This window comes from Azolla caroliniana, unplaced genomic scaffold, assembly GCF_043228905.1.
Source record: "Azolla caroliniana isolate FFs.n. ecotype wild unplaced genomic scaffold, voAzoCaro1.0.p SCAF_2, whole genome shotgun sequence".
Taxonomy (NCBI): domain Eukaryota; kingdom Viridiplantae; phylum Streptophyta; class Polypodiopsida; order Salviniales; family Salviniaceae; genus Azolla; species Azolla caroliniana.
The window spans coordinates 20,146,206-20,218,294 of NW_028230437.1; the positions used below are offsets into that span (position 1 = coordinate 20,146,206).

Genomic DNA, 72,089 nt, shown 5'->3' on the forward strand with positions numbered 1-72,089 from the left:
ACCTCATTGACAGGCAAAGTTACTGAGTCATCTCTGAACTTTGATGAGCTTTATGTCAAAACCATTCACATCAAAATATAAGAGGGACAACATATAGACATCTTAACATGTTATGAGTTGTGAAATGTTTGCCTTGCATATGGAACTTAAAATACTAAGGTACTTGACACTACATAGTTACCATAACCTTTGATTCCTTCTATTTGTTATGTACTTTTTCCTACTTTACTCTTTATGCACAAGCTTTCGATAAGCCCTTCCTTTCTTCCACCGTCTCATGTATCATTTATTCCCTTTGCCCAAGCCTTATTTGCTAATTCTGAAGGCTCCAATTAATGCTCTCTCTCTCTCTCATACACACACACACACACTCACTCACTCACTCATATTTCTAGATTGAAAATCTATTGGTTATAATGCAATAGATATTTCTACCTCCAGACTCTTCTGTCTTTAAAGAAGTGTGGGGCTTGGGTAGACGATATTCCATGTGCTTTCTACTTTTCAAGCTTTATCATAAGGCTTGGAATAAGAGTTTTTTGTCTCGCGTGTTTTTGGATGCTGTTCAAGGGAATAAAACCTCAAGTATCTTGTACTCTCCCCAACATATTACATATGTATACATTGTGGCAAACCTCGACACACATTATAAAATCTATGAAAATGTAAGCATTGCGATATCCAAATAAATTCTTTCTAGCGCGGCCATGTTAAAAGTTATCATGTATTTATGTGTAATTCTTAATGTATTCAAAGTAAATAGATACTCAAGAAGCTCGAGTCTCTACCTAACATAAACATGGGCACAACTTTGCACATATTATAGGAACGCCAATTTAAAATAGAGGCACATTTGGTTACAAACATTTTGAGGCTCTACCTAACATAAACATTGGCACAACGTTGGACATATTATAGGAACACAATTTAAAAAAGAGGCACATTTGGTTACAAACATTTTTTTATCTTCCAAATATGGCAAAAGTCGTTTCATCGTCTTTCTATTTTTATTAATGAAAAATAGTTACCATTACAACAGAAAAATCACCATAAATTAATGGTCACTCTCTTAATGACTTCTTGTTGAAAGCAATACCTTTATATACATAGGTCATTGTCGTCAACATTATTATGAAATATTCATAAAAATTTGTGACACATGGTTTATGTTGTTTGGGAAAAGAATTAGATTGGCTTTGTGTGCACCATAGTTTAGTTCCTTGTAAAAAGATTGAGTGTAAACTTTTATGAGGCTTTGTAGTTTCCTTCTTTTATGGGTATTAAATATTTAATAAACCAAGGGCTACAAGCATAACATGTAGACCTACTTTTTTATGGAATAACTTAGTACAAATTACATGGCATTGTATACATGTGATCCATATATGTATGCATACCATCTACAAAATTGTATGCTCTCAACTATATAGAAACACTTTAAGTGGGTATTGAACAAGATGAGAGGACAAAAAAGTGCTTGAAAGTGAAGATTCTCTTTTGAATTTCAAATTATATGTTGTTATGCACATTAAGTATTTGTTGGGATGACCATTGTAAAATTATTGCAAGACCTCTACTATTGCACCTATATCCCATAAACGAGACAAGCTTACGTAAATGTTTGAGAATTTTGTTTTCGATGTAATGAATCGAAAGTGATGCAAACTAAGCCCCTAGGATATTGTGATGTGATTTTTAGATGTGCAACTAATAATGATGAATTCAAGTATAAGAGACCTAAGACATGTCATGGATTCATTTTATGATGTTATTCAAGGGACTTAAGTGACCCTTTTTGAATTTATGTATCTAAGTAACAAGTTACATATTACAAGAGGAGGCTCAAGTGAACACTTGTATCAAGGCACATGTTGTGAATTGAGATGGAGTCTTTCCAACAATTTGTGTGTTGTAAATTGACCTTAGATAAGGCAAAATATTGGAAATAGGTAGCCTTTTTAATTCCAATCATAGAAAACTATTGTTGTATCTCTAGAGAGAGAGAGAGAGATAGAGGGATAGAGAGAGAGAGAGAGAGAGAGAGAGAGAGAGAGAGAGAGAGAGAGAGAGAGACGCCATGTGGTCATTACTTCGAGAATCGATACATGTATTCAACATTTTTAAGAGAGGTGATATAGAGATTATTAAATGTGTGAAAGTAAGGATTTGGACCCAAGACCTTGTGTATTGTTGAATGTTAAACAAACATTAGCATAAATTCAAGTGGGGGAATGTATGTTGGATATCATGGTAGGCCCCATTTGACAGATACGAAGATTAGGAGGAGGGGATGATGGTCGTGATAAAGGCATAAGATATCTCATTTTCTACCATTGACAATATCCACTCAATTCCCATCAATGCCAAAACTCAAGTCATGCAAGAATTGGTCAGTCCAACAATACAATGGATCCTATGGAAACAATGCAATAGGTGGGTCTTCTCCCATCAAATCGTGCATCATGTGATGTTATTGTAGGAGATATGGAGTGAACCTATAGCCATGCCAAAGAGCTAATACATTGGCATCACAAGCAGATCCGATGGAGCTGAAAGACAATGATTAGCTTTCATCCAACAATGGTCGTCTACTCCCTTTCTTGAGTTAGTGAGCCTCCACATAAGGTGGAACTATCGTGTCTCTACTGGGATTTGTACATAACATTCTTAGAAGGAGTTTTGTTTTTGGAAAAAAAAGATAATCTTTTACGAACACCTACAAAGTTTTTTTTCTCTATTTATATTTATCTAGTAAGGGCTTTGTTTTTAGTTTGTCTTATGGCCAAAATTTCTTCAATATGAACACTATTCATTTTCTTATAGTCTTTTATGGTATCAAAGTGTGTTATCTATACATGTGTTATACTTCATTATATTTAATTTCCTCTTTTTTGAGATAATTAAGTGGCCCATGTATGTCATGTGCGTCCTCTTTAACCAATCCGTTCTTCGCTTCTTTGTTTTTCTTGGCATATTATTTATCTATGCTCTAAGATGTGCATATATATTTGTGTTTGGTTACAAAATAGGTTATAATAGGCTATGTATCGGAGTTGTCTGCATATTTAAGTATCAAATGTTAAATAGTTGCTCAAATTCGAGGAATATATTTCTCCATAATGTATGATATTTAACAAGATTGTTTGTAGGTGTATTTGATTCTTGATTTATGTTGTATGACATGTTTCACTTTTAATTTTGGCAATATTTTCATCAAAATTTTAGTTCGTCACTAAAGTTTTAATTCTCATAGAGTTTGTCATGATAACAAAGGTTTGAGGTCAATTGAAATTCTACTTGATGAACTTATATAAAATTAGTTATATTTTTTGATGTGTTGTTGAAGATCGACCTTCTTAGTAACACTGTACATAAGGTCTAGATTTAAAAAATAAAGATTGTTTCTATATTAGTGTACTACTATATTTCCATAATCTTATACAACCTTTTGTCAAGGAGTGTGCTCACAATAGTTTTAGATTGCTGATGTTAAAAGGGAACACTTTAGCTACTTCGATCAAATCCTTGTAAGCACAAATTGGTCGTTAAAATTTGACCTTGGTGCTCCAGTTACAATTAAGTGGAGGCATTCGCCCCATAGCGAAATGTGCAATGACAATGAGCCCCCTACAAGATAATACTTTATCTTCTAGATTGTTTTTTAGGCACACATTTCTTCAAAAACAAAAAACAAAAAAAGCAAAAGCATGAATACAAGCACAAGCATGATTAGATGTAGAAGCACAAGCGAAAAGGTCGAAAGCAAAGAATCACAAGAAAAAGACCAAATGTTGAGAATGTACGTTTGAGTTTCTTGGGGGAAAACAAAGCTATGTTAATGGGTTTACTTTTCCTTTTTGTTCTTCCTCTTTTGATTTGAACCTTCGACTTCCAAAAGGCGAAAGAAAAAAGAAGGTATGCTTCTCTCTCTCTCTCTCTCTCTCTCTCTCTCTCTCTCTCTCTCTCTCGTGTTCTATTTTTTTCGGGGGTCCGTGGAATGTTTGTCTCTCACATGTCACCCTCTCTTTCTTTCCTTTAAAAAAAAAACACATTTTGGGGTCACGAGTGGAAGATTCCATCGACTTAAAAAGATAAAAAGAACACGAATTAAATATCATAAGAATGTTTTTATTTCATGCTTTTTTGAAACTATCGACGGAATGTTTTCGTTCTTCGTATTTTATAAGCTTCGCTCTTTCTCTCTCTGCCCACCTCTCCCTTTCTTTTCTCTTTTTTCTCTATGAGTTCATCTTGTTGTTCCTACAGTTTTAGGAACTTCCAGACTATTAGACTACTGTCTACCACTACAGGAACCTCAAACAACTTCAGATATCATGAATCTATCTTTGGTTATTGATCTATTGATAGTGGGTAATTGTTTTTAAACCTTGCACAACTAGATAGATAGATGCTTGTGTTCCTTCGTATTTTCTTTGCACACATGGCTCAACTACTACTAAAATTTGACACGCTTCAAATCACATGGATTGGTCAAATGATCAATGTGTTGCAAAATTACGACCCATCCCTACAACCAACCATTGTAATAATATTGAGAATTTTAATAATAATCCTTATTTTGTACTCAACCTAGTGATAAATTGTTTCTTGATACTGAAACACATACACATACACATACACATATATTATCTCTCCTTTCATCTATTCATATCCTATATATGTGAATAAATTATATATCTCTTCAACAATTTTGTGTTTCCTAATTCACAAATTTATCTCCTAAACCAATATGCTTTACCTCTCTTGTGAATTCTATTACACATGGCACACACATTCTCTAATTTTAAATTGGTCACTTTCTAGTATCTATCCTTCTTTTCCCCATTCTCTTCATGATGTGAATCCTTGTTGCTTTGTGCAAGTGTTTATAAAATTGTAATGCAATTTGTTCTAGCATGTGAGTTCTTTCTTCTAGAGAAAGAACCATTTTTTCCATGGGGAGATTCTTACTTTTTCTATACTTTGGTATACGCATTTGAGACATGACATGTTCTAGATCTTCCCAACAACTTTTGAGAAGTGGAGTCCAACCAAAAACTACTTTTATGTGAGATCTAGAACAAACAAAGGCATTTTAGTCAATTGGGATGTTCTTTGTTCACCACAATTACTAGAGTTCCTAAGATTTATAGCTAGATGAGAACATCACCATTTGCTTCTATCTTGTGAAAAGTTTTGTAGGCGATTGGTTAAAGCTAGTGGGCCATGAGCTCGACATTGTCTTCTCTAGTGGCAACAATGCTTTCTACTCACTTGTGTATCCATAGGATACATGAAAGTTTGTTTATGCAACATATAAGCATAGAAACCAAAGTCTCTGATAACACATACCACACACAAAACTACTAGTTACTTCAAATAATATTGTGCCAACAATAACCTCTTGTGGGCAATACAAGTTTTGAATTTCTTAATTATTAGCATGTTTGTAGCATAAAACTATGCCAACACATGAAAGAGAAACATCAACCAATCATTCGTTCACTTTTTCTCTTTCTTAAGCTAGTCCATATGAGAGTTGTTGCTTAGGCTCATGGGTCAATCCCTAAACCCTAAATCCCCAACTTGTGTTTATCCTTCAACCCTCCAATCTCATTTTTTATCTCTGAACCCTTATATGAAAATTTCTACAACTAAATTCACAGATAAATGTTTTTTTTTTCTTTCCTTGATAACTCTTCCTTTTAGTCATATGAAGATGAACATTTGGAACACATTGTATAAAAGTCTACTCCATTATCTTGCACCAATTTGGACAAACCATTAGCAATTCTTACATCAAGACCTAATTATGTTGTGGAACTAGGAACCAACTTATGAGCCTTGGGTGCAACTCTTTTTCATGATGGATGATGTTTTGTTTGAAAGTACAAAGTTGACTTGTAATCAATGTACATTGCCCTATTTGTGATTGAGAGTTATTTGCCATATTATATGGTGAATCAATGTGGTAATTGTCACTAGTTATATAGTTGTTGTTATGTGCATAACTATACCTTATCTCATGATAGTTTAAACCATATTTCTACACACAAAGATAAGAGGGTGAGGGTTACTTTTAATCCTAGGGATTGAGGCAACCCTTAAGGGCCAAGATTGTACTTGCTTGGGGGCCTTAGGTTTGGCTATAAGTATGAGGCCTAGCTATACTCATTGTGCACATTATTCAACTACATCTGTGGTGAATAAACTCTTGTGATGAGTGTGACAGTACTAGGTACAACCCGAAGCCATAACAGTGGTATGGGATGATGTTCAAGGCTCGGGTCCGTCTCGATCCCTTTGCTTGGGGGTGGTCGGGTGAATCAACATCTTTCTTTCTCTCTTCGTGGAAAAAAAGAAAGAGGACTAGACAACGTTGGTGTCTGAATTCCATGAGAGTCCTTGGGCAAGCTAGAGAGGAACGTGGGCAACTTTCCAAAAGCTAAAGGAGAAGTATTGGTGGCTAGGGATGTACAAGGACATCGCCCATATCATGAAGACATGTGAAAGCTACCAAATACATTCACACATACGCCATAGAGATGAGTTGCACCCCACTTCAAATGGATGGTAGATATGGTATCCATGCCAATGGGATTGTTGCAAATGAAATACTTGGTGCTAGCAAGAGAGGATCTGACAAACTAGGAAGAAGGAAGGGCATTAAGGAACAAAATGACAACGGTGTGCAAGGTGTTGCTTAAAGAAGTCATTTGCCGATATGAGCATCATGATTATCGAAGGTCGGATCACTAGGACAAGGTGCTAGATAGGAGCGTCATGATAATGCATCTGCCTTCCCTTGTTGCTTGCTCGGACGAAATGTAATCTTGAAGTCAAAATGAGTGAGAAATTGGGCCCACCAAGCTTGTCGTCTGTTTAATACACGAGCATTCTAGAAATAGATGAGGTTCTTGTGATCACTAAATACAATGATTTGATAAGGAGATCCTTCTAGAAAATGTCTCCATTGTGCAAAGGAATCCACTATCGCTAATAATTCCTTGTCATGTACCTCATAGTTGACTTCTCGTCGTTGCCTTGTTGTGACAAAATACTACCAAGGACGAAATCCGACGCGTTTGCTTCAATAATAAATGGTTTTTGTAGATCAACATGAGTTAGAATAGGAGTTGATGTAAATGCTTTCTTGAGATCCACAAAAGCAATATCCACTTCATTAGTCCAAACAAATGATTTCCCCTTCTTTGTAAGTTGTGTGAGAGGCAAAATAAGTTTTGAGTAGTCCTATATAAACTTGTGATAGAAATTTGTGAATCCTAGAAAACATTGCTCGTCTTGCACCAATCATAGAGTTTGCCACTCTAATACCGTTTGGACCTTATCTGGATCCATAGAGATTCCTTTAGAGGAAATGACATAACCTAGAAATTCCACCTGTTTACAATCAAAACTACACTTTTTGAATTTTGCATAAAAACCATGTGCTCGTAGCCGTTTTAGTACTAATCGTACATGAGAATCATGCTCTTCTAGTGTTTTTGAATAAATTAGTAGATCATCTAGGTAGATGATCAGATAGGTGTCCAAAAGATCTCGAAAAATGTCATTTTCCATGTACTAGAAGACTACTTGTGCATTGATGAGGCCGAACAACATAATCGTATAGTCAAAATTCCCATATCGGGTGCGGAAAGTTGTCTTTCACATGTTTCCTGGTCGCATCCGTATGCAGTTATATGCTTCCTCGTAAGTTGATTTTTGTGAAAAACTTTGCACCATTAATCCTTTCTAAGAGACTCGAGATCAGGGAAATGCATACCTATTTCTGATGGTGACCTTATACAAGCCACGGTAATCCACGACTAGACGAAGTGATCATCCTTTTTCTTTACAAAGAAAATAGGTGCGCTGGCTGGAGATTTTGAATGTTGAATGAACCCATTTGCCAAGTTTTCCTCTATGTAGGCTCGAAGAACCTCAAGCTCGGTGGGTGACAAGTTGTAGATCGGTCCCCATGGTGGCTCTTTTCTTGGTTGTAAATCAATGGGGCAATCATACGGTCAATGTTGAGGAAGAGTATTAGCTTTTACCTTATAAAAAACATCGACATAATGGTGATACTTCTTTGGAAGTTGAATTGTTGACTCCTCCTTAATGATACTGGAAGGTTTCACTGATATTGCGAATAAAAACATTGGTTCCTTTTGTCCTTCTTCACGCAATTGATGTAGCAAAATGGTTGAGATTCCATGAGTGGATGCTTGAGATTGGGATACCTGATTTCTCTCGTTCTCCAATAGATTTTAGGGTTGTGTAATTCGAACCATGGTAACCCCAAGACAATTGGATGCTCTGGACTACTAATTATATTAAATGATATTGCACATGCCAAATTATCTAGGACAACACGAACCAGATCTAACTCTTCTATGATATTTCCAGACGCAATGGGGTGACCATCAATGACTACTACAGAAGTTGGGAAAGGAAGCTTTCTTAGGGATATCTGATGAACTTGAGCACAATTCCTATCCATGAAGCAAGAATTAGCATCAAGATCTAAGAGTGCTAAGACATGTACTGGAGGGTTACTTGCAGTACTAACATCTACTTGAGCTAAGAACACCTTGCTAACTTGCTTAGAAAGAATGAAACCACTAATGGGCTGCACAGATCCCATAGTACTAACTTCTACTTGAGCTAAGAACACCTTGCTAACTTGCTTGGAAAGAATGAAACCACTAATGGGTTGCACAGATCCAGGGCTGTCCAACCAAACGGCTCCTATTTTGTAAGGCTTAACCATGTACTGGAGGGTTACTTGTAGTACTAACTTCTACTTGAGCTAAGAACACCTTGCTAACTTGCTTAGAAAGAATGAAACCACTAATGGGCTGCACAGATCCTGTAGTACTAACTTCTACTTGAGCTAAGAACACCTTGCTAACTTGCTTGGAAAGAATGAAACCACTAATGGGTTGCACAGATCCAGGGTTGTCCAACCAAACGACTCCTATTTTGTAAGGCTTAATTGTTTAACTCTTCTTCTAGTTGACTAGCGTCTTCAAATTTGTTTGATAAACTTGGGCTACTAGGATTATTAGACACTCCTAATTGTCATGAAGACATACATTTTGGCCTTACAAGGATTCGAGCCGACGATGTCTTGGTCTATATGTTAGACCTTTAACCATTATAATAACATGTATGATGTATAGTTATAATAAATATATTATTAGTTATTACAAGATATTTAGAGTATTCTAGAACATTCTAGGATATTCCATGATTATATTAAATATCATAAATATCATAAATATTCTAGAATACTCCATAAGGACCTATAAATAAGTGTTTATTCATCACAACTCATTCGGTTCAAATTGTCGAGACTCGTGAGTAGGGGAGAGAGAGAGAGAGAGAGAGAGAGAGAAGACAAGAAATGGAAATGAGATTATATTATGAGGAAACAAGGTTACAAAGAGTAAGCTAAGGGCTAAAGATTGGTGTTGAACCAAATGAGTTGTGATGAATAAACACCTAATTATAGGTCCTTATGGAGTATTCTAGAATATTTTAGATATTTATGATATTAAATATAATCATGGAATATCCTAGAATGTTCTAGAATACTCTAAATATCTTGTAATAACCAATAATATATTTATTGTAACTATACATCATATGAATGCAAATATGTCAATCTATGGATATATGTTATTATAATGGTTAAAGGTCTCAACCTAATTTCCTCTTTCGACAATGTCGGTCAAATCGACCGAAATCGGATATGAACCAATTGGCCGAATTGATAATCGGTAAAATTGAGAATCGACTAAGGAACAAGAGGAACCAACCGAACAAGGAGACAAATACAACTCAACCGATGAAGTCAAAGAGGAACTGCCTATGCCCAATGGAGACCGAAGATATCCCTTGATAGAGAGAAGGCCCCCTTAGAGATTTCTAGATGAAGAACATGTATTGTTAACTAATGCGGGGGAGCCAAAGAGCTTCGAGGAAGCAAAGAGAGATACCCACAAATGACAGTGGTTGAGTGCCATGCAAGACGAGATGAACTCCTTGCATGAGAACCACACATATGAATTGACCGAGCTGCTGAAAGGAAAGAAGGCACTCTGGAATAAGTGGGCGTACAAGTTGAAACTGGGAGATGGCGGAAATACACCCAGGCATAAAGCCCGAATCATGATGAAAGGCTTTCAACAGAAGAAGGGTGTGGATTTTGACGAGATATTTGCCCCGGTAGTGAAGATGACGTCAATTCGAACGGTGCTGAGCATAACAACCAACATGGATCTCAATGTCGAGCAGTTAGACGTCAAGACGACCTTCCTACATTGAGATTTGGAGGAAGAGATTTATATGCAACATCCGGAAGGATTCATGGAGAAAGGTAAAGAAAACTTGGTATGCCGATTGAGGAAGAGCTTATATGGGCTAAAGTAGGCACCTCGGCAATGGTACCGAAAATTCGAATCCTTCATGATGGATCACGGTTTCAACAAGACACAAGTCGATCATTGTGTCTTTGTAAAGAAATATGATGGGGGAAACTTTCTCATCCTCCTTTTGTATGTTGATGACATGTTAATTGTCAGACAGAACCCGAAGAAAATCGGAAGTTTGAAGAAGGCCCTGAGCAAGTCATTCTCGATGAAGGACATGGGTTTGGCAAAGCAGATTCTGGGTATGCACATGTTCGGAATTGGACAAAGAAGCTATTATGGTTTGTTAGGATCTCGGTCCCTCCGGATGGGATACGAAGGCCTGGCATCGGAAGACCCGATGAGAACCGGATCTGAAGTACCCCGGCAAGGAAGACCCGGTGAGAACCAGATGTGGAGTACCCGACAACGGAAGACCCGGTGAGAACTGGATGATGAGTACCCGACATGGAAGACCTGGTGAGAACCACATGATGCAGACCCGGTGAGAACCGGATGACGAGTACCCGACAAGGAAGACCCGGTGAGAACCGGATGTTGCAGGCCCGGTGAGAACCTCTCACCGGATGAAGGGACATATATGTAGATATGTTTCTGAGAGCCCATTGGGGCTATATCTGTAAATAGTCCTAATGTCATATTAGTATAAATGTGACCTAGGGCAAACAATATATACATATGATAGTTGTTGTTATTATCTTTGTATAGGGTAATTGGTGTAACGATTGTACTGAGAGAGAGAGAATGAGAGAGAATGATACAGAGCATGTCTCTGTTGTAACCGCCGCTAGGCGAAGATCGTGAGCAAGAGGTCGTTGCCTCTGTGCTCCCTGTTGTACGCCTTGACATAGTGATAGTTTGGAGTCTGTGGACTCCCGTGGTTTTTCCCTCTCAGGGTTTTCCACGTTAACATCCTGTGTATTCTCTTTTTGTTTGTGTACTTACCTCCATCCCCATTTCTTCTATGTTTGATTGTCATCAAGTGATCTACGCTTCGGTTGTGGCTGGAGATTATTCCGTATATTTCTCGTCAAACTGGTATTAGAGAGAAACGACGCAGAAAAATGGACGATTCGTTGGGAGGCATGTTCAAGCTCACCGGCTCCAACTACTCAGTGTGGAAGTCGAAGATGAGGGACATGCTCGTGGTTAAAGATCTTTGGTTGCTGGTTCAGTTCGGGGACAAGAGACCGGACAAAATCGATGCCACGATATGGGAGGTGATGCACATGAAGACAACGACGTACATATGGTGCTTCATCGACATGAGCCTGTACAACAACTTCAATGAAGAGAGCAAGGCTCATGAGCTCTGGGAGAAGATCAGCATAATGTTTCAAAACAAAAATGTTGTCAATCAGGTTTCAGTATTCCGGAAGCTAGTAAGATTCCGGTACCAAGATGGCTCCAGCATGGCGGAGCACATGAATGCCTTCGAGGGGTTGATTCACCAGGCAACTTCATTGGAAGTACCTCTCGCCGATGAGGTACTAGCGCTACTCCTGCTTGGTTCCCTCTCAGATAGTTGGGAGACGTTGGTTGTCACTTTGGGCAACGCTGGGCCGGAAGGGAAATGGTTATCCCTAGCAAGAGTGAAGTCGAGCTTGCTAGATGAGGAGGCGCGTCAGAAAGACAAGGATACGAGCTCCGACTCCAAAGTGCTCATTACTGAATCGGAATGCGGAAGACAAAGGAACCGTAGTCCCCAGAACTGGGAAAAGTCGGGGACACGGTCAAAGTCAAGGGGGAGGCCTACTTGCTTCTATTGTGGCAAACCGGGACACTTCCAAAAGAACTGTCAGCACTTCCGAAAAGACAAGGAAACCGACGGTACTGATTCGAAGCAGACATCGGACCGGAACGGTAAAGACCGGACCGGAAGGGAACGACGACAATCGCGGCAAGTGAAGAAGAGTTGATGCTCATCACCGAGGAGAGTGAGATAAACCTTGCCGGTGACGAGACGACCTGGGTGGTAGACTCCGGAGCGTCGTTCCACCTTACCCCGGACCGAAAATGCTTCTCATCCTACACAGCCGGTGATCACAGCTGTGTCCGGATGGGGAATGAAGGTACGTGCCGAATTGTCGGCATAGGAGACGTGTGGCTGACAACACCAACCGGATGCAAGTTGCTGCTGAAGGATGTCCGTCATGTTCCGGAGGTTCGACTGAACCTTATATCAGTCGGTCGGCTAGACGATGAAGGCTACATGGGTAGCATCCGAAACGGTGTCATGAAGTTCAGCAAAGGGAGCCTAATTGTGGCTCGGGACCGGAAGATCAACACACTGTACCTAATGAGTGCCCGGTTATGTCCGAAAGAAGTGAACATGGCATCCGACACTGCCGGTGAGTTGTGGCACAAGAGGCTGTGTCACATGAGCGTGAAGGGGATGAAGAGGCTTGCAGATGACAACCTCATTCCAGTGAAGAACGTGCACTTGGAGAAGTGCACTGATTGTCTGGCCGGTAAGCAAAACCGGACCTCCTTCCGACCAAGGCCACCGATGAGACGTAATGCACCACTGGAGTTGGTGCATACGGATGTGTGTCAAGTAGACACGAATTCACATGCCGGAGCGCAGTACTTCGTGACGTTCATAGATGACCACAACCGGAAGCTGTGGGCCACATCGTTGAAGACGAAGGATCAGGTGTTATCCGTCTTCAAAGAGCTCCACGCGAGAGTGGAAAGAGAAACCGGCCGGAAGCTGAAGGTGGTTCGAGCAGATAACGGAGGAGAATACCGGGGGCAGTTCGAGGAGTACTGCCGCTTGAAGGGAATCCGGCTCGAATTTACCGTGCCGAAGACGCCGAAACTAAATGAATTGGCCGAGAGGATGAACCAGACCATAATGGAGAGGGTCCGGAGTATGCTAGCGCATGCAAAACTACCCAAGAAGTTTTGGGCCGAGGCACTGTCGACGGCGACATATGTGATAAATAGATCACCCTTAGTACCCTTGGACGGAGACATGCCACAGAGAGTGTGGACCGGTAAGGAAGTATCCTACCGGCATCTGAACGTGTTCGGGTGTCTCGCGTACGTGCATGTAGCTAAGGACCGGAGAGGAAAGTTAGATCCAAAGACTCGGCCATGCATATTCCTCGGTTACGGTGACGATGAGTTCGGCTACCGAGTGTGGGACCTGGTCGACAAGAAGGTATTCCGGAGTCGAGATATTATCTTCATGGAGAACAAGACGCTTGCCGACTGGGAGTCGGAGAAGAAGATAATGAACTCTGAGTCGACCGGTAAGGATCAACTCTATGATGAGCAGACCCAACCGGCAAGAGACCGGTTAGCACTCGAGGGACTAGACGGCTACGGTGAGGATACCGAACGGGCTGAAGAAGAAGTAGTGGAAGCTGAAACCGGAACCGGCCAAGACCCCGAATCGGATTCGGATGAAGAGCAGATGGATGAGCCGGTCACCGAAGCCCAGAGACGGAGATATCCTCTCAGAGAGAGAAGGGCGCCCCGGAGATTTCCGAATGCAGAGCATGTTCTACTGACCGACGAGGGGGAGCCGGAAAGCTTCGAAGAAGCGAAGGATGACACCCACAGCCGAAAATGGTTAAGTGCCATGCAGGACGAGATGGATTCCCTGCATGAGAACCATACGTACGAATTGGTGGAGTTGCCGAAAGGAAAGCGAGCACTCCGAAACAAGTGGGTGTACAAGTTGAAACCGGGAGATGCCGGCAACCCCCCGAGATATAAAGCCAGGATCGTGGTGAAGGGGTTCCAGCAGAAGAAGGGCGTGGACTTTGACGAGATATTTGCCCCAGTAGTAAAGATGACCTCCATCCGGACGGTGTTGAGTATAGCGGCAAGCATGGACCTCGAGGTAGAACAGCTGGATGTGAAGACGACATTCCTTCACGGCGACCTCGAAGAAGAGATCTACATGCATCAACCGGAAGGATTCGTGGAGAAAGGGAAGGAGCACCTGGTATGCCGGTTGAAGAAGAGCCTGTACGGACTGAAGCAGGCTCCCCGACAATGGTACCGGAAGTTCGACTCCTTCATGACCGATCAAGGGTACCACAAGACGCAGGCCGATCACTGCGTGTTTGTGAAGAAATTTGAAGGAGGCGACTTCCTGATACTCCTTCTGTACGTGGATGACATGTTGATCGTTGGATGGGACCAAGTCAAAATACGGATGCTGAAGAAGGCTCTCAACCAGACCTTCTCAATGAAAGACTTGGGTCCGGCAAGACAGATGCTGGGGATGCACATCATCTGGAACCGGTCAAAGAAGCAATTATGGCCGTCACAGGAGAAGTACGTGACAAAGGTACTTCACCAGTTCAACATGTCAGATGCGAAACCGGTCGGATCGACACTTCCGGCAAACTGCAAGCTATCCGGTAAGCAAAGCCCGAAGACAAAAGCAGAGAAGGCGGATATGATGAAGATTCCATATGCCTCTGCCGTCGGGAGCTTGATGTACGCAATGGTTTGTACCCGACTGGACATAGGATACGCAGTCGGAGTGGTGAGCCGGTTTATGAGCAATCCCGGCAAGGAACACTGGAACGCGGTCAAATGGATACTCCGGTATTTGAAGGGCACTTCAAATATGTGTCTCTGATTCGGCTCCGGAAGACCTCAACTTGACGGTTTCACTGATTCGGACATGTCGGCTGATGTGGATACCAGCCGGTCTACATCCGGGTATGTAATGACATATGCAGGGGGAGCTATTTCGTGGCAGTCGAGGCTGCAAAAGACGGTTGCATTGTCAACCATGGAGGCGGAGTACATGGCAGATGTGGAAGCCGGCAAGGAAATATTATGGATGAAGGATTTCATCGGAGAGCTCGGTATCCGGCAAGATGAATACCGACTCTATTACGACAGTCAAAGTGCCATCCACCTTGCTAAGAATACGGCCTACCATTCCCGGACGAAGCATTTCCAACGGAGATATCACTGGATCCGGGAAAGAGTAGATGACCAGGAGTTCGCGTTGATGAAGATCCACACGACCGAGAACGGGTCAGATATGCTGACCAAAGTTCTGATACCCGACAAGCTGGATGCATGCCGGAAGCGGATCGGACTGGTAAGACACCCCATGCCAGAGTGAAGGGGGAGTTTGTTGGAAGACAGGTCCCTCCGGATGGGAAGAGAAAAGAACAGTGCTGATGAACAAACTCGGCCGAGGCCGAGACCGGATGAGGAGTACCCAGCTACGGAGAGCCGGATGATGCAGACCCGGTGAAGACCGGATGAGGAGTACCTGGCTACGGAGAGCCGGATGATGCAGACCCGGTGAAGACCGGATGAGGAGTACCCGGCTACGGAGAGCCAGATGATGCAGACCCGGTGAAGACCGGATGAGGAGTACCTGGCTACGGAGAGCCGGATGATGCAGACCCGGTGAAGATCGGATGAGGAGTACTCAGCTACGGAGAGCCGGATGGTGCTGACCCGGTGAGGAATGCTCACCGGACGAAGAGACATATTCGTAAATATGTTTCTGAGAGCCCATTGAGGCTATATTTGTAAATAGCCGAAAAGTCATATTAGTATAAATATGACTTAGGGCAAACTTTTTTAGATAGAGTTGTTGTTGTTATTCTTGTTGGTGCAAGAAAAAGAGAGAGCGCGTAATTGTGTACAGAGAGAGAGAGAGAGAGAAAGAGGTCGTTGCCTCTACTGTAACCGCCGCCTGGGGCGAAGATCGTGAGCACGAGGTCGTTGCCTCCGTGAACTCACTATTGTACATTCTAGCATAGTGATAGTTTGCAGCCTGTGGGCTGCCGTGGTTTTTCCCTAGTTTGGGGTTTTCCACGTTAAACATCCTGCGTACTCTTCTCTTCCATTGTGTTGTTTTTTATTTCCCGTTTTTCTGTGGATGATTCTAAGCTCGGTTGTGGCCGAGCGTTGTGCAAAAGGAGCCTTGAGTTTCCGACAATGTGACCTAGGGCAAACAATATATACATATGATAGTTGTTGTTATTATCTTTGTATAGGGTAATTGGTGTAACGACTGTACTGAGAGAGAGAGTGTGAGAGAGAGTGATACAGAGCATGTCTCTATTGTAACCGCCGCCAGGCGAAGATCGTGAGCAAGAGGTCGTTGCCTCTGTGCTCCCTGTTGTACGCCTTGACATAGTGATAGTTTGGAGTCTGTGGACTCCCGTGGTTTTTCCCTCTCAGGGTTTTCCACGTTAACATCCTATGTATTCTCTTTTTGTTTGTGTACTTACCTCCATCCCCATTTCTTCTGTGTTTGATTGTCATCAAGTGATCTACGCTTCGGTTGTGGCCGGAGATTATTCCGCATATTTCCCGTCATGGTTGTCACAGGAGAAATACGTGACAAAGGTGCTCTAGAGGTTCAACATGGAGAATTCGAAACTGGTTGGTTCGACACTGTCGACAAACTACAAGTTGAGTAAAAGTCAATGTGTTGTTCGGTGTTACATCCTATGCTCCTAAAACCACTAGATTCACTTATTGTGAAAAGACAATCGAAATTTGTTCCATATATGCATCAAATAAATAATGTGACAATAAAAGATATTTACACGTTCGTGCTCACAAGTGGAAGGATCGCGCACAAATGGAAGGATAAGGAATATTCTGTCTGATTTTGGGGCTTTTTTTGGCCATTTCATAAAACACTTTGATACCAATATCACATGTTCTCAAAAACTTGATGAAAAAGCTAAAATTTTCATCATTTGGTAAAATTGAAAAATGCCGAATTTTGGCCAAATACGAAAAGTAACTTTGTGTATTTTTCAGGAGAAATTACAACTAGTAGTATTTTAGATCCTAATGAAATAATAAGCGAAAGATTTCAAAACAATTAACTTTTTTATTTCATTTGATAAAATGTTGTCTAAATTTCTTACATATTGTTGCACAAAAAATACATTTAGGAGTTATTTGCATCACTATAATCATTCCTTTCATGAGAATCACTACTGTAGGTAATATACAATTGTGACTCTTCCTCCACGAAATAATAAGCGAAAGATTTCAAAACAATTAACTTTTTTATTTCATTTGATAAAATGTTGTCTAAATTTCTTACATATTGTTGCGCAAAAAATACATTTAGGAGTTATTTGCATCACTATCATCATTCCTTTCATGAGAATCACTATTGTAGGTAATATACAATTGTGACTCTTCCTCATTTTTAAATGTACCAATCAAATCATTGTCTTCACCAAATGGTGTCTCCAAATTATGTGCACTAAATCTTGTTCGCCTTCAATTTGAGATATCTTCTAGTCTTGGTAATATCTCTTGTATTATGTCTATCTTTGTCATCCTTAAGCATCCAACTTTTGTTAGTGTAAAGTCAGACACAACGATATCCACCACACTAATGTCAATGATAGATTTATTACAAAAGTTTAATGCATCACCACGTCCAAAACTTTACCAATGTAGAATTGGTGCCCTAGGTCATGGCTATCTACATGTGTAGCTATTAATATCACCACCTTGAGTTCTTGCAAGTTTCCTTGTCACTTGAGTTATGCTCGTGTCGTCATCCTTAGTTCCACGTAAATGTTTCTCTAATGTAGATGAACCAAACTATGAAGATCAACGTTATGTGCTTGAAGTGGTGATTAAGAACCATGAGAATATTTTATAGACCACGTAAATGGCATTTGCAAGGTTCAATTACCATCAATACAATTATTAATGGTTTTTTGTTAATCAATGAAGTATATGTTCACCATAAGGTGTCTTGTTGTGCAACATACTTCTTTGTAGTATCAATATGCATCTTTTTCTCTTGTAAAAACAGAGATTTTAGTACAATTCGAGTTCATGTAAACCTAAACCTCTTTTATTTGAAAAAAAGAAGATTTCTAAACATGAACTCCATACATTGTATCGAGTTGATGTAAAAAACAGAGTTTTGATCATAATTACGTACAATGTATCAAATTCCTGTTCAAAGTTTTTTTCTCGGATATAATAAAATAAATAGAGCTTGAATTGATGAAAAAACCATTTTTTTCACCACAATTTAATACAATGTATCGAGTTCATGTTTAAAGTAATTTCTAAAAACAAATTAAAATTTTTACAATTTTTTGATATTTATTTATTTATTTTAATTTCTTTTTTGGAAAAAAAAACTTTAAACATGAATTCGATACATTGTATTGACTTGTGATGAAAACTCTAGTTTTTTCATTACTTCAAACTTTTAAAAAAAAACAAAAAGACCCAAAATAAATAGAAAATAATCAAATTTTAAAAAAAAACTTTAAACATGAACTCGATACATTGTATCGAGTTCGTATTGAAAAACTTAGTTTTTCGACATGAACTCGATACAATTTTGATATTTATTTATTTATTTTAATTTCTTTTTTGGAAAAAAAAACTTTAAACATAAATTCGATACATTGTATTGAATTGTGATGAAAAATCTAGTTTTTTCATCACTTCAAACTTTAAAAAAAAAACAAAAAAACCCAAATTAAATAGAAAAAAATCAAATTAAAAAAAAACTTTAAACATGAACTCGATACATTGTATCGAGTTCATGTTGAAAAACTCAGCTTTTCGACATGAACTTGATACATTTAAAACATGTATCGAGTTTGTATTTAAAACATTTAAACACGAACTCGATACATTGTATCGAATTTGTGTTGAAAAGTCCACTTTTCAACACGAACTCGATACAATGTATCGAGTTCATGTTTAAAGTTTTTTTTTGGGGTTAAAAAAAAACAATTTTGGTTTTTTTTCTATTTATTTTGGGTCTTTTTATTTAAAAAAAAAAAAGTTTAAGTGATGAAAAAACCAGATTTTTCATCACAAGTTGATACAATGCATCGAATTCATCTTTTAAGTTTTTTTTTTCCAAAAAACAAATTTTTAAAAAAATAAATTTGAAAAAATTACTTTAAACATGAACTAGATACATTGTACTGAAGTGTGGTGAAAACTCTAGTTTTATTCAATTTTGTTTTTATTTTTTTTATTTTTTTTATTCGGGAAAAAAGACTTCGAACATGAATTTGATATGTTGTATGGAATTGATATGAAAACTCTATCTTTTACATAAACTCGATATAATGTATGGAGTTCATGTTTAGACATCTTCTTTATTTTCAAATAAAAGAGGTTTACGATTTACATGAACTCGAATTGTACTAAAATCTTTGTTTTGACAAGAGTAAAAGTTGAATATCGATGTTGTAAAGAAGTATATTGCACAACAAGATATCTTATGGTGAACATGTGCTTCCTTGATTAACAAAAAACCATTAATAATTGTGTTGATGGTAATTGAACCTTGCAAATGCCATTTACTTCACAAATTTTGTAGGGGAGCTCTCAAAAATGAAGAAGAGGAGAGCATTGTGGATACCTTCATAACAATGTGATATGTTCAAATTGATATATTAATGTTAATGTGATATGTTCAAATTGATATATTAATGTTTACATCTAAATTTGGCAGTTTTGACAGTTTATGAATATCATCTACATTTTAGGAATTATGGATTTATTAAAATTGTTTATGAATATTGTATACATTTATTGAGTTGTGAATTTATGGATGTTAATGAGCACTAAATTTATAGATGATGGCATTAAGGATTACAATGTTACCTCTTATACTTAAAACATTTTCAAGTCTAACAATAGATGTAACTTCCACTTCTGGAACCTACATCTTCTCAAGATGGTGAAACCATTAATCTTAACTTGTGCCTTAAGTTAACCATTGTGATTTTCTTTAAGTTAACTACATTTCATATTTGCAAACCATCAACGTTTTAACATTTATTGAAAACTATTCAATTTTAGAAATTATCATTTTGAAACTTGTTAAATCTAAAAAAATTAGCAAATTTTATATGCTATTTAAAACATGTGATACTAGTGTATCAAGTTTCTGAAAAATCGCCTAAAATCACAATATTATAAAAGGAATCTATAAGTGGAATGCGCGATCCTTCCACTTGTGAACGCGAACGTGATGATACTCCTTTCAAAGATATGTAAATATCTATTGTATGTGTTTTGAACTCAAAACATATGGGAAAATAATTAGATGACACTACACTCTACTCCACTAACATTTGAAAACACTTGGGAAAAATGGCTCATCACGCGTGCATCACATACATTCTATCCAACCTAGTCCAAGTTTAGTTACATTCCATAAGTTGAAAGGTAGATTGTGAAGTAGATTTCGATGCATCAACATAGTTGTTAAAGTCCTCCATCAACAAACCTTGACAATCCCCTTGAAAGAATATTACACCAGGATGACCATACCTCAATGCATCGACTATAGTGTTTATGTGCATAAATTCCAACTAGCCATACCACCACATCAAAATGAGTGTTATCCATATGTATCATTATACACTATAATCAAACAAACGTTATCTCAAATAATCGTTACGGCACCGAATAGTGATGAGATAGCTGACCAAAACAATATGTTGAATATCCCCTCAAATGTATTATCATGGCACTTATGTTGAATTGCACACATTGTATCCCATTCCTTACTAAATACAATTTGTTGTAAAATGTATTCCTTATGAGGAGAACAAGCCCCTCTCACATTCCAAAACACCTCCTTCATAAAATCAACCTAGTTTTAATCCTTGCTCCTTATGAACAATTATAACCACGTCTTAGACAAGTATATATTATTGTCTCTATCGAATATTCTTATCCTTTCAAAGTGTCTCATAGTAGTATGGACCACCCCAATGATCATAATAGTTGTTGTCATACTAAATGAACAAATTCTTGTAATTGTATGGGTGGTCTAACCCAACTATCCATTCATCACTTGTATGTTGTTCGACAACCTTTCATCCTCTACATTAGCACCTCCAAATTGGCTCATTTATCATCCTCACAATTGAATCCTTTTCTTCACCACATTCAACCACTAAGAAACCTATGATAGAGTTAAGCAAAATCCATTTTTTAGATATTCCCACATTATTTCTTCCTCTTGTCACAAATTAGTTGCACGCTTGCTTCACCTTATTTCATTTTCCATGATGTGATTCATGTCAAAAAGTAGTTGTTCGCATCAATTATCCCCAACACTTACCTCGCAATGGTTCGGTTCGGTTTGAGAGTGTCAAAACCGAACTGTTTAAAAAAATTCAAACTTGAACCGAATCAAACCGAACCGTTTAAAAAAAACCAAACCATTAAAACCGCAGTTTCGTGGTTCGGTTTTGGTTTTCAACTTAGGTAAAAAATTTAAAATTTAAAATCTTTCATTATTTTAAAATTTATTTTTTCAAAATTCTAAAGATTTTCCTAAAATGTGAGAACAAGGCTTAAAAATGAAAAGATTGTTTAAAAAAAAAGATATAAAAATTTTAAAAAAAGATTTGAAATTTAAAAAAAAAACATTAAACCATTTAAACCGCGGTTTCTATCCTTTGAAACCGAACCATTAAAAAAAACTTGAACTTGAACTTGAACCAAACCAAACCACACTATTTTAACCATTAAGCCGCGGTTTTGCGGTTCGACGAACCGTTGTCGACTAATACTCGCATTGACTTTGTTGTAAGATGAGATACTGAAGCGCAAATAAGGAGACTTGTCAGTTATGCATGTTTTTCCCTGAACACATTTGTGAGTCAAAGAATCGCCCTATGATGAAATGCGGTGTCTTCGAGCACATCTGATTCACAATCTACCTATCTTCGGTCCAATCTGTGGGCACATTTCTCTCGCAGCTGCAACGGGCACTCTCGATTCCAATATTCATTGGTAAAAAACTGCTAGGGCTTCGAGCGTGACACCACTCAAATCGATACGCACTACATGAAATGTGTGTCGAATTCTATCCGAAAGGTCGGATAAGGCCATCAAGGGTGAGAATAGAATGTATCTGACTATGTCCATCTCTCTGATCGGCATCGACAGGGGGGGGGGGGGGGGGGGTGGGCTCCTTGGAGGTCCTCATCAAGAAATCTCCACCGTCCACATGCACTTTCGATCGATCGGTTGGATCGCCCTTTCCCATCTTGAATGATGTTCATTTCTTAGAGAGGAGACAGGGGGGGGTAGTTTTGAGAATTTGGGCGAAAATGAGAGGGGTAGTTTGGGAATTATTGGAAAATAATCTGAAGGGAAGGAAGGGTAAATTCATCATCAATCTTCTTACCCTATTATTTTGTTCTCTCTTCTGCCTACACGAAGCAATTCACAGCAGAAAGCAGAAAGCAGAAGCAGAAAGAAGAAGCCATCGCCATCGCCACAGCTACCTCTACAGCCATGGATGGCCCCAAGCGAGCAAATCCAGGATTCCTCGACACTGCCTTCAAGGTCATCACCCGAAGAAACTCTGTCTACATCTCCTTTATCCTCGTCGGCGCCCTCGTCGGCGAACGGGTAAGCGTTTTCAGATCATTTAGGGCCTTGGAATTTATCTTTTAGGGTCCCGGATTTTCTTTCGTGGCTGATCTGTTATCAGGGATATCTCTTTTCTTTTTTAATTTGAGAGTAAGTAAGGTTTATGGCTTCTTGGTCTTCAAAACAATTAGGGTTTCTGATTTACATGTGTTTGAAGATACTTAGTGTTTGTGGCTTGTGTTTTCTTTAAAATATGTAAGGTTCCCGAATCTTCATCTTTTTTTTACCCCCCTTTTGTCCCTTCTGATCCAATGAATTTCTGCGTTTTTTTCTCTTTTCATTAACTTTGCTTCAGATGGATCTTTACATTTTCGTTATTGTACAGTTATTTTGGGATTTTTATTTTACATTATCTTGGCCGACTTTCTTTCTTCTGGCGTTAAATAATAAGAGGTTCTTCTCGTTATGGAGTGTTTTTGGGATATTTTAGGCTGAGTTTATCCTTTTGTATTGCATGGAATTGTCGGAGATAAAGGAGAAAGCCATGCAAATACAAAGGAATTTACTAGAAAACTTTTATTTTCCAGGCATGATATTAAATGGAGATTGCAACAGAATTTAGTGGAATTGTTTTACATAAGACTGTAGGAAATTATGAGGAAGTATCAAAAATTTATCAGAATTGTGTAATTAGCTTGAATATATTTTCATCGGAGTAGTTCTTTAAAATATTTGTGACCAGAAATTTAAACAATTCAACCAGTGTTTGAGAAATGAAACCAGAGTTTTAAATATGCATCAGAAGAAAAAGAAACCTTTTTTTTCTGTGTAATGCCTATATATATATGTTAATATGGAAACAGAATATTATGAGAGGGTCATGGAAGTATACATTCAAGATGACATTGTATGCTATAACAACTGGTGAGTTACTGATGAATAGTAAGAGAAGTCTTAGGGAGAAGAACGATGTCTTCTTCCAAGTAACAGAAATGTCACATGATGGAATTTTTCAACATGAAGGAATCCATTAAGGGAGATCCTAGAGAAGTTTTTAGGAGAATGATCTTTCCATGGGGAGTTACGTTTTTTAAACTCCGAGTGGGTTTTGATGTGCAAGGCAATTAAGTATCAACAAGAGAGTCGATCAATGGTTAATATCTCACTCATAGTGCTCGCAATGAGTAGAAATGTATAGTACATGCATGCTTCCATGTGGTGAGAATATCATGCAAGATTGTTGCATCACATTGAAATGTTGAATAACGCAAGACTAATTGATACCCAGAAATGATGTATAAAGTAAAAGATATTGGCTATTGAGGGGCCAAAGAATGTGGCCTAGGGGTGTTCCCATGTGTTGTATGACTGGAAATGGCAGTATCAAGACGTATCCATGAATAAATATAGTTCAAAATAGGCACTTTTCTTTTGAAGATTGTAATAATGACCTCATTATATTTTAAAATTGAACTTCTTACTATCTAACACAAAAAGAGAAGTAAAAAACTACTACTTTTGTTTTCCCAACTCAGGGTTTTCTTGAATTTTAACTTTTTCCCTTATTTTTTTCTCAACAATCTGTTCTGTTTTTTAATTCTTTTTCTTCGCCTTTGTAATTCTTTTCCCTTATCTTTCTTCTTCCTTGTCCTAATGCATCTTAAATGCTTAAATTTGGTGATTGATTTTTTTCACCATATATTTGGTACATATGATGTACGCTTTAAAATACTTAGTAAACTGTATTGTGGCATACACGTATGACATAGAAAACCCTGATGTATGTCATAAAATACGCTAAATACACCATACAATGACACATTGTACTTGTACAACTTAAAAAAACCCAATGTTGCCACTATTCTTCGTATGACCGCCATTTTAACATATTGAGTTGTGAAGCATGGGTTATAACATTTGGATCATAAGAGTAATATGGACTTTTTCTATTTATCTTTTTGTATTTGAATAGTTGCTTGCAGACATACAACATATTATGCATTGAATACCGTGCTTTGTACAGTGGGGATGTACAAGGACCTCAGTCTTAGATTTATGATTGCAAAGAAGTCCTTATGAATTGCATTATAGATTAGTTCTGTTATCATCATGCTCTTTAATATTTGTGCTCTCCAAGAAACTTACAAGGTTCTCTTTTTTATGCAGAAATGTTTTTTAGTGTCATTGCTAAATATGGCATTGTCATGTTTCTTTTTTAATTTTAGGAGTACTTGCATCAAATTCCCCAATTTATGTATTTAGGACGAGCTTAACTTAGAAAACCTAATTTCTGAATTTTGGAACTCAGAAACCCTAACTTTTGTGAATAAAAAATAGCAAATCAGAAAACCCAATTCCTATAAAAGAAAAGCAGATCAGAAACCATAATTTCTGTGGAGTAAAACTTGGTGGATGTTGAATCTCTCTTCATGACACCCAAATTTCAAAAGTAGGATAGATTCTCTTCTTTTGTATCACAACATGAAGTTTTTTCCACCTTTCACATGCCTCCTGATCATTGATATGATGGACACCTTTGATATGAATGTCCATACTAAAATTTATCTCTAGGGTTCACATCGGCCAACTCCAAAGTTTTATGATGCCATCCCATGATTACATGTACCATCACTCCTCAGAGTTGTACAAGTAAACATGCATGCTGGACTCATGCCCTAGATCCAGTGACTATGCGTACACTAGATGAAATGTAAAGAGTGGATGGATGTACATTATTCACACACTAGGATAGCATACTAAAAGTCAAATATTTTAAATTCCCTTAATCCTAGGGTTAGTGTCTCTTGAAAGAAATAATACACATGCTTGATGCTTAGATATTTCACCAAATTCCCTTTGACACTGCTTCTCATGCAATTGTGTGCGCTTGTTATATAGCCAATTGTCCCTTTTCCTGTCTTTTGGGGTTGATCACGATGTTTGTGGAAATAATGAGAGCTTAGGAACAATAATGAAAAACCCTGTATCTCGGAGTTTTCTGCTACAATATTCCTACTCTATATATCTATTATTAATAATAGGGTGATTATGTTTTTAGTACCTAGTGTTCCTTATGTGTAAATAACGCTTGTTTCTTTTCATGTGTAGAGCATTTATATTTCTTTTCATGTGCTATATATAATGTCATGCATTTTGTGAGTATATGGAAGTGTTTTACACGACACTAAAAGCAATCACGTCTGTATTTATTGCTGATCATCTTGCCAAAGGATTCTTTTTAAAGTCTGGCTTCCAATTGTTGGAGATTTGGATTTTAGATAGAGCAATAATGTAGTTGATTGAAGAACAAACTATGATGTAGAAGTTCTAAGTATCGTAAGTGCCATTAGGTGTCTATTATGGAGAAAGTTCTAGATACCTGAATCCGTTGGGTTTGTGCCATGTAAGTTATAGCTTATGGAGAAAGTTCTAGATACCTGAATCCGTTGGGTTTGTGCCATGTAAGTTATAGCTGTGGTAACATAGATGGCCAGTAATACGAAGTAGATATTGTAGATGAGAACTAGACCAGTGATAATTTCTTTTTATAGATCTTATGAATGTGTGTTTGTGAAGCATATGATAATCGCGGAATTAGCTTGTGTTTTGGATCACCTTGCTATGTAAGCATGTGAATGAAAATCTCTATTTGAAAGTTGTTAGTTGTTAGTTGTTGAGAAGTGATTTGATAATTGCTGTATATTATCTGACTCTCTGTAAATAATGTCTGCTGTGCATAGAATAGCACTTTGCATTATCCTGAAGTGTGTGGAAATATCTTATTGTTTGCAGGTTCTAGATGCTTCAACAAATAAATTATGGCATTACAACAACAAAGGGGTATGTATGAATGCATTATTATTGTCTTTTCTTTTCTTTTCACTTCTCTATATTCTCCCAATTACACAGATTCATCATTGAACAACGGATAGGTTCCTTTCTATCTTAAGTTTGCAGGTGCAATATTTAATCCAAACTCATATCTGAAACAATGCCTTATTGAGTGAAAGGGATTGGTTTAGGGCTGAATCTAGTTATTTCCTTTCTTTGATTATGCATTGAAAATATAGTATCATTTTACTATGGCATGTGTGGTTGATTATTATGATATTGGATATCTTTCCATTGTTTCATCATAGACTCTGTCGATCTGGAAACTTGCATAGTCATGGTTATTTGCTTGTTTAAAATTGATTGGATTGCAAATTTGACTCTACATTTTTTGCAGAAAATGTATGAAGAAATTTCTGTTTTAGGGCAACGAGTTGCAGCTGAAGAGTAGAATCTGTGTGATGATTTAACAAAAATGGAGATGGAAGGATAGAGAACGGGTCAATTAAGAGACCTTGAATTGATTTTAAGCTTACCATTGGTGTGACAATAATTCCTTGTTTAATTCTATGTGCTTTTTTCTCTTGGTAACTGAACCCCAGCCTCCATTTTTGTAATTTTTGAATCCATTAAAATAAAGAAGATTGGCGAATTTTGTGGTTTTCTTTCCTTCTTTTTGTCAATGTATGCATTTATTATCATGACATGAATGCACTTGTTTGGTTAATGTGAGCTCATATTGAGCGAAAATGAAAAAACAAAAAACAAATATACTCTATATTGATGTATGTTGTCGTAGAGGACCAATGAATCACACGTTATTGCCATAAGTTCATTTTGTTTCTTTGTGTGTAGAAATTAAGCAAATGGCGCATACTGACTGAATCTGTGTTTTTTCATTGTAAAAGTGCAGGGATAGCTACTGTTGCTTAAATAAAAACACAAAACTATTGCTTCCATGTCTTAGAGACAGAAGGAAGCTAAACAAATTGGATAAAAAATCTCATGTTTATCTACATGAGGCGCGTGCAATATTTATTTTTATTTTCATTCTTTGGCATCCATAGATAAGTCAATATTGACCACCCATGGAACCTGTGATTACGGAAGTTCTTTCGATGTGCCTCTTTCTCAAGAAGAGCTGTTCATACCACGCTAAGTCGCTATGTGTGGATGAGATATATACATGTGAGCTCACAGGTGGTGCCTTACGTATCACCTCTTAATGTCATTATAGATTTTGTGAATTGCATTATACCTTGCGCATGTAAAAAGCAAGTTATATTCATCTTCTACTAGGCCTTCACCTTCTACCTTTGTATGCCTTTATATTTGATGGCATTTTGATGTCATAATGCAATTTTAGTACCTAGCACGTATCATGGGGTTTGATTGAGTGTGAGGGCTCTATGAGAGTGAATACTCATGTTTGTGATGAGATAAGGTAAAAATATGATCAATGGGCATTGTTGGCTTGCATTTTGAGGCATGACATCCGAGGGCATTTGGTTGTTCTTTGGTTTTCTACTTGAGTGAGGGAGAGGCCGAGTGGTGCAAGTGTGTCCACTCTCATTGTCTTCTCCCGTCCCTAAAAAATTTCATTGGTTACTTGTTGGTGAATATTAGAAAGGTTATGGTTAGCATTTTGTTGTTTATTCTCTCTATCTTGTTTTACCTCTAACATATATCTACCTAGTGTCTTTTATATCTTGGGTATCTAATAGTTTGGAGAGGGGTGGGAGAGGGTCCTAGTATGTCTTAGTATTTTGCCCTTATCTGGACGTAAAGTTGGGACACTTGCATGTAAAGTGATACTCATCCTCTATCTCTATGTGACATATGTACATATCCTTTCCGTCTCTGGGGACTCCATTAGCACAACCTTTCCACTATGGGGAGAGAGTGAAGAGATAACGCAACTAACCTGAGGAGAGACCGTTTCTTTTATACGCAAATTTCTTCTTCTTCTTCTCTCACCTCGTAAGTAAGGACGGACACACACACACACACACACACACACACACACACACACACACACACACACACGGACACCTAATGCTATGATTATACCCTAACCCTAAGCTTGTTCTCTCTCTCTCTCTCTCTCTCTCTCTCTCTCTCTCTAAGTCTGCCCCTCACATTCCTTTGAAACCTTTTTATCGTTTTAATCAATTGAAAGGCTTCTCATCTTCATCCCTATATATAGCTCTAAATGAGAATGAAGAGACAAACTTCTCTGCCTTCTTCACTTCTAAACTCACCTCTCTCTCTCTCTCTCTCTCTCTCACACACACACACACACACACACACACACACACACACACACACACACACAGAAAGCCGGCCGGAGGGGTATCTTGTCGAATATTTCTCTGTCCTCTCTCTGTATTTCAAAGAAGAATCTCCGCACATCCATCTGAGCCAGTAAGATCCTCTCTCACTCATGGTTTTTACATTTCTCTTTCAATTTTTCATTATTATGTCATTGTTGGCTATTTTGTTTCTTAGCAAGTCTTGTCTCTTTTCCGTCCGTTTTTCATTTTAACCTTTCTTTGATTTTTTATTTTTTTTGTATTTGAAGTATCTGTTCATCTATGAAACCCTTTCTTTTCTGTAAAGCATTTGTTTCTTTTATTGTATTTGGACATTTGCTGATGCAAAAACGTCTCTTTAACTCCTTGCAAGATTTATTTCTGTTTAATTTGTTGTTCCCATGGTTTCTTGTTAACGATTCATTAGTACGTAAATACTCGTTACTCTTTACACAAATATGAAAAGAAAGACCTTTTCCTTGTTATAGAATTTTTTTGCCTTTCTTTCTGTTAAGCACGTGCAATAATTATGAGTTTTTAGGGTTTCTTAACTTATGTTATGTTTAATTTGTTGTTTCAGAATGATTAATTGAATGTGTCAACATATTGCTTCTTATCATTATTGTTCTTTCTTTGCTTTTTACGACATTCTTGTGCACCTCGTTAGTAGTTGTTTGATTGAACATGATCCGATTCATCCGTGGAAAACGTCATCAAATAATGCCTATTGTATTATTCGTGTATCACAGGACAAGAATTCTAGCTTTGCAAATAGAGTAACATGACATGTTTACATTGGTAAATTACGAGAAACTAGAGAGACCATCTTTGCAATTTTGCAAGGGATAAAATTAGAGAACAGGGGAATCCACCTATTCCTGGGAGTGTGAGAGAAGAAAATAAAAATGAAGAAGATGGAGATCATCAGAGAGAACCAAGAGATGCGAAGCTTGTCTAGATCTATGAGGCGAGCAGGTCTCACCATTGCTCTTGTCCCCACTATGGGCTGTCTTCACGCTGGACACCTCTCTCTCGTCGAGGAGGCAAAGAGGCGGGCAGATGTAGTGGTTGTGTCAATTTACGTGAACCCAACACAATTCGGACCTTCTGAAGATTTCAACACATACCCTAGAGACATACATGGAGACCTCTCAAAACTTCAAGTAAGTAGTTTTTGTTGTTTTTCTACTCTCTTCACAAGTTTTTTCTACGTGTATATGTATCTACCTATGTATGTATGTATCTATCTAGAAAGAAAAGATATTGTATTGTGACCCATGGAAGTCAAATATGAGATATGGAACCAAAATGAAACATTTTCATGTAGTCTGTATGAAGTTCAATACGTAACTCTTGATACTACACATTTCAAATTGACATGTTATCAACTTTTCTGTGTTTTGTTCTGTGATCCAGTAGATGAGTAAAGAACATGAGTTTTCTTATTGGAAATCATTCCATCTTTGTTAGAGATTCCTGAGACTACAACCTGGGTTGAATTCCTGAAAATCATGCTTAATTTCGTCATTTGCTAGGCATCCAAAGTGACACTTTCTTCTATTTCTGTTATGTTGAGAAGAGACATGAAATGGAATGGAATGTAATAGTAATTTATGCAAAAAGTCCAGTCTGATCTATTATGTGACCAAAGTTACAACCATAATCTAATATGGTACTAGTATCAAGGCAATACATTGATTTGGAATATATAACCTACCCTTTTAAGCTTTGAAGGCAGAAAGGATGGCAAGTAACATGTAAGTTGACGTGCTTCAAGTAGCCATTAAAGATGGACTCATTACTTGCACCTGGTCTAGAATCCTTGTGCAATTAATGAGTAAATCTGTGACAATTAACCATAGTCTATACAATGTAAGCCTAAGAAGGATATCCACAAGTTTTTCTTTTGATTCTAGTTACCAGAAGATTGACCCTTATTTAATGTGTTTTACTTCTTTCTTGTCATTTCAAGGCTTTGTATCTGAGGGTGTAATAATTTTTGTATAAACAAGCATCACTGTGGGGTTTTTCAGCCATTAGGTGTAGATGTGGTCTTCAATCCACACGATCTCTATGTGCGGGATGCATCTCCACATGTAGATGACATAAGACAGTCAAACAATCTAGTTGAAGTGAATGGACATGAAACGTGGGTGAGAGTCGAGAGACTTGAACAACCATTATGTGGTAAAAGCAGGCCAATCTTTTTTCGGGGTGTTGCCACAGTTGTCATGAAACTCTTTCATATTGTTGAGCCAGATGTAGCAGTATTTGGCAAGAAAGATTATCAACAATGGAAATTAATATGTCGGATGGTAATACTTCTACTTAAGAAAATTTTACAGAATAAATGCTCTAGAAAAAAAGCCTGAGAAAATGAATTAATTTTAAATGCATTGTGCTGCAGGTGAGAGATTTGGATATTCCAGTTGAGATAATTGGTGGTGAGCTTCTTCGAGAATCAGACGGCCTAGCAATGAGTTCACGAAACTTGTACCTTTCTCATGTAGAAAGGAAACAGGTTTGCATCCTCCTATCCTCCACCTTAAATCTCCCTTCTGTTGTAAGCTTGGTGGTTTATACCATCGCATCAAAGTCATAAAATTGAGAAGACCGAAGTTCAATCCATGCTATGGGCTTGGCCCGGTTCCATAGATCATATTTAGTCTCCCATGGATATGATAATACATCTATTTACCGATTTTTTGGTAGTATGATAGCTACTCCTTGAACTCGCCCCATACTCCTAATAAGCATTTTAATGGATTTCTTGGACTAATAGTGAAGCTGTAGGTTGGTTATAGGATAAATTGATCTTGAACATGTGTTTTATAATATGAGGCCCCTGCAAGAACTACATAACTAAATGTGTGCTGTTCAGTCCAAGGGTGGTCGGATCCTGGATTTGAAGGTATTTTCTTTGGATAGTTGTATATGCAGGTTTAACAGGGGTTTGTATTTTGTGTCATGCATATGTCACTACCAGTTCGGAGAAACTCTCTGGGTACTGTGTTGAATAAATTTGATACCTAAGATAAAACACAAAGTTGTAATTTTTTTTAATATTATACTGGCAGTCAGTTGATGCTATGCCATGTAAGGATACACAAGAATGTATTCGGAAACTTTATCTACATCCCTTTTGACATCATTTTATTAATATTGATCACACAGCTTAACATATTCAAACATATCAACTCCTAAAACCTGGCTAAAACAAATCTGCTGAAAGCTATTTGTTAAAAAATGGATCCATATGAGTTTAGTAATAATAATGCTAAAAGACAATTTTCATTTGTTATCAGTTTGAGTTGCTAGCTTACATGTTTTCTTATCCCGAAGCTCAGAGCAGTTTGATTCGGAATGCAGGCCTTGTCAATCATCAGTTCTCTCAGGAAGGTTGAAGAAGAAGTAGCAAACGGAAATCTCAACGCATCTACTCTTATCAATCTCGTGAAACAAGAAATCATGGGTGCTTCTGGGAAGGTTGATTATGTGGAGGTTAGTAACTTCCATGTACATTCATGAATGAGCTTTTTACATGCTATAAACACATTCATACCATTGGTGCTATTACAATTCATGACAATTTGGGATGTATATATACTGTGATAATATAGTTGGATGTACCTTTGGTATTTGTATGATCTAAGATTGAGATTTACTTCATGCAGATTGTTGACCAAAAATCACTACAACCTCTTTCTACGATTGACCGCCCAGCTGTGTTATGCATTGCAGCATGGTTTGGTCGTGTTCGGCTTATTGATAATATTGAGTTGCAACCCTAATATATATTTCTACCACAAATCTACATCTGGTGTTTATAATTCTAACAATAGAGAGGTAGTCCAAGTACCGGTCAGTGCCCATCAATAATAATAAAACTACATGGGAGACCTCAAAAGAGGTCAAAATCCACAGTAATGAATGATTAACTGTGGGAAATGTATGCAAATTTGAAGTATATGGATTTGGGTAATTTAAAAACCTTTAAGCTACAGCTTGGCAGAAAGTGGAATTCTTCGGACGTGTTCTATACCAAGTATCAACATCGTTTTCCAGTTTTCCTTTTCTTGACCTTAAGGAGCATCTCTTCTTTTTTTCTCCAAAATGTAAGGAGCATCTTTTTATGTGCATAGATCTTAAAGCAATGAAAATATGTAAATGGTTTAGGTACTTGAAGGCCAATGTCAATGACAGGTTTATTGACAATCTAAAGAGATTTGTTCCATAAGGTATCATTGATGAGTTCCCTACATAGATTAATCATCTAAATATGAATCCTAATTAAACATGGATTGTGCATGACATAGGAATCCTAGGTACATGAGATAATTGCATGGAGTATTAGGTTGTGCTATTTCTCACATGAAAGGGTTTTTACATTTGTATTTAAAAATGGCTAGGAGTAAAACAATTTGGATTTGGGTAAGACCTTTAAAGTTTTTATTATTTCTCACACTTTTTAGTTTTCCATAGTATTTTTGTCATTTTTCAGCTGAATGTAGCAATCGGCAACGGTTTGGTTCTGTTCAAGAGTGTCAAACTCAAACCATTTAAAACCAAACTGTTTAAAAATTTGAAACTTAAACTGAATCAAACCATGAAACTGTTTAAATTGAACTGTTACAAAAAAAATCAATCTCAAACCAAATGGTTTTAGAGAATTTCATACCTTTAAACCATTGAAACCATGTTTCGCTGTTTGGTTCGGTTTTGGTTTTCAACTTAGGGCAAAATTCAAAATTTCACATGTTAATTTTAAAGTTTTAACATTTTTTAATATTTGAAATATTAAGTTTTTACAAATTGAAGATTTTTCTTAAAATACCGAAATCAAGCTTAAAATGTTCAAAAATATATTTAAGAAAAGTGTGAAGTGTCAAACCTAAATAGTCAAACCGTTTAAACTGTTTAATCACAATTTCAAATCGTTTACAAACCTCGATAAAGGCCCCCAAACCAAACCAAACCATTTTAATTGTTCAGCCATTAATCCATAGTTTCACAGTTCAGTTTAGCTTAAATCAAAACCATTACCAATTGTTAGCTAAATGCCAATTAAAGATTATGACATTTTGTTGGTTAATTTGTACTATATTCAATTAGTAAAAAATTAGGAAGTATATTCCAATAATATAAAATAAATCCATCTTGGTGTATAGTATTAATGAATGAGTAGACTAAAATGTACCTTTTTCAAGTTGCCTTAATTGTGTCACTGCCTACGTAAATACAAGTCAAACAATGTCACTGATACAAGTAACCAAATGTGGTACACACCCTCTAATGACAATAAGGTTTTCATGTAACACATTACTTGCTGATAATTTTATTTCTTAGTTCATGTTCATATGATTTCTCCGTTTACAGCTACAGTACCACCAATGGGAATAAGGCTTCATGTAAGAGATTACTTGCTAATAACTTGATTTCTTAGTTCATATTCATATGATTTCTCAGTTTACAGCTAGAATTATGGTAGCGATTTGACATTTTACACCTTGGGTTGTGACATAATTTCACATTTTTATACATTATCTAGTAAATCACGCATATTCCAGCAAAGACCCTCTCAGTTGTGCAAAACTCATGTATAACCCTGAACTAGTATGTGCAAACAGTAAAAATATATATCAATCTCAACACACTTCCGCATGGATATGTCTTCTTCCATTGCAAAATTTGTTTAGTGTCTTACCACATGGGAAGCTTGGAGTAGATATTGTACATCATAATATTACAGTCCTTGTTGGCTATCAATACATCTTTTTATCATTGCCAGAATCTGTTTGGGATCATCTTAAACCCTTTTCAACAATAAAACCCGTTATAGAATGTCAATATGCATTTGCTACATCTATAGCACTTTCATTGCCTGAGTTTGTTCAGCATCTTCCCACGTGCCAAATTCAGAATACATACTAGACATCAAAGCATAGAAAGACGCATGCCGACAATCCATTGAAACAGCCCTTTCGAAGCATTTCCTTGCAATCCCTGCTTCTGTATATTTTCTACAATGACTCAACAAACTTGTCCACCCAATAATGTTGTGCTCTAGAGGTATGCTTACAAGTAAATGTTGAGCCTCCAACAGATATCCGATGGCACCGAAAAGGTCAATGAAACAATTATAATGCTGAATCGTAGGTGAAATTTTGTAGCCATTTCTCATTAGTTGAAAGTATGCATACCCTTCATCAATAAGGCCAGCATGACTACATGCTGAAAGAATGTTAACAAATGTCACGTCATTCGGTTTCCACCCTTCTCTTTGCATATCTCCAAACAGTTTCAAAGCATTCTTATACTGACCACATTGCACAAACCCTCCAATCATAGCAGTCCATATCATCACGTTGCATGTTTGCATCTTTTCAAACACTAGTTTGGCATGTTTTAAGTTACCACACCTCGCATACATGTCAATGAGAGTGCTAACAACCATCATGTCTGATTCCAAGCTACTTTCAATGATAACATGATTACATATTTCCCCATCATGAATAGATGCTAAGTTAGATGATGCCTTGATGACGCTTAGGAATGTTACTTTGTTTGGTGAAATTCCCGTCTCTATCATCTCCCCAAACAACTGTAACACAGTACGATCTTCTCCATGCTGAGCCTGGCCAGACAAAAATGTATTCCATGTTATGAGATCTGGTAGAAACCCCTTCTTTTGCATTCTATTGAAAAGATGAATAGCTTCATTACAATATCCATGTTGTGAATGAGCTGCAATCATTGTATTAAATGTCACATTGTTCGGCTCAATGCCTTCATGCTGCATTCGATCGAAAAGAAGAACGACATCCTCAGAATATCCGTTTTGAGCATATCCAGACATCATCACATTCCATGTTACTATATCTCGATTAGGAAAATCCTCAAACACATGACATGCATATGTCATATTTCCACTTTTGACATACATATCAATAAGTGTATTAGTAAGGGCCACGTCCAATCCAAATAAGGTATAAATTATACAAGAATGAACTAATCTACCTTTTGTTAGTGACTTGTGCAATGAGCATGACTTCAGAATATTGATGTAAGAAACAGCATTGGCTTTAACTCCTTCTATCTGCATTTGTTCGAAAAGCTCAAAAACCCGTTGATCTTGCAAACAGCCTCCAATCATTGCATTCCAAATCACTATATCTTTGATTTCCGAACTATCAAAAACAACTTGTGCATCGTTGATATGATTACATTTCGAGTACATATCAATGAGAATGCTCCTCACAAAGACATCACATTCGAAGCCATTTTTTATGATGCAAGAATGAATTATTTTCCCTTGCCTTAGGCACAACATGTTAGAACATGCTTTCAAAGTAGCAATATAGACATGTTTGTCTGGTTTAAGATGTGATTCATCTTCTTCCATCTTACAAAACAAATCCATGGCCATTTCTTCTTTTCCGAGAGAAGCATGTGCTGAGATGATAGCACTCCATACAAACACATTTTTCTCACATATTTTCTCAAACACATCGTTAGCTTCAGGTAAGCTCTTACAAACATGAAACAAACGGATCAGATGTGTTCCTAAGAATGCATTCGATTCTAACCCAAGACTCTTCACAAAAGAATGGATTAGTCTACCTTTTAGTAGATCCTTTCTGCTGATGCACAGTTGCAAGACGAAGAAGACATGGTGTACAGAAACAGAGTGTCGTCTCTGAGCTATGGAATCCAGAAGCTCTACAGCTTTCTCTAGCTTTCCTTCTTCACAGAAAATCTTGAGCATACAAAGGCTTCCATCATTTCTTCTAAACCCAACAACACTCATAGACAAAAAAAAACAGGACTTCAAAAGATGTAAGTCCCCATCCCTCGATTGTGCTTCGTTCCTGCTTCTTCTTACTTTCAGTCGTGAGTTTCTTCTTACTTCTCTCCTTCCAACCAACCAGCAGCTATGGCAGGGAGGCACCTGCACAGGCCATCACCATGTTTGACAGAACGCGCAGTAATCGATGTCTGTATGCACGTACGTACGTATATCACGTAATGTCTGTACGTACGTACGTATGTATGGATGTATATTCATGTAATGTGTGTATTCGTATTCGTGTTCGTATTCGTATGTGCATGTACGTACGTATTCGTATTCGTATGTGCGTATACGTATGTCTATGTCTTTGTGTACATACTCGCTTAATGTATGCATATATTGATAAACCTAGCTATATTAGGGAGATTGGAACATTATATACGCACACATTGCCCTAATCTACGTCTACGCGCTTGCGTATGTCTATGCCTATTCACTTAATGTATGTGTATCCTAGACCTAAGCTATAGATTGGAATGTTTTGTGTATGCGCATCTTGCCCAAGTCTGGACCGGAATCCAAAGTCCTTTGAATTAGGGAGAAGAGACATGTCTGGAGTGTAACGTCGTATATGCATGCACACTTTGTCCGAGACGAGAATTCAAGGATGAGGAGCACCCCCCCATGTATTACAAAGTAGAGCATATTGTGGCATCGGTTCGCTGTTTACCTGATGCAACAACCCTCGATATTTATGCATTATATGCAATGATGAGCTACTTGAAAGTGTGGAGAGCTTTTATACCTTGACCTTGAAAATCCCTCAAATGATGGATGGATTAAATGTGTTGCTCACCTCTTAGAGGTAGGAAAGGGACCTTACATTACGCATTTGTGCGCACATGAAATGATAGAAATGTTGGGCCCTCAAGCAATACCTTTTTTCGATGCTTTGGTAACATCGGTGCTTCTAAATGGGGCACTAGCATCTCTACGTCTAACTAGAAAGAGTTTGGAAATTTCGAAAAAGCTTTTTCTTACAAAGTTTCTTCAAGTCAAGAAACAACCATCATACACCATCCTTGAGACAACATCACTTGCCATTGAGATCATAGCCATTGAAGAGGGGTTTGTTGAATACATGCTTAGGGTTTAAATAAACCCCTCATGTTGACTTCCTAGGATAACATGGGAAGCGAGCAAAACCCTCCAATAGACACGTAAAAGCAAAAAAAATTGCTCTAGTTGAATGCGAGGTATAGAATATATGGTTTGGGAGATGGGATGCAACACACTTGTTTCATGATGCATCAATCGATTCCTCTAGAAATGAGGCCTTTTCGCAACACCAATGTATCATGACATGGAAAAATGTGGAGGCTCACACCATACTACATATGTTACACGATACATCATCTCAAAGCTGGATTGGATTGACTATGGTTTATATTATATATTGATTCACTCTCAATCCCAATGAGTGGACTCTAATCCATTGTGAACCACCAACATAAGTATGGTTGCAATATTTGCATTGTATCACATGCATACTTTTGGGATGCTTCTTAAGAATCAAGACATCTCTGTCATCCTCACTTTAGAAGTTTACAAAAAAAGGAGTATGAACTATAGAGATTGAATCAATTATCAAAATATGTCATTATAAATTATAATCAAACGTTTAAAAACTCATAAAATGTACATTCGAGAATATGAAGAAAACATGACACAGGCAGTAGTAGCATAACAACTTACCACTAGGGTGAGCTAATTTCTAATAACAAAGAAAGAAAGAAAAAGAAGAAAAAAGAAATGATCAAAAACTCATAAAACAGATATTCGAGAATATATGAAGAAAACATAACATAGGCAATAGTAGAATAACAACTTACCACTAGGGTGAGCTAATTTCTAATAACAAAGAAAGAAAGAAAAAGGAAAAAAAGGAACATGACACTAGCATAAAATTTTGCCACGACACTAACAAGAGGATATGAGAAAGTTGGGAATAGAACTCAAGACACAAGGATATGATAAAGTTGAGAATTGAACTCAAGACACAAGCAACAATATCATGGCAACTTACCAATAGGCTAAGCTTACTTCTAACAAAAAGGAATGTTAGGAAAAAATCTAACATAAATTTTTGCTACGGAACTAAACAAGAGACAGATGAGAATATTGGGACTCAAAACCAAGATGTAGACAACAATAGCATGTCTCCTTACCACTAGGATGACCGAATTTGTTATGAAAACAATGAAAAAAGGAATACACATTTTTCCCTTTTCAAACGTTTGAATGCTTGCACGAACACGAATATTACGTTCTATGGTTACACGGTACACCTAACTACAAAAACATGTTCTTTGTTACACCATACACATCCATACTTGTTAAAGCCCATCCCATTGTCTACCATGCAAACCATTGTTTCCATACGACTTAGCTCACACTCACTACAATGTGAGGCCAAGCATTGGAGCACAAGTGATGAGAGTAGTCGGTTGTGCACACTTTGCCCTAAACAAGTTCAGGAATCTAAGCATTGCATTTGGTTTATACAATAACTTTGATCACATTTGACTATGCCATTAACCTGACCCTTGCACGAATTTCTCTCACAGTCACAATGCGCACAATTGTGATATTCATTCATAAAGTTCTTGGACCACTACTTACTTTCACATGCAATACATGAAAACACTATATTTTTTGTCTCATAGGTCATATTTGACCTCTAAAGAAAACAATAAATTTTGTCTCTCGTATATGCACACACCATTGATTAATGTATTAGAGTAGAAAAAGGAAAAGTGGGTATATAAGGTGACCTTGCTCAAAAAGAGATAATTCATATGCAACTGAGGTTGACAACCATCTCATAAACCTCTCCTTTAATCAAGATGTGAAAATAAATTGGAAACAATTGAAGGATGTCATTCTAACGGTAGGTATCCATATTTCAATGCATGTGCAGATGGATTCTAAATGCTTAGTTTTTCGAGCAATGCTTGGTTCAATGAAGAATGCAAGGCTCATCTCAAATTGTTCAAGCTCACTAAAGTTACAAAACAAAAAGGTCTTAACGTTGTACCGATATTGAAGAATGGTGTGGAGAAAGAAGAGGCACCATTGTCAACTACAAGAAAGGAAGGTCATAAATGTTCAAACTTCCTTTCACATGCATGCATAAATAAGCATAACACAACTTAAGGGCAAAAAGGAAGACATGATCGATAAAGAGATGGAACCATATGTACTTAAGCTTTATATGCATGATGGGGTAATGCATATGAATTTGCATATGGAACTTCATAATGCATGTGTGTTGATTGAAGATGTTAATAGAGGGGAAAAAAAGATATCTAGTGGCAAAGTTGTTGATGTAAACTTTAATGACAGCAAAGCTCTCAAAATCAACAAAAACCACAAACTCATCAATGCATAAAAACTATCATATATTAAGCTATCAGGCAAGGGTTCTTTAGAAAGATTGGGTCATCAATGGAATTAAACAAATCCATAATAGAATAGACAAAACTTTGGTATTGAACTCTCATGATTAGCTTGGCTATGGCCAAGTCATACAGCACTAACATGGAGCAAAAGTTTAGCTTATGGGTTCAACATCATCACAATGAGCATGTAATCAAGCAGGCTTTAGACCAAAACATTCAAATGTCGATCATTTGGTTACATGAAGAGTAATTATTGAAGAATGTCAACCTCAAGGTATTTTGTTGGGTTGTGGAGTTCAAGCAAGCTTTTGACATTATATCAAGAAGTGAGCTTTCAAAAGAATATGATGGAGACCAAAGTGTGGAATTGTGGTACAGTTGAAAACCACTATTGTTGGAGCAATCTAGATCCCAATTGAAAGTGGATCATGGTTTCTCAAAGTACTTCATGAGTAACATGGGAATCAAGCAAGGCTATCCTCTAATATGTTGAGGATGTGTTATTCCCTTATAATTTGGAGGATAGCAACAATTATTATATTGCGAGCATTCTATCAACAAATCTATGAGCTAACTGTTAATGTTAAAAAAACAAAAATAATGGCATCCCAAAGGCAATACAACCGAGAAACTACCCAATTTTACATACAAATGGTGCAACCTCAAATATCTTAGCATCAATGTCTCAACGACAGATATGTGGATGACATGCTATGAGTCTTGACATCAAGGAGGTTGGACTAATCATATGTTTGGGCATCAATATAACCAATTCAGAAACTAGGATTGGAAATGAGGTTGATATTACTCATTGTTATGTTGATCAACATGTTGCTTTATTGAGTGGAACTAAGTGGGAAGTCTTAGAAATTTCAAAACTTGTTCTTATGCATACATTTGTGAGCTAAATCCACAACATCCTCCCTTTGTATGCTATTAGAAACATGTCCTCCGCCCAAAGATGTGCTAGCCAGACAAAGAATATACAAGTATATTACAAATATACCCAATCCCAAATTGGCAAAATAGGTTTAGTTTTATCAGGCTCTGATATCATGACACGTCGAGTGGGTTGAACTCCCTCGAAACTTTCATCCCGAATAGCTTAGCAAGTCTCATTAACCCATCAATTCTCTACCTTTCAATGAAAGCTTCTGCTTCCCTTAATACCCGCCATACGACCAGTATCTGCCATACGATATTAGACATGGGGTTTGCAAAAGATCCCGATGCACGATACAAAAAACAAATAAAAGCAAAATCCTCTCATCTTGGTACGTGTTTGATATTATGAAGTGGTTTAAAAGATCAAGAGTAGAAGAACTATTAGAGCTCTCATGTGATGTTATGAAGTATGTGATTATCAAGAATATGTAACTAAAAGCACTAAGGATAAAATGCCAAATTGAGAATATTATATCGCAAATTGGCCCCAATACAAGCAAAGGGTGCCAAATAATATCTAACCTCCTTTTACTACCCTCTTGAGCCTTGGCTCTCAAAGAGCCCTTACACTTCTTCAAACTTGCTCGCATAAGTTAGGTATTGAGGTAGATCATGACACCATCACCCAAGGAACATGGCAATAAAACATCTATTCTAATATATTCTAATCCATCTGAAGCCTTAACCTTCATTTTAAGCCATGACTCAAACTTTAAGTTTCTACCTTGAGTATTTAAGCCCCAGTTCTTGTACTTCAGAACGGTTGGTTTTCCTCTTAATCAATAAGAGTGTATTGTTAAACTTGAGTTCTTGTGTAACTCTATAACTAAATAATTAATTAAATGTGGAAGCATAGGTTAAATCACTTATAATCATGGCCTTACCCCCTATGGTAAGTCATGTCTCCAAACAGAGGGTGTTACAAACATGATAACGACAATGCCTTACATGTCCCTAATGAAATAGTATGAGCACCTCTTGCCACCTATCCTCCACTCTCACTTCTATATCAGTGATTATCATGGTGAAGGTCTTACCTTCATTTAAGTGTTTAACTGCTCCTCTTGACGCTTCATACTTGCAAGAATGTAAGGGCCACATACCATTTAGGCAGCTCATGGAAGACTTGATCTCCCACTTCCCACTTTCCAACTTGCACAATCAACAACTCACATTTTAGACTAGGTCCACAAGATATCCTACCTTCATTTAAGTGTTTGGTTGCCCCTCTTGAACACATCATGTGCTTGATACTAGCAAGAATGCAAGAGCCATACCATTTAGGCAGCCCATGGAAGACTTAAACTTCCTCTTCCCTCTTGCCAACTTGCACAATCGACGACTCACATTTTAGACTGCACCAGGTCCCCATAGTAACTGGCAATCCCTACGGAAAAGTACTTGAGCTAAATAAGATAAAATAACAAGAAAGTTAAGCTAAGCTTCTGGCAACATTCAATTTAAATAAAGATAGATTAATTAGATTAACAAGATCAAGCTAGGAATCCCAAAATGTGTGTTAAGTTGAAAACTTTCTATGCGCTTATATCTACCTTGATTTGTCTTATTGCTCACCCATCAACACCATACTCATCATATATCTCCCCAGTAAAGCACACCATCAACTTATTTCAATCAAAATGTTACCCTGTGCTTTTTATGCAAACAATATCATTGTTTATACATTAAACACTAAAATGTACGATCGACAAGAACCCATTTATCATACAAAAAATAAGCAATCAATCAGTTTTTTCTACCTCCCATACTGAGATGCATATTATAAACAAAAACTTGTTTAATGAGCAATTAAACATTGAAGCACCTCGATTGAATTGTTAGATATGTGGATTTCGTCCGCATATGGCATACCAAACTAAGACTTATAAATGTTAAAATTCTTCATTGGGCAAGTGAAGGAAAACATTTACCCTGCAAACCCATTAGCATGTATAAAAAACAAACTTGAAAAGCCTATTTAGTTTTCAAATTAGACTCACGAGTGATTTTAACAAATATTTAATAGGTAATAAAGTTAGAATAGACATAGAATGATTTGCTAACGCTGCAAACATCGTCCATGTCATCAAAGATAACCCTGCATAACTGAACTTCAAAAACCATTAAAAGAAGTCATTTGCCCGTTGTGGAATGGGCCATTGGAAGAGTTGCTCGCATTTTTATATACAAATGAAATACCACCATCCGTTGCTGGTTAGCTTTGTCATATGCTTAGAATGAAAATAAAAAATCGCCATCTTCGGTGTCATATGCTTAGATAGAATCGGTAAACACCCCCAAAGAGCTTCCAGAAGCCACCGGCTACAAGAAACCAAAACAAGAGCCAGACAACACCAAAAAACGCAATTGAAAATATACCTATAGCTTCTGGGGACTTCACCTTCGAGCTCTCTCTTTCGGAGAGAGATTGGAAAGAAGATCCATTGTGTGTTGGGAAGGAACAAGGAACAACACATGAAGAAACTTTCTTATTGCTGTTAGACTTGTTCACACAAGCACATTTTACAGTAACTGCTCTTACATCCACTGTGCTAGCCATAACACTTATTGACCCAACTGACACTGACAACTTTGATGAAGACATGTCTGCAGCTGAGGCGGGTAATATGGGAAGTGACTCCAAACAATTAAGTATAATACTAATAACCTTTGAACCACCCTTATCCTCTCTATCTTTCGTAGTTGTTTCATTCTTCGGCCCTTTAGTAGAATCTATAAGGAATTCCTCTTGAGAAGACACAGGAGCACCAATGAAACCTTTTGACCCTTCCGAGGTATCAAAACCCCCCATATGTTTAGGAGCAAAGGAGTCTTTGTCGTCTGCAAATGCTCTAGTTTCCAGTGGTATCTCGCTCTTTGTCTTATTACTCAAGCTTTCGTTTTCAGCCAGGGTATGGATGTTTGGCAAGTCCGAAAAAGACGAAAATGCATCCAAATAATCATGCTCATCATGAATATTGCCCTCGACATTCTTATATGTTTGAGCATCATCATCTAATGCATTAGCAGTATAAGCATCATAGTAGTAAAGGCCTAATCAACAAGAAAAAGAGTCCAATATCAGGTTTTTTGTAAGGGCAGAAAAATGTCTTAAAGATCACGCTGCCCTTACCAGAACTTAGAAGGGCATTTTCTCCAGATGAGTTGATCTACAAAAAAATAAAGATTTGCTTCAAAACATAGTAAAAACATAAAGACATGCTATCATTCTTAAAAATTAAGTATTGGCATAGAAAACCTCAGACTTGGCTTGATCATATCCACCACCACCACCAGAACTTGTTTGTTGGAATCCATTATCATTGCAAAAAACTAAGGTACTACAACCAGGGGTGTCTTCCCACATATCTTGATTCAGCTCATATATACTGCTGTTAATACTTGAATCCAAAAATGATGGAAACAGATCACTCAGCTCCAGAAAGTCTCCATCTACAGGTAAGCTCGGCACTGCTGGATAATGGCTTTCTGGATCTGAGGTTAAGCATTCTCCAGTTTGTTGTTGAACACCTTCACCTAACGTACCAACGAGTTCTTGAATCTCTTGCAGTATTTCCTCCTCTCCTTCAGGCGGAGAGAGAAAGGAATCTATCATCAACTCAACCACGTTTTCATCGTAGGTTTGTGTATTCAGTGTCAGATGTTTAAGGTCCACTTGTTCTTGGATCACCGCAAGCATTTCAACACTAAACTGCACTAGGAATAAAATAATTCATGTCATCAATACCAGAAGATTGAATGAAAATTTCATAAATGAGTTAAAGGCAAACCAAAACCCGAAATAGATATCAAAACATTGGTAAACATAAAAACAATTATTGCTAATATCATATAACATAAGATTAAGTTGAATTTTCATGTAAGAGAAGGTAACGCAAAATCCAGAATAGCTCTCAAACATCATGAAACATTAAAACAATAGAGCAAGGCACTAAATTGCACTAAAATAAAACAATCATCATTAATATCATGTATCATAAGGCTGAATGGATTTGATGCAAAAGTTAAGGAAATGCAACAGAGACTAACTGGTATAGATCGTTACCCATACAAAAAATCGATCAAGTACATATAAGGCCACTAAAATGCACTATAGTTAACCAATCAACACCAGAAGATTGGATCAAAATTTTCATAAAAGAGTAACAATGCAGGATATATGTAATCATTAAAGTTCTAAAAGGGAGGTACAAACCTTCATCTGATCTGCATTTAAATGTTCTTTATTCACTGACTGAACTACTATTTTCCTCTCTCCATCTTTCAATGCACTCGTAATATCTGTTTTAGAATTGCATTGAAGATGTTCTGTATGCTGTGATGCCGTTTCACAACCAGAACTAGTACCTAAATATGCTCTAAACACACCAAAATCATCATCCCCTGTTGTAGGCAAGGTTTCGCAATCTTCTTCTTCTTGCTCCTCTTCTTCTTCAACAGGTGCACCATACTGCTCGCCATTCTTTGGCCCAGCCCCACTCTTCTGGTATATTCGACATAACACAAAAGCATTCTACAAAAGGAAGAAATAAAGAACAAAAGATTATATTAACATCTCTACAGAGAGGAGAGTAAGTGAACTGATATCTCATCCATATGAGAAAGAAAAGGACATTGATTTAGCCTGATAAAAAACTAAAATTAAAATGTCATCTGGATGTGAATGAAAGAGGATACCATGAAATGACACTACAATTTATTAAAACAGATAAGAATACAATACTTTAAAAACACTAGAAGCAAGACAGGTAAAGAAAATACCTTTGACGCATCGCCTTTTTCATGTTCCAAGTCATCAAGCCTATATTCATGCATGACCCAATTACTTCTTTCCCCTTTAGGTGCTCTACCTTTGTAATAGACCAGTGTCTTCTTCATCCCTACACTCTTACAGCGCGAGGACACTAACCTATCTTTACCTGTTGCTTTCCAATACCCATTTTCTGTGGCTCTGTTTGTCCTTGAGCCATTTGGGTACTTTCTATCCCTGGGACAAAAGAAATACCACTCCAAGTCCTTCGTTTGAAGCCGTGACATATCTGAAAAACAAACAAAAAGAAAGATTAACTGTTCAAAACCATTCTATGCTCATTATATGGAACTTCAATGGGTTTTCCACTATGTAATCTATGTTCAGATTCGGTGACCATGTACAAAATCTTCTTAAGAATCAGTAACTTCAATGACCTATATCATACATAATCCCATGTTCAGCATTGGTGGTAATTTTGGCCTTTATCATATAACCCATTTTTCAATTTCGCCGAACCTTGAGCTTTAGCATACATAATTTATACTAAAAACCAGTCATTTTGAGTTTTATCGTAAACTCAATCAAAACTTAAAGCTTACTAAATGTGATCTATGTTCAGAATTGGTGGTAATTTTGGGCATTATCATGCATAATTTACACTTAGAATCAGCAATGTCATGTCTTAACATGTTAAAAAATCTATTGTTCAGAGAATCTTCAAGATTAAAATGCATTGCCCGTATCCAGAATCAATGGCAACTTGGTGCTTTATGTACACTGAAAATTTATAGTTGAGAATCAGGATCTTCAAAATTGATCTAACATGGCCTACACACAGAATCAATCGTACTTCGAGCTTTATCATACATATGTTCACAAGTGGTAACTTGGAGCTTCATCGTACGCTACCTATATCCAGAATCAGGATCTTAAGAATGATCTAACATGGCCTACACACAGAATCGATCATAGTTTGAGCATTATCACACATATGTTCACAAGTGGTAACTTGGAGCTTCATCGTATGCTACCTATATCCAGAATCAGGATCTTCATGATTGATCTAACATGGCCTACACACAGAATCAATCATACTTCGAGCTTTATCACACATATGTTCACAAGTGGTAACCTGGAGCTTCATTGTACGCTACCTATATCCAGAATTGGTAACTTCAAGCTTTATCAAGAATCATCTATTTTGAGGATTGGGAGCTTGAAGTTCTATCATACATAACCTGTGTTCCAAATCCTAACTTCGATCTAGCTTCATTATACATAATTTACAGTTGGAATCAGTAAATTCATAATCTGTGCTCAGCAACTATGAACTTTATTATACATAAATTTTACATTCTAATTTGCTAACCAATAATCAATATATCTGTTTTTAATACAAAGGACTGCTATTCAAAATAATGTACAACATCCATGTTCAGAATCATACATAACCTAGGTTGAGAACCATACATATCATACATGAATTATTCACATACCAGGTAAATCCCAAGGCTCAAACTTGTATAAATCGACATCTCCAATGGCATCGAATTCTATTTTGCGTCCCCCGACCTTTCTTTTCAAGTAGTAACTCACAAGTTCTTCATCAGTCGGATGAAACCTAAATCCAGGTGGAAGAGAAAGCTTTCCCATGTGTATAAACCACCACCACAGCACATACAAAAAAACCTGCCTTTTTTATGTGTGACCGCGCCACAAAATGGTATTTCAAAAGAGAACGTTTAATTCTTCTTGGAAAATAAATAGAGGAAACTTTTAGTAAACGCTCCTTCTTCCTCTTCTTCTTGCAGTTACCGATGAATCATGCCCCGCTTCCGCCTCCTAAATTTTTGCATGAGAAAATACTTCGAGAAATCATTAGAAACACAAGTGGGATAACTAGTGCATTCATTCTTCAACTCTTCTGGCATTTGCAAATTATGAAGGAGGGCTTTTCAGTGCTTGGTCGAATCTGAAACATATAAAATAGTGGGTTTTCCATTCATAAAAGGGATCCAATAGTATAACCTGAAGGAAATAACAATAACAGAGCGTTTGAAAGGAAAATTTCAAGAAAATGGGACTTCACTTTGCCCCAGAAATAAATCAGTTGTATGAATTCTAGAGGAAATAACATATACTCTTTGTAAGCATAAAAACATCGAGAATTAAAAGCTTAGTCTTTCCCGAATTTCATGTGAAACTTTGTCCCTTTACTTTAATACCTAAAATTCATATGAAATTTTCGGTATTTGTAAAGTATTACTAGACCTTTGAAAAGGAAAACAAAACTATAGAAGTTTCAGTTAGACACATACAGAAACAGAGCTTTAAATGGAAATTCCCACACATGAACATATAAAAATTACTTTCACAAGTAAGTGGCATTAAATTCTGAGAGGTAAGACAAACAAAAGAGAAACCCTAAACACTTCTAGGGAAAAAAAAAAAAGAGGCATGCTACATAAACGCAGAACATAAATTTAGAGACAAAAATGCATGCATATAGAGGAGGTGATGATTACCTGATACGTCGACCGGCAAAGAAGCGGGTCCTGCGTTTCTCTTCTCCAAGCTCTGAGCCAGGAGAAGAGAGATGTAAACAAAACAAAACAAAACAAAACAAAAAAAGCATACACACGGAGGAGAAGCCATGGCTTTGAAGGAGACCTTCCTTCCTTTCTTTTGGGCTGCTTTTTACATCTGTCCGGACACAACACAACCCATCCATCCATCACAACAAAAATCCAACCTTTCCGACTCATGATTCTGTCTGTGGGTCGTAGATTGTTTGATATAATAAGTGAAAACATCACAGGGTAACAAGCTTTTCAAGGATGAGATTCCTTTCCAAGCTTCGCTTCACAATCGATCTGCATAACCTTGACTCGCCATGCATCCATCCAGAGCTGGAAAAAGTCGAGACGTCTTCAGTTGCTCACATTACTGACAATTTCCATTGGTTGGTAGGGGTTGGATAGTTTCCATTGGCTGGTAGGGGTGGGATGGTGTGTGTGTGTGTCGAAAATCATGGCATGAAGAGATAACAGAAATCATGATTGGGATTTGGACCAATATTGAGCAGCGCCTTTTGGAAATGCCTCTAGTTGTGGCTCTGCGGCTTAACCAAACATGTGTCAACAAAGATAACTTCGAAAGGTTTATGTTGCTCATTTTGTTGATAGATTGGTAGTAAAAAAAACACTATGAATTGTAAAGGTTAGCATTTGAATGACACTTTTAAACACCTTAACCTTGACATAACATTTTTCTAAACTAGACATGTGCCATAGGCAAGAAAGCCAGAAGGTTTTTGTTGCTCATGCATCCACATATACATTCCTCAGTAGAGAGAAAATTAGAGCATAAAAACTTTACCAATGAGAGAATGGAGATAACACTTTTCAACAGAGTCGAATCGTGATTTCACCGCTTAACTAAGCTAGATTAGGCACGTGCCATGAGCAAGAATGACCATAATGTGTTTGTATTGATTATTTCCATCCACTCATCAAAGAAAAGTCAAGAAAATAAAAAATGATTGTAAAGTCTAACATTAGTTGTTGTTGAGACTCAAACTCAACTTCCGTAGTGTGGGAACACACCTTAGGTATAATACCCAAGTGTATGAACATCCTACCTGTATCATAACTAATGTGTCATAGAAGTTAATTCCTATGACACATATTTAGTAGGTAGTTAAGTCTCCACCTCTTTCTCAAGAGGTGGTGGTAGTAAAAGAACGTAGAAAGAAGGTGATTATATAAGCACATTCTCCTCCTCCTTCGTAATGGTTGGTTCATCTTGCACCTTGTTAATACAATTTTCTTGATTTTTTGTATACCTTGTGATCTCTCTCTCCCTCTCTCTCTCTCTCTCACACACACACACACAGATCACTTCTGCTGCACAGAATCACACCCGATTCTTTACGGTTGTCACGAGCCACTTTCAAAATGTATGGTGAATAAATCCGCAACCATAATGGAAGCCCAAGGATGATATATGACTATAATTGGCTCTTTACCTAATATTGTAATACCTCAGTGCTTTGAACTATAGAAGTTCTAGAATGTGTCTTGCATAATTGAAATTTCCCCATAATTAATGTAAGTTAACACTTCACTAGTTATTTATTTTAAAGGGTATCATTATCATTTTCACTCCTGTGTTGTGCAATGTGGAAGAAACAACATCAATGTTATAAAGGCATTTCATTATTTCTACTTAGAATGATAGCTCATTGTGTTTGTGAGAAAGTATGTATGTATGTGCATGACATGAAAGTAAAATTGTAAAGCGTATTCTTAAATAATGAAAACGTCGAACTCATTAATCGAGATGTCAACCTCAAAACCTTAAAGAAAAGCAAACCACAAGATTTCTTACTACACCTTGCCGTAATGTTACTAAATTTTATATTCAACGAGATAACCTCGTCTTTATAAGCATGCCTTTGTTGGAAACTACCTATGCTTTTCATATTGTGTTGTCGACAGTAAAAATCTTTGTTGTGCATGACAATTTCGAACATGTAGACAAATTATGGCATTTGTATATTTGTTACAACCAAAAGTTGAATATTTTGTGTGGAAATTTTATAAATAATTATAATTTATAATGTAAAGGAAAGAGATGGTGTATGACTGTAATAGTGGCTCATTGAGGAATAAGTGACTTTGTTTCACTAACCAACCTCAATTCCTTCAATTTGGCCCATAAGTATGGGTCATGGGATATATTCATTTGATGAGTGTGTGACATGAGAGTTTCTTAATTTGAGACACGAGCATTTTTGTACATTTACAAGATCTTGTCCAACATTGTTAAGGATTTACCTCCATGACTAAATGCATGAACCATTTAAGACTGTCTTGTGCCCTTCCATGACCCATCACATATCCCACCCATGACATACCCATGGGCCATACCTATGACTATCATATATTTTTCAATTCCATGTGCAACCATGAATATTAGAGATATGCCCTAATGTAAGCATATGACAAGGATAAAAGAATGATAGATAGATAGATAGAAAGGAGAGAGAGAAAGAAGGCTGTCGATCCACCCGCCCACCCCCGAGTGAAGGGATCGAGACGGACTCGAGCCTCGATCGGCGTCCCATACCACCGCCGTGGCGTCGAGTTGTACCTGGTGCTAGCGCGCTCGCTACAAGAGTTGACCCACCACAAGAATAGAGTCTCGACATAGTCAAAAGATGATGAAATGAGGGTAGTTAGGCGACTTATTTATAACGATACCCAAGGTCCCCAGGCAAGTCCACACTTGGCCTAATGGGTTGTCTCAATCCCGAGGATTAAAAGTAATCCTCCCCTTCTTTACACTCTCATTTAACCCTCACACTTATCCACGTGTACATAATACTACGGTAAATTCTCACCACGGGATATTATATGGTCATGCCCGTAACAATGAATCCTCCTAACCACACAATTGTCTTTTCAATTCCTTTATACATCCATGATAAATCATGTTTAGCAATGCATTAAAAAAAAGTGGCTATGAAAACAACTTCTTAATCTAAAAAAACTCACGTTTACTTATAAGAGAAATGGTTTAGAAGTGGAATGCATTGTACTGCTTTGTAACGCATCAATTGATTCCTTAGTGAATCAAGCTTTTTTGTAACACCAACATAACATAACTAAGGAGAGATGTTGAGGCTTCCATTTAATGTATTCATATTATACATATAATAGCAATCTACAATCCACTCTCACCCTTTGTTAGAGCCCATCTCTTTGTTTGTCATTCATATGATTGGTTCCATACAACTAAGTTCACATTCTCTTCTATGTGAGGCAAAGTGTTGGGGCATATTTGAGGACAATTATCGACTATGCATATTTTGCCCTAAAAACAAGTGTTGGAGTATCACACTTTCAACTCAATACTTCACCTTCAATTACATTTGAGTAGGTTCTCCATCCATTGTCAATCTAGCTACACACATTCCTCTCGCGATCACAAAGTGCACTCTTGTTTGCAAAGTTTAGCATTAAATATTACAAGTGTAACAACATGCAAAATGAACCTTGAGTTTAGCAAGTGTGGGTTTGTTCATAAGGAATGAAAATGCAAGGGTTGAGTTATTCTCAATCCTATGAGGGGAGATAACATTTGTGTTTCATCATTTGACCACTTCGAATAGAATAGTCAAGTGTGAAACAAACAAGGCCCTTATGTTTGAACTTGCGAAAGAAGGCTACCCAAATTAATGAAGGGGAGAGTTATTACATAGAGACTCTTACAATGTGGCAAAACTCTAGCTACATACATGTGTTCATCCTTTAAATCCAAGGTACAATCCATATTCGAACTCAATGGTATGGACTTGGATCTAACTCTCATTTTCGCTACAGGGTGGTCTCTAACACAATTTCTTCTTGTTTTCTGCTTTTGTTTGCTTAATGTTAAAAAACATTCTTAAAGTAATATTCTGGAACATCAAGATCACTAGTAAAGTCTATACTCTTATGTAAAATGATTTGTCCCACAGGTCATATTTGACCCTAAAACAATATAATATTCTCTCCCTCTCTCATTCTAAAATACCAAGATGCTAAAATGTCAAAAGGGAATATTACATTGCAAATGTTAACCCCCAATGTTGCCCCCCATACAAGGTAAAAATGTTAGAATGTATCCAACCACAACTCACTACCCCCACGGGCCTTAACCCTTTTTAGAACTCACTCACATAGGTTAGGTGTTGAGGTAACATCATGGCATCATCAGTCTAGTATGAAGATATTCAAGGTATGCAATGAAAGCATAGTGGGGGATGAATATTGTTTTTCACGTGCTTAATGTATAAGATAATTTGCGAGAAGTATGATGACTTATAAGACATACATGATAATTTAAGTGTCATATTCAAATTCCCACTAAGAAGGGTGAGCATATATGTGCATGCATTATTTTCAAAGAGAGGGTTTTTAATGCATAATAATAACTCCCTTCGTAGTAAGGAGTCACATATGTATAGGATGATATATTTATTTGGTTTCATGAGTCAAATTTGGCCTCCTCATAGTTATTTTATTTTATTCTATATGTAGTGGTTGAACCCATGACGTCTTGGTCTCCATTGGGCAACTTCTCTTTTTATCGTAATTAGCTTACCTTACTAGTAAGTTGTTACACTACAAACACTACGTCTTGAGTTCGAAACCTAATTTTCACCCCTCTCTATTATATATACTTTATACATATCTATTAATTCACTAGATGCCATTGTAGAATGTAGGGGTTGAACACACAATCTCTTGATCTCCATTGGGCAACCTTACCACCTCTCCCTCCCTCCCTCTCATATTTCTCGAGTCCTATGGTACCTTGCGAGCATCTTTAGAGGCGAATGGAAGAACTCAAGGTGCCAAGTGAATATATGCTTGCAATTTCCCGAATATATTAGAAAGGTATAGGTTGTGTGCGTATGAGCGATTGACATTCAAAATTTTTCAATAGCACTATTGGTATTAAGCAGGTATGTCCACTCTCACCAACACCATTTGGTCTATGCATTGATGAATTGGAAGAAATTGTTGCCAATTTTGTAAAGGAAGAATGTGTTGAAGAAGTTTTCATTGGGAATGTTGTCATTATGTTTTTGCTATATCCGGATGATGTAGTGCTTTTTTGCAAATACTTTAGGAGATGCACAAAAGCTTATCACGACATTGGAAAAAATTGCATGCATACTAAATTAAGTGTCAATAGCTCTAAAACAAAGATTATGCTTGTGAAGAGCCAAAAAAGAGATAAACCATGCATTATGTACAATAGAGCCACTTAAATGTGTGGAAAGCTTCAAATATTTTGGCCCTGAAGTTCCTTCAAATCATAGATGGAATGAAAGTGCTACACACCGCTTAGAGGCGGGTAAGCGAGCATATTATGCATTTGAGAACACATGCAATCATGGAGATATTAAGTGTAGGATCCTCAAGAAATACCTTTTTGACACTTTGGTGACACCGGTGCTTCGCTATGGGGTGGAAGTATGGAGGGGTAGCATCCTAAAAGAAACAAATGCCCTACACCCTCCTCCTCCTTAAGACGTGTTGCAAATAGCGCTCGACCACAACCAAGTTGTAATCACTCAATGGAAGAAAATAGAAGTAAAGTAAGGATGGATGCACTTACACAGTTTGACAAAACGAAACATGATATTAAGGTGGAAACCCTAATTGGGGGAAAACCACGGGAGTTCATTGAACTCCGAACAATATCACTATGAGGAGAGGTATTACAATGTGAGATTCTGAGGCAATGACCTTGAGCTTTGTGACCTCGCTACCACGCGATTACAACAGACTTTCTTTCTCTGTCTCTCTCTCTGTACAACACACGCGACTTCAACAACAACTACTACCACTACAAGAACAATGTCGCCCTAGATATATTTATACATATATAAGTTTTGGGGTTATTTACAAATATGACCATCCGGATACCTTCTGGATCCATCTGATCCAGTTCCTTCCTTCGTCTCGTCCGGTTCTCAACCGGATCCCATCTGGAGGAACCAGTTTCCCAACAAACTCCCCCTTCACGCCAACATGGGATGTCTTACCAATCCGATCCCTTTCCGGCACGCGTCTAGTTGGTCAGCTGTCATCATGTTCGACCCGTCCGTGTGGATCTTCGTCAACAAAAAAATATTTGTCTTCTACCTTCTCCTAGAGCCAGTGGTATCTGTTGGGAAACATGTCCCTCCTGATGGGAAGAGAAGGATCGTGTTGGTGAGTATCTAGGCTGAGGCCGAAACCGAAATCGTTTCGGAAGACTATAATTGTAAATAGTCAAAAATGCCACCTGGGGGCTATACTTGTAAATAGCTAGAAAGTTGCTTTGGTTTATAAGCAACTAGGGCAAACCTTATAGCTAGAGTTAGTGATCATTATTGAAAAGTTAGAATGAGACCATAGTTGCCTTTGTAACCGTGAGGGAGAGAGTGAGAGTGTGTAACTCTGTAATCGTCTGTCAGACAAAGGAGAACTTGACGTCGTTGCCTCCAGGTTCTGTATTTGTACTTCCTCTCTACTATAGTGATATGTTTTCTTGAGGTTTGTGGACCCCCGTGGTTTTTCCCATTTCAGGTTTTTTCACGTAAAATATCGGTCTCTACGTCTTCACGTTTTTTCTTGTCTGTATACTAGTTCTTGGTTTCTGCACACGAATATGAATGTGAAACCGGTTGTGGCCAGTCGATTCCTAACAAAGTGGTATCAGCGCGATGGAAGACTCATTCGGTGACATGTTTATGCTAATCGGCTCCAACTACTCAATGTGGAAGTCGAAGATGAGAGACATGCTCGTGTGCAAAGACCTCTGGTTGCCGGTGCAGTTCGGAGATAAAAGACCAGACAATATTGATGTAGCGATGTGGGAAGTGTTGCATCTGAAGGCGGCCATACATAAGGTGTTTTATAGGCATGAGTCTATACAACAACTTCGGCGAAGAAACAAAAGCAGACGTCCTATGGAAGAAGATCGACGTCATGTTCGAAAACAAGAATGTCGCGAACCGAGTCTCAATATTTCAAAAAACATTAGGCTCCGGTATCAGGATGACTCTAGTATGGCGGAGCACATCAATGCCTTCTAAGGATTGATGAACCAAACCACCTCTCTAGAAGTACCTTTGGCCGATGAGGTATTAACATTACTGTTGTTGGGATCCCTTGCGAACAACTGGGAGACGCTCATTGTCACTTTGGACAACGCCAGGCCGGAAGGGAAGCATCCATCCTTAGAGCAAGTGAAGTCGAGCTTGTTGAATGAAGAAGCTCACCGGAAGGATCGTGAGTCCAATACCGACTAGAAGGCTTTAGTCATGGAAGGTGACACGATTCGGGGAAGAGGCTGAAATCAAAGTCCCCAAAACCGAGATAAGCTGGGGACCAGGTTGAAGTCGAGGGGGAGACCCATGTGCTTCTATTGTGGGAAGCCGGGGCACTTCTAGAAAAACTATCGACACTTCGAAAGGAGAAAGGGAGATCTGATGGTGTAGAGACGAAGAAAATCCCGGACAGAAAGAACATTGCAACAATCGCCACAAGTGAGGAGGAGTTGTTGCTCATCAGTGAGCAAAACGAAGTGAATCTCGCCGGTGAAGAATTGACATGGGTGGTCGATTCGGGTGTGTCATTCCACCTAACCCTTGACCGAAAGTGCTTCTCATCCTATAGAGCCGGAGATCTTGGATCCGTAAAGATAGGAAATGAAGGAGCATGCCGAATCGTCTGCATTGGAGATGTGTGTTTGGAAACCTCAATCGGGTGCAAACTCATGTTGAGAGATGCATGACACGTTTTGGAGGTTCGATTGAACCTAATATCAACCGGTTTGCTAGATGATGAAGGCTACACAGGTAGCATCCGAAACGATGTCATGAAGTTCTATCGAGGAAGTTTGATTGTGGCTTGAGCTCGAAAGACCAACACACTGTACATAATGAATGCTCGAATATGCCAAGGGGAAGTAAACGTGGCAGCCGACACAGTCAATGAACTGTGGCACAAGAGGTTGTGCCATATGATACACACCATACACATTGATACATGTTAGAGCCCATCTTGTTGTTTGCCATTTGAACCACTCCTTCAATGTGACTTAGCTCACATGCATTGCGATGTGAGACAGGGCATTGGGGCACAAGTGATGAGAGTTATTGGCTATGCACACTTTGCCCTAAACAAGTTTGAGAGTCTGAGTATCACACTTTGATACAATGCTCTGCCTTTGATCATATTCGACCATGCTTTCTGTTGAGTAGCAAGTTGGGGGCAAGCTCAACCGGATCCGGATTGGCATCCGGAAGGATGAGCCGGATTGGTGAACTGGTTAGCCAGATCCATCAGTAACCGGAAGCCTAGTAGCAGCCTAGGAAGCTAATGTCTCATAGTTAGTGTCAGACGCTTGTGTGAGCATTGAAGTACACCGTACTTTTGTCAGTCCGTATGGACTTGTATAAAAGTGTTCACTGAACACATACGATGTACAAGATTGAGTATTATTTTTGAATTGATTTTTTGTGTGCTCTCTCTGTCTCTCTGTCTCTCTGTCTCTCCCGTGTACTGTGTATATTCTAAGCTTTCCATTAAACCCGCGTTTCTGTGTTCGGTTTTCTATTGCGTCCGCACAACGTATTCTTTTACATGGTATCAGAGCGCGAGGGTTGAGAACCTCTGCAGCTGACATTGCTTGAAAAGAAAACCAACCAAGAAGAATAGGTAAAAATTGATGGATAGAGGCATGGCTAGCTCGCTTCCGACGGAGAAGCTTGACAGAAACAACTATGCATCCTGGTCCTACAAGATGCACTAGTACCTGCTCAGGCACGGTTACTAGAGCTATGTCGATGGAGCAAATGACACAACACCCGAATCGACACACAGAGAATTCCTAGTGTGGGAACAATCGGCGAGCAGAGTACTCTACTGCTTCGCGTCTTGTGTGGGCGAACAACTCCTAAGCTACATTCGGGATGCAAAAATGCCAAAAGATGCTCGGGGAAATCTGAAGAAGATTTTTGCCGCAAGCACTATAGCCAGGAAGCTTCAACTCTGACAGGAGCTGAGCAACCTACGACAACGCGACTTGTCGGTGGCAGACTACACCTCGAAAATCAAGGACATTTGCGACTCATTGGCCTCCATCGATGCGAATATCGAAGAAGCTGATATGGTGCAAATTTGTCTCGGAGGTTTGGCGTCAAAGTTCGGAGCGTTCCGAAATGCTATGTGTACAAGGGAGAATACGCCGTCATTTTTTGACTTACAGTCGATACTCCTTGTAGAAGAGAACCACGCCGGTGCGTCAACAAGTGCACCCACTGACAGCCGGATGTTGTACACGGAGGCAGATCAGCCCCGTGGGTGTGGTGGACGAGGCGGGTCGGCCCACAATGGTAGTGGCCGGCAAGAGCAGGACCGAAGGCATAGAGAATGTGTCGACAACAGTTCTGAACCCTCCACAAGCAGGGGGAGTCAAGGCGGCGCCGAAGGTCGGCAAGCAAAGGCCGACACGGAATGTTGGTACTGTGGTAAAAAGGGCCATAGAGAAAGCGAGTGCTCGAAGAAGCGCGCCGATTCAGACAGATCCGGATCCGGCAAGGTCGATAGAGAGAACCAACAATACTCGCACTACGCAAAAGGATCGGGAGGATCCAAAACTGGAAAAGTCGGTAAAGGGCCAGGCTAGCCTTGGTGATGAAACACGAGGCTAACTCGATGAAGAAGACCACTTCCGAATCGAAGGAAGTGTGGTACATTGATTCCGGTGCGTCGAATCACATGATGAGCCACAAAGAGTGGTTCTCTTTCTTGGAGAAACCGGAACAACTAGGAGTTGTCGAAACCGGAGACGACACTCCACACCCAATCGTGCATGTCGGAGAAGTCCCTTTGAGCCACGTCAGACAGATTGTCGACCAAGGGGAAGCTAATGAACGTATTACACGTTCCGACCATCACGAAGAACCTGGTGTCGGTTGGACAGATTGTCGACCAGGGGATGCAGGTGCGGTTTACGCACTTCGAGTGCTTCATCGAGGAAGAGGGCCAAATCATTGCGCAAGGGTGCAAAGACGGGAGGATCTCTATCCTCTACACCAATGATGTCGGCACCGCTTTGTTCGCCAAAGGACAGAAGATTGAATCAAATATCGATCTCTAGCACAAGCGGATTGGCCATGTCAATTACCGGAGGCTTCAAGACCTGCAAACCAAACAAGTTGTTTTCAGTTTGCCGAAGTTCAGTCGCCGGAAGGCCCAAATATGTGAAGCCTGCCAACTCGGGAAGCAACGTCGTCTTCCATTCCCCACTGAACAAAACCGTAGTTGTAACAAGCTCGACCTTATTCATTCGGATGTATGGGGACCAACACAGAATGTTAGTCTTGGCGGGAGTCAACACGTTCGCGTTCACAAGTGGAAGGATCGCGCATAAATGGAAGGATAAGGGAAATTTTAGGGGTTTTTCAATGATTTTACAAAACACATTGATACCAGTATCATACAAGTTCAAACATACTATGAAAAAGGTTAAAAATCCACTATTTTCGTGATTTAGAAGTAACTAAAAAAAGACGAATTTCAAAAACATACATTCTCAATTTATATCACAAACTTTACAACCAATGTTATTTTATAAGAAACGATTTTTTAGAAATCATAAGAATTCAAAACACATGATTTTATATTACTCGATTTGTTACAAGCGGAATGTAGTTACACTTAATAGCCAAATATACATTCATGATCACTCCTTTACGGAGAATCACTACTATAACTAATATACAATGACGATTCCTCCTCATCATCCTCGGATGTACCAATCAGTGCATTATCTTCGTCATAAACCAAATGGTTTGACTCTAGATTATATGTAGCAGATCTCGTTTGCCTTTGACTCGAGCCACCTTGTAGACCTGGTAATTTTTCTTTTATTATATCTATTGTTGACCTCCTTAATCGTCCGGCTTTTGTAAGTGTGAAGTCGTACACGATGATATCCACATCAGAGATATCAAGGGTCGAGGTGTTACGAATGTTTCGCTTCCTCTTCCTACCTCCCCTTCTTGTTTGGCATTCAATCATCTCCAATGTATACTTACCTGTAAAAGCATTTGCACTTCTAGTGTTGTACCAATGAACATTTATAGACTTGATCGTGTTTTCTATTTCATGCATTAGCACTTCTAGAATTTTACCAACCCAAAATTGGTGGCCATGTGAGTTCTCATCAGCCGGCGTTGCAATCAACATCCCCGCGGTGAGCTCTTGCAAATTTCCTTGCCATCTAGCTTCGACTGCTTTGGTCATCCTTGGTCCCACATAAATGTCTCTTTGTTGTGGATGGACCAAGCTGTCATTAATCGCATTTACTAGTCGCTCCGGACTTCTATTTACGCGATCATGTTGCAGCGACCATGTGAATGGCGTTTCCAAATTCCAATTATCAATAGATACACAATTGTCTATAATTTCTTTCTGATCACTATAAAATACATCCCACCATGACGTGTCTTGTTGTGCGGCATATTTCTTGGCGGCCTCAATATGCTTTCTTTTTTCTTCTAAGGCTTGGAGCCATGACCGTTTTTGTTCTAATACCAAGTCGCTCTGCAACTGTCCTTTCTTCTCAATTGGCATTTGCTTAGCTCCATGGACAATTGTACTCGGCATACAAAGTAATAACTGGCAATCACCTTCAGGTTCCCATGTTGTAGAAGATGAATATTGTTTAGCATACAAAAGTGTAGAACCACTTATTCCATTTTTCTTTATCAAAAAAATGTGATTGAAACTTATATTGTTTAACTGAGCAAGCACTTTAACATTCCCACCACCCCCATCTAATATATATCTCTTAAAGTCATATACCTCCTTCAAGTGTAACACTTTTGGGCGTGGTGTATATGCATCACAAATGACATCAAATAGTTTAGGTAAAGTGAAAGCATCATGCCGAGACAACTGTCTGGAGAATGTGCTAAACATCTGATCTATATGGTCATGTGTGTGGCCAACCAAAAGGAAATTGACTTTCACTTTCCTAAACAATTCTAGGTTGACCAACATACTTAGATAGCCAAATACAGTTGAATTTTTGTTCTCTCTAGCAGTATTGTCCAATTGAATGTATAGAACAGGGGGGAAAGGTTGTCCCCAAGACATCAAAACTCGGTGAATCACTGTAACTGTTAGGTTAGGGTCATTGTGAACATTGGGGTAAGTAATGAAGACGTGAGGTCGAACAGACCTATTATAAGCCAAGCATCCCACCAAGTGCATTTGAACAAGGCACTCATCATTGACATCTTTGGGGAGCCTCCGCATATGCGGCAAGCATGTCTTCTTCTGGTCCATGCCATCTATCATTAAGCACATGTATTGTTCAGGCCTCTTCAAACACTTCTCTCTATGATGCATCGCCTTCCTTCGTTCTAAGGATTGTGCCTCACGATGCTCTTGTAGTAACTTCTTACTCGTATCCTTTTCCATTGATGTCTTTGCACCTTTAGCCAAACTTTTAAGATTTGCACAAATGGAGCAATACCCCATACGTACTTTATGAGGAATAATAACATTTGAAAACCGAGCTCTCCATAATCTTGTGAATTGGCTATAGGTGATAGACTTATTACGTGAGCCCAACATTTCAGATCGATAGACATCATAAACTTCCCGACGGGTATAATTATCAGAAAGATGCATCCTACCTGTAGTGGGCATTACTTCACAATTTAACTGAAAGTAAGTTTTCATCCAGCCAATAGCTAGTCTTCCAATTGCACCTTTCATACTTGGAACCTCTTTACAATTGAGCATCTGATCCCCGCTAAGTAGACGTTGTTGTACTCTATGTAGCCGCATGTTACTAACACATAACGCAATTTTGAATGCAACTCTACATATCTGTTGCGCATGGAAGATATAATACTCGAATGATACTTTGATCCCCGTACATTTGTCAGATACTAGTTGCATATGTGACCCGAGGTAAGTGTCTTGCTCATCACCGGTCATCGAAAAATAGTATCGCCTTAATTCTCGCAACTTTGATTTTCCAATCATAGACATACAACCACGGGCACAACATATTTTGTTGACATCAAATCCAATCTGTTTATCTGATGTCACCAAGCTAAATCTAGCTAGACGAATTCTTCGTGGGATTCTTCTAATATGCATAGGGCTCCCAGATTTCTCTTCCTGCATAGAGGTTGGTGTAACCTTGTTACAGTCTAATTCTCTGTTGTGACCATCGCCAATGTTATTCAATGTTTCCTGGGCACTTCCTTCATTCTCGGTATCTTTATTAATATCGTATTCTTCAATAGAGAACTCTTCACATGTGTCATTATTTACATTCCCTGTAGATGAGCTCAGACAATATTCTTCGATAGAATATGGTGAGTCGGTCGACAGACAATATTCTTCAATCGAATATGGTGACTCTGTTGACAAACAATACTCTTCAGTAGAAAACGATGGGTCTGATGACAAACAATATTCTTCAATCGAGAACGGTGAATCTTCACTCATGGCTTAAGGTCTAGATAGGGCTCTCTAAGTTATACTCCTCTCTAAACATATACTCCTCCCTAAACATAAACTTCTCTCTAAACAAAAGCCAAATCAATAGAATGTCTATATTATGTAATATTCTATTAATACAATATATAAAAAGTTTATGTTTAATAAAGTAATTGTACTTAAATTATCAATCATTATATAAACTAGATCTAAATGATGTTAAATCAAGTAAAATATAAAACTAATCATTAACAAGCCATGAATATGTTGGATTAATGTTAAAATCATTGGCTAATTAATGGCACCCATTTTGATATAGAACGTCTCACGCATTGGTTCTTTAATGCTCACCATTTTAAATATTAGACTTATCAATCATTGGTTAATTCATGCCCACATCTTTAATACATAACATTTGAGAGTCATAAAAATTGTTGCTTTTAGTAATCAATCATTGGTACATTCATGAACCTCTATCATTGTCTCCTTCATAACCTTTGAAGTCATTGTAGGTTGTTATGACTATAAAAGATTGATCAATATGTTAGTTTGACTTTGTAATCATTAATACAATCATAAGTTACTCTAGTTAATGTGACTATGGTTACCAACTAACTATCCTCAAAGTTACCAACCTTGGTTAAGGTGACTATGGTTACTTTAACCAATGTGTTCAATCCCTATAAATAGGAAGACCTCGTCATATTTCACTCACCAGAGCGTACAGAGCGTACAGAGCACACAGAACGTAGAGAGCACACAGAGCACACAAAGCACTCAGAGCACAAAGCACGAAAGCGCGATCTCCGCCTCCACTTCAACACAATGAACCATGTCTTCAAAGAGAATCGAGCGCGAGGACTCCAGGTAGGCCTCTGACACTGTGGACATTTTTGTAAATATGTTTCGTTTCTCAAGAACTCGATACAGCGTATCGAGTTCATGTATACAATACAAATATTTATACACGAACTCGATACGGTGTATCGAGTTCCTGTTCCTGTTTAAAACCTACACTTTAAACATGAACTCGATACGCCGTATCGAGTTCCTGTTTAAAGTGTAGGTTTTAAACACGAACTCGATACGCTGTATCGAGTTCGTGTTTAAAGTGTAGGTTTCAAAAAGAATCTCGATACGCCGTATCGAGTTCCTGTTTAAAGTGTAGGTTTTAAACACGAACTCGATACGGCGTATCGAGTCCCTGTATATAAGAAGGCTTTGAGAGAGAAAAATCGTTTATGGGGTGGAAATGATATCAAATTGTCTGGCAAAATCAGTCTTTTTTATGTTGACTTTACTTACTTTTAAAGAAATACATGCTCTAATTATAGGTGTTTTATGACCTACTTTAACTTAAAATAGTAGAAAATGATCCACAAATTGTCTTTACTATGGCAAATTCTCCTCAATATAGGTTTAGAATCTATATAAGTCATACCTACTATTTAAAAGAATATATAACCCGTTTTACTTATTACGATATATATTTTCTAGGTTGAATAGCCCTGCCTATAATAGATTTTTGAATATGTTACTGCTCCTGGAAACTGTTCTTCATTATAATATACAACCTCAATCTACGTGACTGCCTAACTTATGTTTTTGCATATACTTTCTTAAATAGGTCGTTTGAGAACCTGTCGGACCGACCCGTGAAGAAAATTAAGCTTCGCATACAAGGTTCTCCAATCGAAGCCCAAACCAAGGTAGCTCCTGAGACCATGAAGAGAGGAAAAAAGCTTCTCTTTAACGAAGAGACAAAATCTCAGCCGCATAGTGATGTTAGCCAAACGAAACTTGTCGCCGCTACTGGAGGCGAAGACCTTCCTGACCGAGATCTAACGGACAAGGAATGGTGTATGCAATATGTCGACTCAAAGAAAAAAGTCGTATTGTATACAGCAAAGAAGAAGGGTGAGGGGCAGCTTGGAAAAGAAACCCCATTTATGTATGGCCGTATTCTACGATTTGACTACGAAGATGCAGATTCGGCCAACATACTGGTAATGATAGAGTGCTCCAAGGGGGTACGTAAAGTGTTCCTTTCAGAAGACCTTTTAGTAAAGGAATCTTGTGGGCCTGAAGTGTTCAAAAAAGCACTTGATAACTCACAAAACCTTATTGTTACCTTGAGGCCTTATATACAAGGCCATGTAACTCTAAGAGATGAAGTGCCCTCCCCATTGAAGGCCACAAAAAAGGTATCCAAAGTCCAGTCAAGACCAACAAAGAAGAAGACAACGAAAATGTCGGATACGGATTCAACAAGTGAAAATGAAGAAGAGGATAATAAGGGGACGCCAGGAGCCGAGCTGGCCTCGGGTGTTTTGTCATCCGAGCAGAATAAAATAAGGAGAGAGTTAATGCAACGGAAGCTGGTCAGGAAAGGGCAAGTATTTAATTTGCCTATAACACACATCCATCGGCCCCCTATTGATGAAAAAACAGGTCGAAGACCACTTGAGATTAGAGAGCCTCACCGCATGCATGTTCAAAATCTCAAGAAAAAAATGAAAATTAATCCTCATGCCACTGTGGTGCCTTTTATTGTTATGGTAGATCCTGAAGAATGTGAAACCATTGAAGATTTTGATATTAGAAAGCATGATCAATATAATTATTCTGTCATTGGTGGATCGCATTCAGCAGAGGCACGTCGGCAACTTGTGAGAGAACATCCAACCACTTTCTTCTTCAAGTATGCCGAGTGCAAAATTTATGTTGGGCTCACAACCGAAGAGGCTAAGCTGTTGGCATGGGACCATAATAATGATAATGACTATAGGCAGAAAATGTCGTCTATTGAGCGTATACGGTTCTTCCACCACGAGTATTTAGATGTGAAACAAAAGTTTGGTGTGAAGTTACATCCAGGCCTTCGACGTCAATGTCTGCATGAAGTCGGCATTGTGGTAGATGATAATGTTAGGTCCGATGGTCTTCGAAAGTATGAGTCTTGGTTTCAATTGGCGTTTAGAGATGGAGAAGTATGGGACCTACAAGATCAAATCTTCTCAATGTGGGAGAATAAGGAGGTAAAGGGTCAACGACAAAAGAAATGTAGGGTTGACCCTCAACTAGAGTTAAAGTCACAAGCCGCCAAGAAAATTGACTTGACAATTGAAGAAGCGGCAGACGACATGAAGCTGTCTCTATGGAGAGCGATGCAAGGTATTAAGGACAAGCAACTTCTTGTGTCGGTTTTGTCAAGGGTTGTGGCGAAAGATTTAAGCCTTGAAGAAATGGTCACTGAGTTCAATAAGTAAGTCTTTCAAATACTGAAATTGTAGTCTATCTGGTGTAATTCAAAGTTCTAATCTTGATTTCTAATTTTACAGTCATAAGGTGTACATGAAGATCCAAGAAGTTATGATGAAACAACTTGGATGTATAACTTGGGAACAAGTGACCGAGGATTATCCTCTAACGTCTTCGTATAAGGCGTTATCAGAGTATTTTATTGCATTCAAGGATTGGGTTAGTATTCATGTTTTTTCATTACCCTTTCATCATATGTAGAGCTTGTATAATAATACCTGATGTCCTATTGCTTCTATTAGAAACCGTGTCGAGGCAAGAAACAAGGAGAAGTTAAGGATATACACGATTTCCCTACATCCTTCCTTGCACATCTCGAGCGAGCCAGAAAAGAAAAGGATTGTCGCTTAGTCAAGGCGTACGAAATGGAGGAAGATGGCTCGTTTAAAAAATTTAGCCACAAAAAAGATATTACGAGAGATCTTTACTACAATGTGGTTTGCGGTGATGTCATCGACTTGATCCAGAAGGTGCCAAAGAAGGAATATATGCTAATGATTGCGGATATTCCTTACGGATTTCGAATGGCTGGGTCATCATACGACGATGAACCGTTTAGGTTTAAACAATTGGAGAAGATGGTCAAGGATTTCGCTGAGCTAACGACCGCATCCTTGTGGCGAATAGTTATCTTTCATAGTATGGACCAAGGGTACTCGGTAGCTCAAGCTTTGAGATCTCGTTGCCATGGCATCGAGAACCTTGCATGGTAAGGATTATTTATAGGTGTCTTTCATTATATTGCAATTCTTAAGGTTGTTGAATCTATTCTTAACTCGATGAATTATTTTTTATAGGATCAAGACCAATGTAAATAGAGGGCCAACTTTTCGGTTCGTTAATGCCATTGAATACATAACGGTTGGCTACTTCGATGAAATTAAGAAACAGAGAATCAAAGAGCATTCTAATGAAGTGGGAGGTTCAAATCTGTTGGTATATCCAGCAGTGACTCGGAAATTGCGACATGTCACCACGACAGAACGGGGACTTGTCAACCCATACCAAAAACCTCAACGACTTATGATGCGCTTGATCGAGATGTTTTTTGTCGAAGGAGACTGGATATTAGATCTCTTTTCTGGCACAGGTATTCCTCGAACTAGGGTAACGATCTTGAGATAACCAATCACTTTTTTTTCGTTTGACAACTAAATCTTCTTGTTACTTACATCATAGGAACTACGTCAGCATGTGGATTGAAGCTGTTTAGAAATACAGTTGCATTGGAGAAGGACGAGGACCAAGTTATATTTATTAATATGCGGATTAAGGCTTTGTGGGAGTGCCCAGACCAGGATGAGGAGGTCGGTGCAAAGAACCTCGCCAATACAGAAAGGTTTCAACCTGCTTCGTGAGAGCCTATTCCTCCGTTAGCCGGCGAACCGGGGGAGCTAATAGAGCTTGATGATGAGCTTATAGAAGATATTTCGTTGGCTCGGCTAACAGGGGAAACCAATGCACGTATAGCCGAAGACAGTTCTACACAAGATGATGAAGAAAATGACGTTGATGAATTGATTGCTATGTAATAGACTCTATAAAGAATATGACACTGACGATTTGTTAAGATTTCACATTATTAATACAAATTTTGGGTTTTACCTAGTGGATTCTATTCTTTATAATCTTCTATATGTTTCAATTTTATTTTTATATACTTGATTAGTAGATTTATGACATTGGTTTCACCGTGTGCATAGCTGACTACCAAACTTATGGAGAAACATGAACTAGTTTAAATGGAGGCTGATTTTGGTCCAAGCTAACCTTAACAGAACATGGCCCTATAATTGTTGCCATGACTGTCCATGTTGTTATTATGGATCTTTGTCTTCTATTGTTAAAACTATTATGTTTCTATTCCATTGGTGCTTAGATTGTGTAGTGTGTTGATAATGGTTCCAGTTGCGTTATCGTTCGGAGTTTGATCTTGTGTGAATCACCTAAGCAATAGAGTAGATCAATTTTAAATACAGGTATGAAAGCCTAATAGGTTTGCTATTTCCACGACATTATCCTAAAGTTCACTGCCTTACATTGTGCACAATTATATACACATATGGTTTGATCCCATATGAACAAACTGAGGAATAGATTAGATCAACTTTAAATACAAGTATTGAATACTTTAATAAGTTAGTTATTCCAATAACTTATCCTAATGTGCACTATCCTACATTTTCCACAATTACATACATGCACGTATGGGTCAAAGTATAAATTATATCTCATTTTATTAGTATGGATACAAGTACACCTCATATTTTTGTAAAACCTACCTAATTAATATAAGTCTTTAAGTTAGTGTTTCCCTTGTCGCACAATAGTGCCATATTGAGCCATAGTTGAACTTTATTATGCCTACATTAACTTATCAACATGTCTAAACTTGCATGATTTCTAATGATCTCCACTCGTAGATCTATCATGTATTTTTATATTTGCAAATTCTCATCAAGTTGAGGAACATGTGATACTAGTGCATCCAATTATTGTAGAGAGGGTGTATTTGCTTCGTTTTAAGAAGATTCTACAAGTGGAATGTGCAATCCTTCCACTTGTGAACGCGAACGTGTTAGTCGGTATTTCGTCTCCTTCATCGACGACTACAGTCGGCACACATGGATCTACCTCATTGAGCGGAAGAGCGAAGTCTTCGAGTGTTTCCGGAACCTGCAAAGCCTGGTTGAATGGGAGACGGAGAGGAAGATCAAGTGCCTGTAGTCGGATGGCGGAAAAGAATATATTTCTGGCCAATTCAACAGTTATGTACAACAAAAAGGAATTTGGAGAGAGTTCAGTTGTAGATACACACCGGAGCAAAACGGTGTGGCCGAAAGGAAGAACCAGTCGATTGTCGACGCGGCAAGGGCAATGTTGGAGGAGAAGAGCATGCCCCATTTCTACTGGGCCAAGGCAGTCCGGACGACCGTCTATATCCAAAACCAGATCGATGACAAGGTATACGCGCATGAGCTGTATTTCGGACGCAAGCCGAATTTGAGACACCTTTAGATATTCGATAGCATTGCATATGTGCATGTGCCGGATGAGAAGTGGAGGAAGTTGGATGCAAAGTCGGTGAAATGCATCCTTGTCGGTTACTCGCATGAGCAAAAGGGGTATAAGTGTTATAACCCCCGGACGAAGCAGGTCCGAGTTAGCCAAGATGTTGAGTTTGATGAGACGACATCATGGTATACCTTACCGTCTCCGACTTCCGACCCCGACCCGATACCGGAGGATGAGGCTAGTGAGCCTGAACCAGTCCAGATAGAAGATAAAGACCTTGGCACTCTAGAAGAGAGTCCGATCTCATTTCGGTTGATTGGACCGAATGAGCGGCTAAGTCAGGATGACAAGTCGGATGAGGAACCGGCGAGTAATGGAGACTCTGTCGTGCTCTCCCCACGCAAGGAACCGAGGAGATGGTTCACGGGCAAAGAGAAGGGGAAGAAGAAGATGCCGGAATACGAAACTGGCAACGTCGAGTCGGATCGGAGCGAATCCGACTCCGGAAAGGATGAAGGTGGATCTTCAAGAACGAAGTTCGAACCGGCCAAGAAGGGCCCCAAACTGGGTAACGACAAGATATGCCGGTCTTCACGCCAAAAGAACCCTGTAAAGCGGTACGTGTACAATGAGTACATGGCGCATCACTATGCGTACATGACCAAGGTGGCAGAAGTGTGTGAGCCGGAGAGCTACGCAAAAGCGACAAAGGACGCCAATTGGCGTGCCGCTATGGAGGAAGAAATGTGGGCACTTGATGCCAACGACACATGGGACCTAGTTGACCCTCCCCGACAATGTAAACCGATCGGATGTAAGTGGGTGTACAAGGTAAAGTACAATGCCGACGGTTCGGTTAACCGGTACAAGGCCCGGTTAGTGGCGAAGGGATACGCGCAGACCCACAGAATCGACTACGACGAGACCTTCTCTCCAGTAGCGAAGATGACGACGGTTCGTGTGGTGTTGGCGGTTGCTGTGGCAAGGGAGCAACATCTTCACCAGATGGACGTGAAGAATGCATTTCTTCAAGGCGATCTTGAAGAAGAGGTCTTTATGACCCAACCTCCCGGTTTCCAAACGAAGATGAACAAGTCGGCGGTATGCCGGCTAAAGAAGTCACTTTATGGCCTGAAGCAAGCCCCCCGAGCTTGGAATGCGAAGATCACGCACCGGTTGTGTAAGATGGGGTTTGCAGCCTCCAAGTCTGGCTCTTTGTTGTTCATCCGGCAAGGTCAGGACGGTCCGGTTTGCATCTTATTGTATGTTGATGATCTAGTCATCACCGGACCCGGACCTGATGAAATCAGCCGAGTCAAGTCCCAGTTGTCGGACGCATTTGAGATGAAGGACCTAGGGGACCTTCACTATTTCCTTGGGATAGAGGTGATCCGAACCCCCGATGGCATATTGCTCTCACAGAGACACTATGCGTTGAATATGCTGTACAAGTTCGGCATGACGGAATGCCGACCTATCTCTACACCCCTGGACCGGAACCAGAAGCTCCTGTTGTCCATAGGCTAGAAATATAAATTAGTTAAATGTAATATGCCGGTAGGTAAGGCGAGTAGGTAAGGAAGGTAGAGTTAGGAAAACGCCGAGTTTCGAGCCTCACAGTCAGCTGACCGCGCGGCTCTGTATGAAGAAAAAGTATATAAACCGAGGTCTGCGTACCTTGGCAAGAGAGAGATATCTAGAGCTTAGGCGAGGTTGTTTCATAGTTATAAGAGCTTTGTAAGGTCACCGACTGCAGGCCGTGTTTTTGTAATCATTGATAACTTTTTATAGTAATACATATCTATTAGCTCTTGTTGTTTTCATCTGTGTGTCGTTGTTTCTAAGGTCTCAACTACGTATACGACCTGGGCTCTATTCTGGGTATGCTCTCCATTTTCTTCCCCTAACGACGCCTCCGTGCACAAGTCTTCACGTTACACTTCCCTTGATACCGATAGCTTGTAGGCATATCGAAGGTGTTTCCAACAGAACGGTTAACATAATTTGGCACGCCCGGTTACAACTATGAGATCACAACGAACTACATTGAAGGCAACCTTCAGCCGCCATTACGGCTCCCAATCGCACCAAGCGGTCTCGGCCATCTGGCCGACGCCCTGAGCCAGTCGAAGGAACTTCTGACTCGGCGGTCACGGACTAGTCTTTCCAAGAAATATCGGAGGTTCACCGGTTGCAATCCTCGCCACCTGCTACTCGGTCGCGAGTCGATTCCACACCAACCTCTCCACCAAGCCCTCTAGAGGTCACCCACCTTCACCCTAACCCTTTTACGGTTTTACTAGAAGATCCCGAATTCGATACCATGCCGTATTCTTACCCACGATACACCGACAGCCTCGACGCCGAGTCGCACATCCGTGCCTTTGTGTTCACTTGGCAGGCCAACCACTCAACACAGTGACTCTCGCTTGCCAAAATCGAGGCCTCAAAAATTGGCGAGTTTACGCTATCCCTCGATGGACCAGCTGCACGATGGTATTGTTGCCTCGACGTAGGGGAGTTTGTCACCTTCCACGACGTTCGCACGCTGTTCCTAGAACTGTTCCATCGCGAGGTGCCCAAACAAGAATTGCTCCGAAAGTTCTTTTCTATGCGACAAGAACCACACGAGACGGTTGCACAGTTCACGATCCGGTTTCGGGATCTCTACAGACAAGTGGCTGACGATGTCTTTGCATAGCACATTCCGGACGCATTCCTGTCCAGCTTACGGGAGCCTCTACGGACGACTCTCGCACTTACTAATTTTGCCAACCAAACGATCGAGCAAGTCATAGCGCACGTCCTCGCCCTCGATCGGACTCAGCAAAGCACGACTTTCTCTATGAGTTCAATGCAAAACGCCCTTCCCCAGGAGGACAATCTCTTCCGCCAAGCCCTCCAATGCATAGTTTGTTTGGGATCGGGCCATCTGGCCCTCGAATGTCCTCACCGGGCACAGTGTCCGATCTGCCAGTCCCGATCTCACACTGTCGAGCAATGTGAATACAATATGCTCAATCGCACAACGACGGCCCCGGTTCGCCAGATCGAGCCCAAGGATACATACTCTCGTCAGGAGAGCGACAATCTTACCGGAACCAGGATAACCAATGACCCTGATCGCCGGATAGACGGCGCTGTGATGACGATTACCGTCGGGACGACGACCGTTACCGAAACGACAACCGACGGAGATCGGACAACTATCGTGATTGCTATCACGATGACCAGTATCGGGGGCAAACGACGATTATGATCAGAATGAAGATGATCGGGATGACCGATACGATCAAAGAAATTCCCCTAATGATCGGCGCAACTCTCACCAAGGATCACGCAACAAGAGAAGGAATAACGACAACCGTCATTGGGACCCCCGCAAAATGAACCGCTCAGTTGGAACGCGCCTTGGACCAACCCACCAACACACGAGGCTGGGAATCAACCGTACCCCCCCTAGACACACAGATCGGGCTGGCACCAGCAACTCGGCCGCCATTACCTGCTTCAAGTGCAACCAACCCGGTCACTACGCTACGCAATCCCAACAACAGACTGCGGAAAGGGTCCTGCCGTGAATAGTATTATGGCCGACGTGCAAAGCGTTACAACACGCAGTAAAGCCCAGGCCACCCCATGGAAGTACAGGATGAAGTCCGGCAAGCAGCCAAAGAATGGATGGATACAGCCAACAAAAACAATGTGGTGCGGATGCAAACAGAAATGGGAGACGCGACCATCAGAGCAACACAGTCCTCGACACCATCCACGTCGACAG

The 72,089-nt window shown here is 38.8% G+C and overlaps 4 protein-coding genes across 4 annotated transcripts; 2 read left to right on the forward strand and 2 right to left on the reverse strand.

Moving 5' to 3' along the window:
• The first annotated feature begins 22,652 nt into the window (after positions 1–22,652).
• LOC147867527 (ubiquinol-cytochrome C reductase UQCRX/QCR9-like family protein) lies at positions 22,653–27,270 on the forward strand. Its single transcript, XM_087315313.1, has 3 exons — positions 22,653–22,826; positions 26,580–26,627; positions 27,016–27,270. The coding sequence occupies exons 1-3, from the start codon at positions 22,710–22,712 to the stop codon at positions 27,067–27,069; spliced, it is 219 nt and encodes a 72-aa protein (XP_087171439.1). The 5' UTR covers positions 22,653–22,709; the 3' UTR covers positions 27,070–27,270.
• Positions 27,271–28,928: 1,658 nt separating this feature from the next.
• PANC (pantoate-beta-alanine ligase) lies at positions 28,929–32,922 on the forward strand. The gene is made up of 6 exons (XM_087315314.1): positions 28,929–29,042; positions 29,680–30,093; positions 30,964–31,245; positions 31,338–31,451; positions 32,300–32,431; positions 32,605–32,922. Exons 2-6 carry the CDS (start codon positions 29,836–29,838, stop codon positions 32,719–32,721), a joined length of 903 nt encoding a protein of 300 aa, XP_087171440.1. The 5' UTR covers positions 28,929–29,042; positions 29,680–29,835; the 3' UTR covers positions 32,722–32,922.
• Positions 32,923–34,421: 1,499 nt separating this feature from the next.
• LOC147867529 (pentatricopeptide repeat-containing protein At3g53360, mitochondrial-like) lies at positions 34,422–36,926 on the reverse strand. The gene has a single exon (XM_087315315.1). The coding sequence runs from the start codon at positions 36,735–36,737 to the stop codon at positions 34,794–34,796; it is 1,944 nt and encodes a 647-aa protein (XP_087171441.1). The 5' UTR covers positions 36,738–36,926; the 3' UTR covers positions 34,422–34,793.
• Positions 36,927–43,128: 6,202 nt separating this feature from the next.
• Positions 43,129–48,519, reverse strand: LOC147867530 (uncharacterized). Its single transcript, XM_087315316.1, has 7 exons — positions 48,425–48,519; positions 47,396–47,871; positions 45,908–46,185; positions 45,342–45,659; positions 44,385–44,837; positions 44,259–44,295; positions 43,129–44,179 (listed from the first exon to the last, which is right to left on the reverse strand). The coding sequence occupies exons 2-7, from the start codon at positions 47,550–47,552 to the stop codon at positions 43,392–43,394; spliced, it is 2,031 nt and encodes a 676-aa protein (XP_087171442.1). The 5' UTR covers positions 47,553–47,871; positions 48,425–48,519; the 3' UTR covers positions 43,129–43,391.
• Between the last annotated feature and the right edge of the window lie 23,570 nt (positions 48,520–72,089).

Bases quoted from the DNA above. Each gene is read 5' to 3' on its own strand.
- LOC147867530 (XM_087315316.1), bottom strand. From the start codon at position 47,552: ATGGGAAAGCTTTCTCTTCCACCTGGATTTAGGTTTCATCCGACTGAT. The intron at 46,186-47,395 runs GTATGTGAATAA...TTTGTTTTTCAG, and splicing joins TGAGCCTTGGGATTTACCTG to ATATGTCACGGCTTCAAACG. The intron at 44,838-45,341 runs GTTTGTACCTCC...TTCCTAGTGCAG, and splicing joins TAAATGCAGATCAGATGAAG to TTTAGTGTTGAAATGCTTGC.
- LOC147867527 (XM_087315313.1), top strand. From the start codon at position 22,710: ATGGATGGCCCCAAGCGAGCAAATCCAGGATTCCTCGACACTGCCTTC. The intron at 22,827-26,579 runs GTAAGCGTTTTC...TATTGTTTGCAG, and splicing joins GCGCCCTCGTCGGCGAACGG to GTTCTAGATGCTTCAACAAA. The intron at 26,628-27,015 runs GTATGTATGAAT...CATTTTTTGCAG, and splicing joins GGCATTACAACAACAAAGGG to AAAATGTATGAAGAAATTTC.
- LOC147867529 (XM_087315315.1), bottom strand. From the start codon at position 36,737: ATGAGTGTTGTTGGGTTTAGAAGAAATGATGGAAGCCTTTGTATGCTC.
- PANC (XM_087315314.1), top strand. From the start codon at position 29,836: ATGAAGAAGATGGAGATCATCAGAGAGAACCAAGAGATGCGAAGCTTG. The intron at 31,246-31,337 runs GTAATACTTCTA...ATTGTGCTGCAG, and splicing joins GGAAATTAATATGTCGGATG to GTGAGAGATTTGGATATTCC. The intron at 31,452-32,299 runs GTTTGCATCCTC...TTCGGAATGCAG, and splicing joins CTCATGTAGAAAGGAAACAG to GCCTTGTCAATCATCAGTTC.